The 53,984-nt window shown below is 51.9% G+C and overlaps 1 protein-coding gene across 2 annotated transcripts; it reads left to right on the top strand.

Moving 5' to 3' along the window:
• The first annotated feature begins 19,112 nt into the window (after nucleotides 1–19,112).
• PADI4 (peptidyl arginine deiminase 4) lies at nucleotides 19,113–53,666 on the top strand. Of its 2 annotated transcripts, XM_045804261.2 has the most exons (17): nucleotides 19,132–19,271; nucleotides 23,233–23,363; nucleotides 30,376–30,556; nucleotides 32,675–32,741; nucleotides 34,688–34,755; nucleotides 35,923–36,040; nucleotides 37,501–37,626; nucleotides 39,173–39,351; nucleotides 39,497–39,600; nucleotides 40,555–40,666; nucleotides 42,070–42,177; nucleotides 47,444–47,598; nucleotides 48,640–48,781; nucleotides 49,007–49,109; nucleotides 50,448–50,515; nucleotides 51,137–51,277; nucleotides 53,178–53,666. In XM_045804261.2, the coding sequence occupies exons 2-17, from the start codon at nucleotides 23,317–23,319 to the stop codon at nucleotides 53,409–53,411; spliced, it is 1,953 nt and encodes a 650-aa protein (XP_045660217.2). In that variant the 5' UTR covers nucleotides 19,132–19,271; nucleotides 23,233–23,316; the 3' UTR covers nucleotides 53,412–53,666. The 2 variants fall into 2 exon arrangements, with proteins under 2 accessions (XP_045660216.2, XP_045660217.2); XM_045804260.2 differs by lacking the exon at nucleotides 23,233–23,363 and having other exon boundaries at nucleotides 19,113–19,271.
• The last annotated feature ends 318 nt before the right edge of the window (nucleotides 53,667–53,984 follow it).

The raw sequence follows: 53,984 nt of genomic DNA, 5'->3' as shown, positions 1-53,984 counted from the left end.
CTCCAGGGAGATAGCAAGCAAAGAGACCTAGGTCGCTAGAAATTGTGACGAGTGCCATGGAGCAGAGCACGAGGAGCAGGGACTCAGGGTGGGGCCTGTGTCAGCAAGGTGCAGACTCCACCCAGCAGCGGGGATATTTGGGCTGAGACTGAAGAATCTCACGGATGGGCCAGCAAGGGAACAGGCTTCCAGGCATGGGGGCAGGAGGAAGCCCAGAGGTAGGGGAGGTAGGGGAGCGTCTGCAGCATAGCGGGCTGAAAAGACCAGGACGGGGCAGGGGTGTGGAGTGGGGTGAGTGAGGAGGACGCTCATTTCCCCAGAGCCCTACCACGGTCACCTTGGAACACACTGCCCCTCCCCTCTCCCCCTCTGCAGGGTCTGACTTGGGGGTGGGCAGGATGGAGTTAGAGTGTCCACACACCGCAGCCCCCCCTCCCCGGGCAAAGCAGCACGCTACGGTGGAAAGGCCACGTGCCTTGGAGATGGACGATCCGATGCTGATCTGGTACTTCTCAGCTCTGAACCTCTCTGGGTCTGTTTTCTCCTCTGTGAAATGGGCGTAATACTTGTGCCCACCTCACTGAGTTTACACGTGGCTTCCGTGAGACGCTCAGCAGCACAGCACCTGGCACGTCCTAAGTGCTCAATAAATGTTGCCTGTTGTCGTATAACCTCCCCAGGCTCTCCTCGAGCCACTGCTGTGTAGAGAGCCCCTCATTCTTGCATTCTACGAGGGGACAGAGACCCTTTGAGACCCAGAGGTCAGATTCAGGAGGAAGGGTAGGGAAGGCGGTCCCTGAGAGGCAGCTCTCAGATGATGTCCTGCTGATCTCAGCTGCATGAGACTGACCCAGGAGGAGGCTCCGGCCCAGGCAGGAAGCCAGGGCCTGTCTTTCCTGTGCGGACCGACAGCTCTGGGCGTCACTGGGCCCGCCTGACTCATGCTTTGTTCCGAGTAGGAATAAGTAACTGCAGGGCCTTGGCAGAAGGTTGCCCAACTCTGTGGTCTCCTGCACCTTTGCCCGCTGCCCTGGAGGGTGGAGCATCAGGCGGGGGCAGCTGGGGCTCCAGCTGGTCTACTGGACAGTCAGCGGGAACCAGTGTTCCCTACAAAATCAGCGTCCTGCCCATCTCCCATGGCCTAATGGCGGTGAGCGTGGGCCATGTGCCCGCACAGGCCAGACACCTGCCACATGTCATCTCATGTGCTCTTGACAGCAGGTGAACAGTGAATTACTACTATTCTTACCCTCACTTTATAGCCAGGGAAACTGAGGCACAGAGAAATCATGGAACTTGCCTAGGTCCCAGAGCCATTAAGTGGGGAAGACAGGTTTGAGCCTAGACAGGTGACCTCCAAAGCCTGGGTTCTCACATAGCCCCTGCTGTGGTTCTCACCCCATCGGCCCCCAAGAGTCGCCTGGGAGGCTGGAAACTAGCAGGGCGAGGTCTCCATGCTTGGAGGGTCTGTCTGGACACTGGGAAGTTGCTACAGTGTGGCCCAGCGGCTGATGTGCGATCAGGGTAGAGCATCGGTGACCCAGGCCATATCGCCTTCCTAAGCCTCTCTGCCCCTCCCCCCGCCCGACTCTCCTCTCTGCCGCCTAGAATCAGCAAGATGGGGGGGCGGGGGCTGGGATCCCACACCACTCGGGCGGTGGTGGCACGGTCAACAACCAGACGGTTGCTGGTACATTCCAGTTTTCTTGCAGGGCCAGTGGTTCCGAGGGCACATACGAGATTTCCCGGGAGAGTCATTAAAAATACAGATGTCTGGGCACCCCCACCCGTCCGGCCAGGCCTCCCGAGCCAAATCCCTGGGCCCAGCTATCTGCATGCTGTAAAGCTTCCCAGATGGTTCTGATGGTTCTCATGGTTCCGGCTTAAAATTCCAGCTACTTCCTGTTCATCATGGCAACATCTGGACACAGCGCGAACATTTATCTAGAAGGTATCTTGGAATTCTGGTGTGATCCACACCTTGGACCATTATACTGTCGTTTAACAAGAATGAACGGGAACAAACCCAACTGACTCGGAGGGATTTCCACAAGGTGCTGAGTGAGACACCAAGACACGAATCAGTGTGTAGGTATGTTGTCGGTGGAGTCATGGCGACCTCACAGTCCCCCCACTGCATGTGTGTGTGTGCACATTGCTTTATGAGTATACGGCCATGGAGAAAGATACGGACTGATACACACTAGGCTGTTAACACGGGCATGCGCGAGGGGGCGTAGGAAGGAGCCAAGCAGATAAATAAGGGATAAACAATACACTAAAGGGTGGGTGTGATTTGACCACATGTGTGATTTATTATAATTACGTATGGTGTGTATACATAGAAAACCTTTTTTTTTTCTTTTTTGTAATAAAAAATGAGCTGTGCTCTGGGCCGCAGACTGTGGCCACACTGGGGAGTCCCGTACAAGTCGAAGATTCAGGAGAGTGTAGAGGGAAAATGGCGCTCACCATACCTGAGGCCATCGTGGAGGCCCGTCCTCCGTGGAGCTCCCCGTCTGGCGTCTGATGCAGACAATGCAGTAACCCAGCACCAAATAACGCTTGGGTCATGAAGGAAACAAATGGGGCGTGTGGCTGGGAGCCCCAGGAGACCTGGCTTAGACAAGTGGTCAGCGGGGCCTTCCAAGGAGGTGACATCTCAGACCGGATCAGAAGGATGGGAAGGAGCCACAGTGGAGAGAGCAGCTGGTCCCGAGTGGGGGCTGGCTGTGTGCATTCTAGAACCTGGCCCAAAGCCTCCAGGTGGGAACGGAGGGAGCGAGCTACCACGGGAGGGTGCGGGGATAGAAGGCAAGGCCCCATCTCTGCCACAGGGATGAGCTCGGCTGTGGCTCGGAGGCGGGGGGAAGCTCTCTAAGCTGGTGTGACTTGGTCTACATTCTTTAAGAGAATGCTCTAGATGAGGAACGGGTTTGGGGGTAAGAGACACGGTGGGGAGCAAGGACACTGTCAGGCAGCGAGCAGTGGCTGCGCTCCGTTCACCGTTTGTATAGAAGCCGGAAACAAGGAGACTGGGGCGAGGCCGGGGATGGAGGGACGCGGGGCCCCAGTGACTGCAGATTTCCAGGCTTAGCTACTTAACAACGTACTATGAAGGATACCACCGAGTCTTTACAATGTTTCTGTAGGATTTAAAGCATTGGTTACGGGGGGGCGCCTGGGTGGCTCAGTCGTTAAGTGTCTGCCTTCGGCTCAGGGCGTGATCCCGGCGTTGTGGGATCGAGCCCCACGTCAGGCTCCTCCGCTAGGAACCTGCTTCTTCCTCTCCCACTCCCCCTGCTTGTGTTCCCTCTCTCGCTGGCTGTCTCTATCTCTGTTGAATAAATAAATAAAATCTTTAAAAATAAATAAATAAATTAATTAATTAATTAATAATAAAGCATTGGTTACGAAATGAAAACCTGTATTGTCAGCACTGTTTTCTAAAAAAGAGCATTCCAAACCCCTCTGCAGGCCTGTGGGGTGACCCTTCGCAGCCCTCTCCTGCCCCCAGGGCTTCTCACTAACCTGAGCCTTGGGCCTCGCATCTCTTTCCCTCTTTGTAACCGTACCGCATACGGCAGCATCTCTGGCCTGCCTCCCGGTCAGCGCCACCCGTTTTCAGAGTTTATAGCCCGCGACCATCGTCCTGGCATTATTCTGTGACTGGCTCTTTTCGTCCAACACCGTGTTGGCGAGATTCGCTCAGGCTGCGCGTCCCCAGCATTCATTCCTTTCCATGGCTGTGTAGGATTCCATTTTGTGGGTGGAATTTATGTTTTTTCCGTCAGTGGTGGGTTCTTTCCACGCTTTGCTGTCACAAATAATGGTGCTATCACCATGCCGGCAGGTGTCTCCTGGCGTGCGCATTCATGAGTCTCTCTAGGATTGTATCTAGAAGGTTTCTAGCCTCATAAAGTGGGGGAATGGTGATGCCATGGAGAAGAAAGGGAAAGGACCAGTCTGGGGGGACGTATGTTCGGGGAGGCTGGCGGTTCTAATGAATAGACTCTACTGTGTAAGGGCTCAGACATGGCACCTGTTTATTTCTTCTCGGGCCAACAGTCTGAGGTGTGCAGGTGTGTGTGTGTTGGGGTGGAGTGGGGAGCTCTGCTCCACACAGGCACTCAGGAACCCAGGCTGATGGAGGCTCTGCCGTCTTGCACCTGGGGTTTCCAAGGTCACCCTAGACATTGGCCTTGAGCGAGCAGAAAAGAGAAGAGAGAGGCAGGAGCAACGACGCCAGGGTCCCGCATCACCATGGAAACACAGCCCCTGCATGGGAATGCAAGGGACTCTGGGAACACGGTCCTTGCTGGGGCAGCTGCCTGCCAAGTCGTGACCACATGACAGATGAGGGAAAAGGAGTTTCTTGCTGCCTGCTAACCTCCCCAGAGCCAGAGGAGAAAGAGAGTAGTCCAGGAGAAAACTCTCTCACTGAAGAGCCCTCCCAGGTCCCAGCAGTGAGCTTCCAGCCCCTTCCTCCTGTTCTCCAGGGGGCCGGCTGGGCTGCGGCTCGGGATCTCACCCGCTGATAGAGAGCACAGTAAGCAGCTTCCCAGACAGAGATTGGTGAGTCAGGGTTTCCTTCGGTGCAAGCAGAAAAAAGCCCCGCACCAAGGACCTGGTGGCAGATGAAGGTGTGTGGGACCGTGCCTCATTCTGTCCTTCCTGCTTCCCCCTTCGTGGCCTGAAGCAGCCGGCGTGCCCACACGGAAGCGGGCTGAGGTTTCCCCGCCAGCCTCCACCTGCCCGTTGCTCATGGGTGAGAGCTCTGCCCGTTGCTCAAGGTCAACCCTGTCCTTGACCCTGCTGGTGTTTACTGAGCACATACTGTGTACCCCAGCGATACGTAGTCATAGTACCGATCTCAGGCCGGTGGTGTGAGCGGTGTAAGAGATTGTCTACAGTGCTTGGCAAAGGGCCGAGGCCTCAGTAAATGGCAGCTCTGTGATGGGAGCCATACCATGGAGTAACTTAGAAGACAGATGCTGTTTGGCTCTAAAGCCTTGATTTTTCTGTGCTGCCCCCTAAGGAGTCTCTTCCCTACCTTTTCCTAATAATAAGATTTTTTTGGGGTTAAAGCTGGACACTTAAGAAGTTTGGCTTCAGCAAAGCTTTGATGAACACAGCGGATCCAGGCACCCTCGGCCCACTGGGCGGTAGGGGGGCTGTGGTGTCTCCCGTTTGCCCGCCGTGATGTGCCAGTGGCTGCCTCCCCCACCCCCGGTGACTTGAAGCTGAAAAGGCAGGGGGCAATTATTCATGAGGCTGGGGTGCAGGGGGGCTGGCTCCCTGTTCCTCCAAGTCTGCCGCCCCTGCCTGGGCACCGGACCAGGGCCTTCTGCTTCTCAGCTTTTTCCTGTTATGTTGGTGGGGAGGATTTGAGATGGTTTCTGATGGCATATCAGGGGGCAGGAGTCACCCTTGGAGTTCCTAGAAAGGAATGCACACTCGAAAACCCAGGGCGAGTGGAGTTGGTATGAGTGCTCAACAGAGGGGTGCGTGCGTGCGTGTGATCAACCAGCAGATAAAAAGAAACCGCCGTTAAGCCAGCTCTCTGAAGCAATACTGTCTTTGAAAGTTTAAGACCAGCATTAAAGTTCACTCCGTAGTTTCGTTTTTGAACTCTCCTCGGGTCTTTATGCGTCTCAGCATCCTGAGAAACTGCATCTCAACATTAATTATCTTAATCTGAAACATCTCAATCACAGAAATTACAGCTGCCCCAGGGACTTCCCAGGACTCCGGCAAGCAGGGACCTGAGCAGGGCTGGGTGGGGCGTGATTCAGAAATGAGGTTTTATGTGAGTAACTCTACCCAAGAGGGTACTTGACAGCTCATTCATGATAGTTACTTCTTTTCTTTTTTTTATTCCCTTGATGGGAATTAATCCTTAAGGGATTCGAGACCATTTATCATAAGGAAACAGCAAACTGATAATTAAAAAAATAGAGAAAAATAGAGACACCGAAGCAGGAAGATTTTAAGAAATAAAGGCCACAGGAGAGGACGAATGAACATATGATGATGGGGACCAAGCTCGTGTGAGCATGGTTAAGCTCAGAATTAGGATCTGAGCTTCCCAGCAGCCCATGCAAGCAGGGAAGCAGAACCAGCCAACTCCTTCTCATTATCAGAAGGAAAGCAGCATGCCAAATGATTCCCCCCACACCGGGGCCTTTGTAAGAGGATGTGGAGCAGTCCATGCCCTCAAACCCCTGCAGCAGCAAACCTAATGAGAGATCTCCTAAGCCTGAGCCTCCATTTCTCATCTGTAAAATGCAAATGAGCTCATCTTCCCGGTTGTCTGAGGACTAGAGCCGTGCCTGGCAAACTGTGAGCACCCCGCAAATGTTCATTTCTTTCCTTTCCATTCTCCACCCCCTGCAGGATTCGTGCCTTATCCTCCCGACAGTGCTTACTTAATCCTCACCCCTGTTTTCCATGGGCACGATCATCCCTGCTGTGTGTGCAGCTCAGGGGCAGATTCTGAAGGAGCAGGTGCGGACCCCGCCTTCTCGAAGCTCTGGGATTATTAGTGAAGCAAGGCGGGCGGACGATGCCTCATGGCGTAAGTACAATGATCTGGACAGAATAGTAACAGGAAAAAGGACACCTGTAGTCACAGCCACAAATTCATAAACACAAAAAATTATAAGCAAAACCGTAGCAAATGAAATTCAAAAAGGATACACTGTTGGATCAAATGAAATGGATCCCAGGAACGCCAAGTTTCACCGTGGAAAATCAGTTCAATAGATTAATCAGAAACAATTTGCACAATGATCTCAATAAATCAGGAAGAAACAGCTGATAAAATTTCCCCGTATAACTTTAAAATAAAACTTCAGCTAAGCATCAAAAGGAGCTCTTTTAACCCAATAAAGAAATATCGACAACGGTGTTTCTCACGGCATGGTCCCCAGAGCAGCAGCAGCAGCAGCTAAGAAACTTGTCCAAAATGAAGCCCTCGGGCCTCTTCCAGACCTGCTGAATCTGAAACTCTGGGGTCAGGGTGTGGAGGGGGGCAGCAGGCTGCGTGTTAATGAGCCCTCTGGGTAACCCCAGTGCAGCTGGGCTTGGAGAACCACTGGTCTGCAGGAAACCCACATCAACAATTACACTTAATGAGGGGATGTTGAAACTACCCTCGTGGGATCAGAGAGGGTCAGGACGAGACAGGAGCATTATTGTCATCACTTCTATTCAGCCTTGAACCGAAAATTCATGCAGGACAGTAAGGCAAGGGACAGAAACGCAAGTTTTAAGGACTGGAAAGGAATGATTATATACACAGAAATTCCAAAAGACTCTACAAGCTCTAAGAACTGATAAGAGGGTTTAGCAAGTCTATTGTTATAAAACCAACACACAGAGACAAATTGTATTTCTGTATACGAACAATAAATAGAAAATTCTAAAGTTAAATATGCCCATTATAATAGCAATTTTAAAAAAGTAAAAAATAAAACAAAAACCAATAAACAAATCTAGCCAAAGATGTGCAAAAACCTCTATGGGGTATGCTACACGACCAAACTATAAACATTGGAGAACGTCTGAATGAATGCAGAGAGATGCCAAGCTCATGGATGGAAAGTTCCATATTGAAAAGATGGTATTCTGGGGGCGCCTGGGTGGCTCAGTCGGTTAAGCGTCTGCCTTCGGCTCAGGTTGTGATCCCAGGGTCCTGGGACCGAGTCCTGCATCTGCCACACCCCTGCTTGCACACTTGTGCGTGCTCTCTCTCTCTCTCTCTCACTCTCAAATAAATAAATAAAATCTAAAAAAAAAAAAAAAGGTGTTACTCCTCCCCAAGATCTATAAATTATTGCAAACCCAATCGGAACCATTGCAGGGTGTGTCTGTGTGTCTGTGTGTGTAGAACTTAAGGGCTGATTCTAGAATTTATATAGAAGTGCAAAGAGCCAAGAATAGCTAAGTGAGTCATTAAGATGACAAGATGAGAGAATGTGCTCTCCCACGTATTAAGACTCATTATAAAGCTGCAGTCATGAAGGCGATGTGAATTCATGCAGAGATAGACAAATAGTCCAATACCCAGACCAGAGGGTCAGACATTTTATCATCACATGATAGGAGTTGCTTATAAACCCCATGTACTGGTCTATCACCATTTACATGTGTTGCAGATCTATTTTCTTCCAGTTTGCGATTTAATTTTTTATTCACTTTATCTGTCTTTTAACAAGTAGAAGTTCTTCATTTTAATATAGTTAACCATTCCTTTCATCATTTTGTTCTTTGTGGACCACTATCTAGAATATATAAAGAAGTCCTACCATTCAATAAAAATAAGAAAAAGAGAAACAATCCCACGGGAAAAAAGAATAAAGCAGTGAATAAGCCCTTTGCAAAACAGAAAACACAGGTCTCTAATAAAGAGATGGAAAGATATTCAGCCTCATTCGTAGTGGGGGAAATTCAGAAGCAAACCACAACGATATACTATTACCCACTCACCAGATAGGCCAAAATAAATACATACGTAAAGGGGAACTGTTAGCAAGGTTGTGGAACAATCGGAACACTCCTAAGTTGCTGATGGGAATGCAATTGGCACAACTGCTTGGAAAAACAGTTGGTTACTACCCAGTGAATTAAAAATGCCGCACCCTTCTGCCCGAAATTCAACTCCGAAGTACATGCCTGCAGAAAGTCTTGCACTGTGCCCCGGGAGACATGAAGATTCATGGCAGCAGTAGTCAAGTTATCCCCAGACTGGAAACAACGCCCATCGCCAGTGGGAGGGATAACTAAATTGCCGGACATTCATTTGATGGAATATTGGAAAGCAATGAAGAAGAGCCATTTAGGGCTCACACGGCCACGTGGATGCTTTTCGCAAACATGACCTTGAGTTAAGGAAGCAAGTCACAAAGGAATGACGCGTGCTTCTGTTGACACCACGTCCAACCAGACCGAACTAACCAATACAGTAAAAACGATAAAGAAAAGCAAAGGAATGATGACCGAAAAATTTGTCTGTTAGTTCAGGGCTGGGAGGGGGATGTAGTGAGGGAAGGGTCCCCAAATGGCTTCAAAGATACTGAAGAGTTTCTATTTCTTAACCTGAATGGTGTTTCCACGGTGTTCACTTTATTATTCCTTAAAATGATTGCGTTTATGCACTCCTCCAGATGCATGATACGTTACACAAGCATTGAAGTAATGCACACGATAGAGAGGCAACCACAGAATGCATGCATGAGTGGGTCTAGTTCACCAACACAGCTCCCGCTGGCCGGAAGAAGAGCCGATCCCTGCCTCCAGCAGGCAGATAGCAGAGGATTTGGCGCCCCTTGAAGAGGGCCCTTGGAGGTGGCTGCCAGGGAGCCAACAGCTCTGAAGTCCTGAAGGTCAGAGAAGCGGAGGGTGCCTGCACCCTGGTGACCGGACCACAATGCCATCACAATGCCATCATCCCTCCGGAAGAGTCCCTGAGTGTACGTGGGTGGCGGGCAGCTGTGTCAGGAAAGCCTTGACTATCTTTTGGTGGGAGCAGGTGGGCAGAATGGGGGAAAGAGGAAGGACGAGTCACAGGAGGTAGAGGTCTTAAATCAGGGTTCCCAGGTGGGCTTCAGGGGTCCACAAACCCATCACACTATATGCAACATGGTCTATGTGCATTTTTCAGGGAGGATGTGTTCCCAGCTCTCTCCTGCTCTTCGAAGGGGTCGAGATGCCCCTGCCCTCCTGTGGCAGATGCTGTCAGGAGGCCCCCCGCCACAACTCCCTCCCTCTTCAATTCACAGAGACCTGGCCTCCAAGTTCCAGCACTAGCATTCTGCCTGAGGCCTTCTCTGCCCACCAGAGCCCACTGACCAGAGGCCAGAGCCTTGATGCCCCCAGCAGCAGCCCTCAACCAATAAGTGATGGGAACGGGTGTATAAATGCCCCAGCTCCCCTGCTGCTGGGGTGAGTTAGCTTTGGGGCATGGGTTCCGTACTTTCCAGTGCTCCCCAGTGGCTTAAGCTCTACCACCATGGTGGCAACCATGGTAACCAGCTCACTAACCCACCTTCAGTGGCTCCCCTTCCCTGTCTCACTTTCCCATTCCATCCTAGTGTATCCTGCACCTCCCAGATAAACGACTGGCACTCAAATCCTTGTCCCAGAATATACATATTCTGAGAAAGAGTGAGAGAGAGATCTCTTCTTGGTTCATGTTCCTTGAAGGACCCTTCTACTTTCTGTGTCCCTAATTCCTGGCACAACGCCAGGCACAATGGGGTGTTCATCAGATGTCTGTTGAATAAACATAAATCAGAAGACCAGAGAGACTGGGAGCTCTTATCCGTTGGCCAGTAAAGCCTTGTGGTTAAGACTTTGCAATCACCTCGATCTGGATTCAGATCCTAACTTCTCTTAATACCACTTCTGTGATCTTGTTCTAGTCATTCAAGTTCTTTGAGCCTCAGTTTCCTTGCCTGCAAATTCATTTCCTCATAGGGTTGCCCTGAGGATCACGTGAGGTGGTGCACGTCAGTGGCTTAGTTTGGGGTCTGCCCAGAGCTCAGTCCCTTGTCGTCTATGCTGGTGGCTGGAGACACAGACAGCAGGACCGTAACATTCTTTGCATTAAGGTGCTTAAGGAAGATCTATGTTGGGATGGCATCCTGGAAATCAGAACATCCCAGAAAAACCCACACCTGGGAAGACGGCCTGGCACACAGTGAGTACTCAGTAAATTGAACAGAGAGGTGGTGTACAAATAGTATGTTGCAGCCTCCTGAGACCCTGAGCAGCGAGAAACAGGCCGAGAGCACCAAAATACGAGGACAAGGACATGTGACAATCCCAAGCCTAAGCATCCTCCCTTATGGCTCCTGGACTTGATACGACCGAGAGGCATGTCACAGGGCCCTTGAGTGGCCCCTGAAGGCACCTGGGCAGCCCTCCTTAGTGAGGAGGGACACCTCCGAGGTCTGGAGCACCGGGAAGAAGAGCACCAGAAGGGCCGGCCACCAAAGAGTCAGGCCCTGCCAAGACCTCTGCAACAGAGCCGCCCAGCCCCGCCTTTTGGCTTCCTGGTTGGGTGTGAATCCACTGAGCAAACAAATTCTGGAGAAGATCATCACCCAAGCCTGGCTGAGAAGAATGTGAGGTGTCAGTGTTATTTTATACCGGTGCTAGGTTCAAGTTTATATGGCAAGGTTATTTTAATGCAGCTCCAGGTTTAACCTGCAAGTTCCCGCTGGAGAGATGCGATCACGGTCTAACCAGAAAAAAGCAAAGCAACAAATCTGAGAAGATGCAAAGCAGGACTCCGGCTCCGGGCTCTGGCTCATTCCTTCCCTATGTCTCTGCTGATCAGAATTGCTCAACAACATCAGCAACTGGATGGCAAACATCTGGAATGTTTATCAGCCTCCTTAGGAACTAAATAAACACAAAATAGCACCATCAGAATAGCAGAAACCAGGGGCGCCTGGGTGGCACAGTCGTTGGGCGTCTGCCTTCGGCTCAGGGCGTGATCCCAGAGTCCTGGGATCGAGCCCCGCATCAGGCTTCTCCGCTGGGAGCCTGCTTCTTCCTCTCCCACTCCCCCTGCTTGTGTTTCCTTTCTCACTGGCTGTCTCTCTCTGTCAAATAAATAAAATCTTAAAAAAAAAAAAAAGAATAGCAGAAACCAAATCCCCCAAAAAGATTGTCGGGAAGGTGAATGAGGTGAGCAATAAATTGCTTATACAGATATAATTGCTTTCAGAGATTGTATAATTCTTATACAGATCTGATTTGATCACACAGTGCTTTGGAAAGCAGTTTCAAGTATTAGGAATTCTACCTCTAGGAAAATAAACAAGGAAGCAATCCTACTCAAAGACAAATGCTTATTCAGGATTCATAATACAAAAAATGAGAATCGTGCTTGGTCAAAACGTGAAAGCATTTGGGAATGGGTAGGAAAATGGCAGGACCTCCATTTGATGCCATGTAGGAAACCTCCAAGGATTTTATGGTCATGAGACAAATACCTCTTGTATTGCGTGAAAAAAAAATTGGCTACGAAAGGAAGTGATCTGTGAAATGGCAAAATCAATAAATGGGGGTGGTCATAGTAATCATTGCCCATGGAAAGGGATTAACTTAGGTATGATTTGCTCTGCATACGTCTTTTACAATTTAAATGTATGAATGAAAGAAGAAAAAATCAGATATATACATACAAGACAGAAAGTTGTCTGAGACCTATAAAGTGAAAAGAGGTGTTTGACTATGTCATGTTTTCCTTGGTAATTCCGATCCCAAGATGCATGGGCAGAAGTGTTCGGACTTCTATTCTCAGAGGCTGGCATTGTGACGATCTTACTCTCCTCCACATAGTGGGCGTCCTCCCCCGCATTGATTATTGGTGAAGCAATTCTAAATATGTTTTTTCTGACACTACCAATAATTAGGGTGCCTCACACTATTGCATACAATGTTGGAGCACTACAGTAATCCCATGAAATAGACATGATTTTGCAAAATTCTCACAATCTCTGGAGGTAGGTCCTACTGTCACCCCCACTTGGCAGATAAGATAGTCGAGATGCCCAGTCTTCTACTTGACAAAAATCAATATAATCCATCAAATAGGCTAAAGAAGAAAAATCGTATCCTTGTATCAATGGACGTCAAAAGAGCATTTGAAAAAATCCAATAGTCATTCATGATTAAAACTCTGCAAATTAGAGATAGAGAGGCACTACTTCCTCAACCTGATAAAGAGCATCTACAAAAAAAAAAAAAATCTACAGTTAACAACATACTTAATAGTGAAAGACTGAATGCTTTCCTCACAAGATTGAGCACAAGACAAGGATGACCATTCCCACCATTGTTAACCAATCTAGCACTGGAAGTTCTAGCCAGTGTGATAGAGCAAGAAAACAAGGAAGGAGGGAATAGCATCCTGGAAATCAGAACATCCCACAAGGAGGGAATAAAACTGCCTCTAATTGCAAATGCCATTATTATCTACATAGAAAATTCCAAGGAATCTACCCAAAAAAACCTCCTAGAACTAATAAATGAATTCGGCAAGGTCACAGAATATAAGACCAATACATAAAAATCACTCGTATTTTAATATATTAGTGATGAACATGTGGATACTGAAATTAAAAATATAAGTTCAGGGGCGCCTGGGTGGCACAGCGGTTAAGCATCTGCCTTCGGCTCAGGGAGTGATCCCGGCGTTCTGGGATCGAGCCCCACATCAGGCTCCTCCGCTATGAGCCTGCTTCTTCCTCTCCCACTCCCCCTGCTTGTGTTCCCTCTCTCGCTGGCTGTCTCTGTCGAATAAATAAATAAAATCTTTAAAAATATATATATATATATAAGTCCAGGGGCACCTGTATGGCTCAGTCAGTTAAGCATCTGACTCTGGGCTTTGGCTCAGCTCATGATCTCAGGGTTGTGAGATTGAGCCCCATGTTGGGCTCCATTCTCAGCCGGGAGTCTGCTTAAGATTCTCTCTCCCTCTGCCCCTCCCTGCCACATGTGTGCACTCTCTCTCTCTAAAGTAATTAAATAAAACTTAGAAATAAATAAAAATACAAGACCCACCTACAGTCCCTCCACTAAAATGAAACACTTAGGTAGAAGTCTAAAAAAATATGTACAAAACTTGGAACGTATGCTGGAAGTTCTAAATATATGTGGGGGGCGCTGTGTTCATGGATTGGAAAACACCGTGTAGTGAGGTGTCAATCCTCTGAAAATTGCTATCCAGGTTTTAATGCAGTGACTGTTAGAATCCCAGTGAGATTTTCTGCAGATACAGACAAGATTATTCTAAAATTATGTGAAAAGAAAAAGAAACTGTAACAGCTAAAATGCTTTTGAAAAAGAATAAAGTGGGAGCAATTAGTCCACCCAATTTCAAGATACAACTACAGTAATCAAGTCTGGGCTTGGTTGGAGGATAGACTCATAGATCAATAAAGCAGAAGAGAGAACCCTGAAACAACTCACACAAGTATGGCCAACTGGTTTTTGGACGAAGTTGCAAAGGCAATTCAATGGAGGAAGGAAAGTCTTTTCAACAAATGGTGGATGGAGCAAAGGATGTATCTTAAAATAAACAGTTTTCGATTCAATAAAATACAGTATTTCATGTACACTTCTGCACCAGACATTACTTCAAGTGCTAGGGCATAGCAATGAACACAAAGGAAAGTCCCTGCTTTTAGGGTGCTGATATTCTCACAATCATGGTCCCCAAGAGAAATTCTGGGTGCAAGAGAAGGAATGTGGGCACCTGGGATCAAAGACAGGGTAGAAACCAGCTCTCGAAAAGGCATGCAGATGCCCTGACCCTCATCTGGCTGGGTCCCCTTCCTTTCCTCCAAGATGGCGTCATGGAAGTTTGTAGGCTATCCATGCGGACAGACCTGTACCCACCTCCCTTGTCTGCCCCCTGGCAAAATGCTTGCCCATCAATGACTAGTAGGTGTCCTCCCTTCATCAGGCTGCTGTGGGGTCTGCCTGAATGGGCACAGTAAAAATGGTGTAGGGTGGGGCCTGGCAGTCAGTCCTCATGTTGCCCTGTGTGCCCATGAATCTTTCGGAGCCCACAAGCGTTCTGTGAAGGAGAGCAGAGAGGTGCTGGGCCAGAGAGAGCTGGGGGAGCAGAGAGAGGGAGCAAAGACCCTCTCCCCACTCCCCACCACTACCTGCATGGTGTACTTCAACAAATACCTTAGTAGGAAGGGAAGATTTGCCAGTTTCTACCAATCTGGATGATCTAGACATACTCCCAATTGTCTGCTTGAAGTTTTGGAGAAGTTGGGGGTTCTTTGTGTTGGAAGGGGTTTCAGAGTTCCTCGGCCAAGCGACCTGACCAGGAGGCAGCTGCGTGGCAGGCAGAGTGGGACAAGGGACAAAGTTGGACCTAAGTGTCACCACTTCCGGTCTGCGTAACCTTGGGCAAGTTACGTAAGCCTTCCAAGACCCGATTTCCTCAATTCAGACATTAAAGTCGATGCGAGGATCAGTGTCCATGGCCTGGCATGGGCGAGGGCTGCTCTGGAAATCAGAGCGTGTTAGGGAAAGCTGGGTTTGAAACCTGCTCAGGAGCCGGGTGACCTTGAACACCCAGGTGGCCTTGAACGCAGGACTCCACTCCTCTTTAGAAACGAGATCATAAGTCCTGCCCACTGAGTTATCTTGATAACTGGAAATAATATAGCCAAGGACCTGGTGACAAGTTTGGTACACGGCAGATGCATAATAGACTGTGGTCTCTGTTATCACCCTGGGTCCTTGTAAATCTATTTTAAGTAAAGCCTAACCTAGCCTCTACAAGAACGCCAGGCACTTAGGAGGTATTTGGTAAATATTTATTGAGTGAAGAGCTACATAAATGGATCTGATGAACTCTACCTAAATGACCAGCGCTGAAGGAATGGCTCAGCCATCCACTCCAAACACGATGCAGCCCTACACCCAGTCTGGGGGGCTCAGGGAGAGTCCCTGATGCCAGCGCCTCTTCCCAAAATGATGTCATCACAATCTCCTGGAGGAAGGGCATATATCCAGGCTAGTCACGGGGCATCAGCTCAGGGGCCACAGGGCTCTGGGCAACCCCAGCACAGCCTTGCTCCTTCCACTGCGCAGCTCCACCAGTGATTCTGCCTTTCTGCGGGGAGAGCGACCCCTTCCGGCAGCATTTCTGGCCTGGGCTTTGGGCCAGCTGTCTTCATGTACCAGTTTGCTTCCCAAACTTCCGGAGGTCATTGCCTTCCATGAAGTAACAACCAGGCTGGGTTCTGAGGGATCCTTGCAGGAAGCTGTCTCAGGGGCTCTGCCCTGGGGCTCAGTGCTAGGCTGGGTACGAGAGAACACTCTGGTCTTCAGCCAGTGTTTAGTGAGCACCTACTAGGAGTCGGGAGCTGTTCTAGGCACCGGAGGTGCAGCTGAGACCTATGGAAGCCCTGCCCTCATGGCTGATTGGTGGACAGGCATTTAAACACACACACATAATGATAAGCTATAGCAAATTTCAGGAAAAAACCAAAATGCCCTGTAAGGGAATAAAGAGGAGCAAAGATCAACCCAGGAAGTTCCTGCAAAATAACCGCAGACTTCTATGCGATTTGGTTTTTTGTTTTTTTTTTGTTTTTTTTTTTTTGAGAGAGAGAGAGAGAGAGCAGAGGGAGTGACAGAGGGAGAGGGGAAAAGAATCCTAAGCAGACTGAGCATGGAGCCCAATGTACTGAGCCCATGTACTGAGCATGGAGCCAAATGGAGGGCTCGATCCCACGACCCTGAGATCATGACCTGAGCTGAAACCAAGAGTCGGACACCTAACCGACTGAGCCACCCAGGGGCCCAGACATGGAGGCAATTTGTGCCTCACAACATGGTTTATATACCAGAAATCTGCAAACAGCCTTTGCATCCAACAGTGCTGCGGACTGAATCGTGGCTTCCCCCAAATTCCTAAGTTGAAGCCCTAACCCCCCAACATGGTTTTTGGAGAGGGGGCCAGGGTAGGTAAATCATCGTGAGGGTGGGCTCCCCTAAAAAGACACCGTGTCTCTCTCTCCTCTCTCCCCCTGCTATGCGAGGGCACAGCAAGCCAGGAGGAGGGTCCCTGCCGGAACTCCACCGCACTGACACCATGATCTATGACTCCCCGCCTGCAGAACTGTGAGAAAACACATTTCTGATGTTTAAGGCCCCAGCCTAGGCTGTTCTGTGATGCAGCCGAGCTCTGACAGGGAGCAGTGGGGCCTCGACGCCACTGGTGATGCCGGTGCGGGCAGTGCCCTCACCCCCCTGCCCACTGCAGAGCCTGTGGTCCCTGCTCTGCCATGCCAGAGCACATGAGTCTGCAAAAAGGCTTTGCTTCCGAAGGACGGCTGCTTTCCGTGTGTGCGGGCGTGCAGGCATGGGTGTTTGACAAGGCGCGACCCTGTGAAATAGTGAATAGCAATAAGGCACCTGTCTTGCTTCCCTTCCTGCTGGTGGTTCCTCTCAGTCTCTGGGGGAGAGTTCCAGGGCTTCTGCTTTGCCCATCCACACTCATCCCCCAGGGAAGCTCTAGATGTCTAGATGTTGACATCCCATGGATTTATCATTTCCAGCTTGATTCTCTCAAACTCCAGAATCATGTGTCCAACCAACAGCCTACAGGGCGTCCCCACACAGACTCGACTAGACAGCTCACCCTCAGCATGGCCAGGACCAAACTCCTGAGAGCCACACTGCCTGCAGTAAGCCCCTCCCCAACCCTCCACCTCCGTTGGTACCAGCTCCATCCCTCCTGGGGCTCAGGCCTCCCTGGACCTTGGAGAACTCCTTGATTCCTCGCTTTTGCTGATGCCCCCCCCCCATCCAGTCCATCTGCAAATCCTATCGGCTGCACTGTCAGGGTATGTCCAGAATCTGACCGCTTCTCTCCTCTTCCACTGTCAGCACTGTGCCCTGACCCCCATCACCTACCCCTGCCGGAGGGCACCAGCCTCCTCACTGGTCTGCCCTTGGTTGATTCTCCCGCCACAGCCAGAGAGATCAGACCGTGGGTCTCCTCTGCTTAAATGTCCCCATGTCTCCCCATGTCATTTGGGGTAGACGCCAAAGTCCTCACAATGCCTGCAAGGCCCTTTGTGATCTGCCCCCAACCTCCTCGAGTGCCCTCCCTCTCCCCTCCTCCTCCACTGCATTCCAGCCACCCTCCAGGCATGTCCTTGCCCCAGGGCCTTTGCACTAGTTGTGCTGGCCATTCCCTCAACCTGGAATGTTCTCTCCCCAAATATCTACGTTGTTACCTCTCTCAAATGTGCTCAGATGTCCCCTCCTCCGACCACCCTATTTGAAACGGCAATCCCCCCCTTGCCATGCCCTATTGTTTCTCTTTTCCATGATACTAACATACTATGTAATTCACTTATTATGTTTATTGTCAATTAGCTGTCTCTTTCTATTAAAAAAAAAGTTCCACGAAGGCAGGATATCTGTCTACTGTGTTCTCTCTGCATCCTCAGTGCCCCGAACGGGGCCTGGCCAACAGTAGGCGATCAAGAAATACTTGTTGAATTAATAAAACTGCTTTGGGCTTGTTCTCTCTGCGGCTTATTCATAGCAAACGCAAACCCCACAATGCTGAAGAAACATGGGGGAGAAAGGAAAAATAGAAAATCACTCCAGGAGACCTAAGGCTTGGGGTAGAGCCCGGCCCTGCTGCTGACTCGCTGTGATAGTGGGCGCGCCACAGCCCTCTCGTCTGTGCCTTGGTCTCCCGTCCCCTGGATGACCGGATCTGAGGGCCTTCTCCAGTCTGGCAGGGGACAGCCCCCTCCCCCAGCTTCCACCTGAAGCTCAAACTAGTCCTAACCCTGTGAGCACCTGGAGAAAGTGGGTTTATTAAGACCTGCTGTTTGGACGTGCCCGAGCGTCAGGGGGCCACATCTCGAGGCCTCTTTGAGCCTCGAGAAGGTGGTCTGGGGCCCAGATACCCACTCTATGGGTTGTGGAGCCTTGGGAGTATTACTTGGCTTCTCCGTGCCTCAGTTTCTCCTGTAGCATGGGAATCATAGTGATTCTGACCTCAGAGAGCTGCTGTGGGGACCAGGTGGGGGAATAATGGTAGAGTTCACCCCACGGGCCTGCCTCAGTGCTTTAGTCCACGTGAGGGGCAGAGAGAGCTGCCTGGTGCACAGAAGAGACCCAAGAGGGTGACCTGTCACGTGGGTGGCCCAGCCTGGGGAGACCCGTCCCAAACCAGGTTGGTCCTCGGGTGTGTAGCCCAGGGGTGACCTCCTAGCTACAATCTCCCAAGCGCCCTGCATTTCTCGCCTCTTCCTCTCCGATACCCACGTGGGATGGACCCAGGTGTTCAGGGCCCCAGGCACGCAGGGGGCTGTGACATGAGGACCCAGACCTGCACCCCCACCCCCACCCCCACCCCCAGGCTTCCTGAGCCCCTGGCCCTTCCCAGGAGGCTGTCAGAGCCCGCCTGCCGTGATTCTGACATTGTCACTCACGCGGGTTGGAGGGGCAGCTCTTGGGCAGGAAGAGTGAAGAGTACACGCCCGGGATCTGAGTGGGGAGGGGCTATGCAGCCTGTAAACCACAGGTGCTGACTCATAGCTCTGCTGGGCCGTATAAAGGAACAAGCTGAGGGGCTTCCTGCAGCTGGAGGGACGGGCTGGCGGGACCATGGCCCAGGGCACAGTGATCCATGTGGCCCCAGAGCAGTCCACCTATGCTGTGTGTGTGCTGGGCACCGAAACTAAGCTGGATGTCTACGGGTGAGCAGGGACATTCTGGGGGCGGGGGACAGGCCCACTGACGCTGGATAAGCAGGTTCTGCAGACACACGACGTGTGGTTGGCTCCGGCTTCGGGCTGCAGCCTCTGTAGCCGCGGCCTGGGGAGAACCTGGAGGGGTGAGACCTGCGTGGTCCTGGGATGTGCCTGGACTCAAGGTGAGGGTTCCCCAGGGCCTCACCACAGATGAATTATCACCGGGCAAACAGGACCCTCTCCTTTCACCATTGAGGCAATGGAGCTCAGAGAGGGTCTGTGACTTGCCTAAGGTCACACAGCAGGTGTGCCCTGGAAGGAAGGCTAGGCCCTGGACTTCATGACCCACACCTGGTTCATGGTGCGGTTTGTTACCCCCCACCTCTCAGCCACGACTCCCTCCATGGGTGTGTAATAACCTACGTGCGATGGGACAGGCTCTAGTGCGGGAGAGGCTGAGGCAGGAAACCTGTCTGCTGTTGGCCAGTGGGGTGGCCTTGGCCAACTGAGCCTCAGGTCCCTCATCTGTGAAATGGGGATAATACCCACTTCATAGGGTGATTCGAGGGATCAAAGTGACAGACCGTGGGAGTGTGTAAGCACTGAGCACGGAGCTGGACATCTTGCTGGTGGTTTCAGCCATCCACCCATCCGTTCACCCAACAACAACCAAGTGAACGCCCACTCTGTGCCAAACCCACACCAGGCTCTGGTCACACAGGATGGTCTAGGGCTGCTTGGCAAATGCGTGGTTAGTGTCGTTGTTGTCAGTAATAGTAGCGGCCGCCCCTGGCTTCCTCCCTCCCAGGCTGGACATCTGTGGTCCTACTATGGTGCCTGCAGGAGTGTCTGGGACATTTCCTTCAAAGTGTCACTGACGGCCTGAACCTGGGCCATGGTAGAGCAGCGGGAAAGGTCTGGGGGGGTGCCGTCTGGAGCTGTGGAGGGGAGGCAGGAGACAGAGAGGTTGAGGGATGAAGGAAAAAGAGAGGCCAATGTCATCTGAGGCCACCTGACTCTTCTGAGACTGAGCTCCTCCTTCCATGAGACATTCCACGCCCTGCCCATCTCCCACGACAATGGCTGGCATTTCCACCCCACTGCCTACACATAACTCATTCATCAGCCTCGTGAGGCAGGCAGTGCTGTTACTCCCATTTTACGGAAGGAGAAGCTGAGGCTCTGAGAGGTCCAGGAACCACGCGAAGCCGCAAGGCTCGGCTCATAGGTGAGGGAGCCAGGATTCAAACGCAGACAGCCTGGCTCTGGGACCCTGTCCCCTCACTCCTACCTGCTCTTAACAGCAGCCCCCGGCTGGCACCTTCACCCCCTCTCTGTGCAGCCGCCACCCCGACCGTGGCCTGAATTCGCTTCCGGAGCCACGGATGGGGTTGCACCGCCTCCTCCCAGCACAGGCAGGCCTCCACACCCCTGCCGGAGCCGCGCACTCTGCTGCTGGGCTCCGAGCCCCCAGGGTTAGAAAGACAGGGCCATAGAGGCAGGAGCAGACCCAGGGGCGTGGCCACCTGTTCCAGAGCTGCCCTTACAAACGCTGCTTGTGATTTTCATTCTGCGCTTGGAAAGTTCTTTTCCTGTAATGGGAAATACATTGATTATATTCATACAAAATCCCTCTGACCTGAGATGAATATTGAAACGCATCGAGGGCTTTCTGTGATGCTTGTGGCTGGAGTCAGGGAGGTATCATGACCCTGGCTACTAGGTGCCAGGTCCTTCTGTCTGTGATTTCTAATGAGCATCATGCCCATTTTAGAGATGAGTAAACTGAGGTTTCAAGGTCCTACAAATTCAAGGTGACAAAGCCAGGAAATTCAAACCCAGGACTGTCTGACTCCAAACTCACTTGCTTCCCTGCACACATGGCCCCTGAGTGCCCTGGCGCTGGCCTCGCTGGGCACTGCTGCCTGGTTGGTGGAGCTCATGCAGCTCCCAGAGGGCTTGGAAGGCCCGGAATGTTGTGGGTGGGGAGGGTCTGGAGGTCGCCAACCATGGAAGACAGCAGGCAATCAGGGGGTTTGTCCTCTTCCTCCCAGTGTCTCCTTCTCAGCAGAAGGCCACTCAGTGTGGCAGTGGGGAGCATGGACAAGTGTCTGAGCCTCAGTTTACCCATCTGTAAAATGGGAACATTACTATCCACGCTGCTGGGTTGTGGTGAGGATTAAACCACACAAGGGATGCCAAGTGTTTGCAGAGCAGTCCCCCTTCCCGTAAGGACTGTGTGAGCCACTGAACGTGAGAGTTGCAGACGCTAAGTGCTATCCAGCCTGGGGTCACTGAGAAGGAAATGCTGGATTCAGGAGTGGGAGGGATATCGTCACTTGTCTGGGGCTCAAGCTCTCAGTGCTGCCTCTGCAGAGGCTGGTAGAAATTACGGGAAGAGCAGCTCCAGATTGTCTTAGCACACAGGGCTGCTCCCCCCACTCACAGTGAAAACCTCCTTATGCTTATGAAAGTCCCTTGCTTAGGGACTTGAGAAGGTCTGAAAAACAGCCAAAGGAAAGAACATACATTCCAGGTCCAATCCCAGTGGCGCCACTTCCCAGCTGGGCCTCGCTGCTCTGAGCCTCAGTTTCCCCATCTGGCAGAGAGGGTGGTTATGAAGCCCTGGCAGGTGACTGGCCCACCGGTCTGTGCTCTTGTCCCCACCCCTGCTGAGTGAGCCACTTGGGGCCGAGCCAGTGGAGGTGAACAGGCCACAGGCCAGACGTTGCGTCTGTCCCCACCTTGGCCCCCCGTCTCGGGCTTCCCATTGTTGTTTGAGTGCCTTATTCATTTTCCTGCTGTAGCAAACCCACAGCGTGTCTCTCTCCTGTCCCCCTCCTGCCGTGGCACCTGGGCAGCTGGGGAGGCCTGGCTTCTCACCTCGGCTTTGCAGGCATGACTCAACCAGCTGTGCACAGGCTTTGGCAGAGAAACAATGGCGCTTCCTACGTCTCGGTCTGTCCAGGTCGGTGTGTAACCCACAGAAAGGCACCTGCTTCCAGTGTGGCGCTCCTCAGCCAGGAACTCTTGTCGGGCACAGGCTGAGTGGCCCGTCGCTGTGGCTGCGATCACCACTCCTGGAGACCGAGCAGCCCCCAAACCTCACAACACCCTAGGAAGCGAGGAAACCTCATTCCCATGAGACCAGGGAGGGTCAGCGGCCAGACCTCAGTCAGGTAGCCTGTCCGGAGTGGCCTGAGCTGGTCACCACTCTCCAGCCCTTGGAGATGGCCTGGGGCCCCCCCACCCCTGGGCTGGCCTGGGAGCGCTTCCCATGGGGCGCCCCTGCTGGCCTGCAGGCGAGTGTCTGAGCACAAGCTGCTCCAGGCCTGCTGGAGACACCACAGCCTCGAGCCCAAGGCTGGCTGGTATACACAGACCGGCCCCTGCGCTGGGCTATGCAGTGCGATGGGAGGGGTAGCTCGAGGACTCTGTCCACGCTGACCCTGGCTTTCTCCTCAATTGGGAGAGCCAACACGCCAAGGCCCTGGTCGGGGTCCCCCAGGGAATGAGAACCCAGTCATCTTGCTCCCTGGCCCCCACTGTGGGGGGACCAGGCTGGGAGGAGGTGGCAAAGCCAGGGCCTCCACTGAGGAGTGGGGACAGGCAGGGACACCCACTAGCGGAGTTTAGTAAGTGCGGATTGGTGTCCTGGTCAAGGAAGACTTGGGGGAGCCCACAAGGGGACCCCAGATCCTCCAGCTGAGGAAATCACCCTCCTCCTAGCCAGGACCCCCTGGGACCATGGAGCTTGCCCCCCGACCCTGTTCCCCCAGCTCAAGGTCTGGCACACAGTGTGGCCATGCACACGGGGGGCAGGGTAGGGTGCTGTGAGGGGCTCAGTCTGACTGCAGTGTGGGGAGAATGTGGGGGGGCGGGTGTATGAAGGGCTCTGGCACCACCCTGACCTGGTGATGGAGCAGAGAAGCGCAAAGCCTGAAGCCGAGCTTGGGGGTGTCTTCAGCCCTCTGCTCCAGTTCCCCCAGCTGCGAGTGGAGAGGGGCACAGCACCTACCTGGCAGGCTGCCGGTGAACACTGAGTGAGCTGATGTGTGGAGAGAACATGTGCGGGGCCTGGAGCGGAGCGAAGCCTCTGTAAGTGCTCGTGGTCCCTGAAGGCTAAGAACTTGAGCTTGACTTTGTGTGGATGGTGTGAGGGCATGAGTGGGGTGGGGGTTGGGGGGCAACACATGAAAGGAATTCGGGGAACAGAGACTAGGAGAGTGTTGGGGGAAATGGGTTTCTTTTTTCATCTACTTCTTGGTTCTTCAAAACTGACTTCAAAAATTTGTCTCCTGAAAGAAAATAATCAAAATGTCCATCAACGATTGTCCCTAAGTGGTTAAGATTCCATTCTCTTCTGGGCAAGTCTTCCCTCCCCCCTCCCCCACTCCCTCTCTCCTTCCCTCCCTCCCTCCCTCCCTCCCTCCCTCCCTTCCTTCCTTCCTCCCTCCCTCCCTTCCTTCCTTCCTCCCTTCCTTCCTTCCTCCCTTCCTTCCTTCCTCCCTGTCTGCCTCTTTCCTCTTGTCTTCCTTGTTAGTCCTATATTAGCTATTGATCACTGTGGGACAAATTGTCCCCAAACCCTGTGGCTTGAAACAGCAGTGGTTATTATCTTACCGTTTCTGTGGGCCAGGAGTGCTGTGCGGCTTAGCTGGGTCCTCTGCCTCGGGTCTCCATGGCCGCGGTCAGGGTGCCGGTGTGGCTATAGTCCTGCTGCAGCTTGGCCGAGGCAGGCTCTGCTTCCAAGCTCACCCACGTTGTTGTTGGCAGCTTACTCCATCAAGGTGAGGAAGCCAAGGAGAGGAGAGGGAGGGAGGGAGACAGAGAGAGAAGGGGCCTTTTGTAACCTTATCACAAAAGTGACAACCCATCCCTTTGGCCATTTCCCATCGGCTAGAAGGCCATCAGGAGGCCCTTCCCACCCTCGTGAGGAGGGATTTACAGGAGGGCATGAGCACCAGAGGTGGGGATTCTTGGGGGCCATCTTTGAAGTCTGCCTCTCACAGACATTTCCTGTGTCTTCCTAATTCTCTGTAAGGAACACATGTAGCTTTTGATACAGAGACTAAGAACTTTATGACGAAAATAAAAATAGAAAACACAATCATACATAACACTCATGTCTTTGTGACCTTGGGGGGCAAGCTCTGCCTCCCCAGGGAGCCTCCATTATGGTTTGGATCCGCTAGGATACACTAGTCCTTCCACCGTCTGTGGGTCACTCACTGTTACAGAAAGGGCTGCTCTGAACGTTCCCGGACGTGTCTCCTGGCAGACACATGCCAGGGATGCTCTGGGGTGTCTGCCTTGCGGGGGCTCGCTGGGTTGGGGCGAGTATGTCTGACTTCATAAGAGAACGCCAAGTTGTTTTACAGAGTGATAAACTTCATACTCCCGTGAGCAGTGTGTTGGGGTTGCCTTAGAACTGTAAAGTACACAGTGTTATTGTTCACCAGTCCAGCAGGTGTATTCCCCTGTCCCACTATGGCCTGGATATTTTCATTTCCTTCCTTATGAGTGAGATGGAGCGCCTCTTCACATGTTTATCATCCTCTTCTGTGGCAACCTCTGTGAATGCCTGTTCATTTCTATGGCTCTTTTTTTTCTATTGAGTTATCTTTTTCATATTGACCAACCCAAGTTGTTTACATATTCAAGCTGCTAAGTCTTTTTGGTTTTATGTCGTGAATAACTTCTCTGTAGGTTATGCTAAGTCTTTTCACGTTATAATGTCTTTTGACAAACAGAAGTTATTTATTCTCAGCTAGTTGAACTTACAATCTTTTCTTTAATGTTCATTCGTTTGATGTCTTGTTTAAGAAAGGGCGTAAAGATACCGGTGTCATCTTCCTTTAAAAGATGCAAACACCTGTTTATGATAAAACTCTCAGTAAACTTAGAGGGGAATTTCTTCAACCTGATAAAGACTATCAACAAAAAACCTACAGCTAACATCAACGTAATGGTGAGAAACGTGCAGCTTTCCCACTAAAATCAGGAGAAAGCCAAAGATGTCCCCACTCACCACTGCTTTTCAACGTCATACTAAAATTCCTAGCGAATGCAATGAGACTAGGAAGGGAAATAAGAGCGATACCAGTTAGAAAGAAAGAAAGAAACCTGTCTTCATTCACAGGTGACGTGATCATCTATGTAGAAAATCCAAATAAATTAACAACAACAACAACAACACATCTAAACTAAAAAGCAGTTATGACAAGGCTGTAGGATACAGTGCTAATATAGAAAAGTCCGTCATTTTCCTACATACCAGCAACAAACAAGTGGAGTCTGAAATTTAAAAACAGTGCCATTTATATTCGCCCTCCCCCAAATTAAATACCTAGGTATAAATCTAATAAAATATATATAATATCTATATGAGGAAACTACAAGACTCAGATGGAAGAAATCAAAGAAGTAAATAAATGGAGAGATATTCCATCTTCATGGATAGGAAGATTCAGCATTGTCAAATGTCAGTTCTTCCCAGCTTGACCTATAGATTCAATGCAATCCCATTTTGTGGTGTTGACAAACGGATTCTAAAGTTTATACAGAGAGGTAAAAAACTCAGAATAGCTAGCACAGTATTGAAGGAGAAGAATAAAGTTGGAGGACTGACACTATATTATAAAGACTTATTATAAAGCTATTATCAAGACAGTGTGGTTTTGGCAAAAGAATAGAGAAATAAAAGGAACAGAATAGAGAGCCCAGAAATGGATCCACATAGTCAACTGACCTTTGACAAAAAGCAAAGGCAATACACTGGAAAAAAGTAGTTTTTTTTTCAACAAATGGTGCTGGAACAACTGGACATCCACATCCAGAAAAGGAATCTAGACACAGACCCTACATCCTTCACAAAAATTAACTCAGAATAAGCCATAGACCTATATGTAAAACAGAAAACTATAAAATTCTCAGAACGTAACAAAAGAGAAACCCTAGATAACCTTGGCAATGACTTTTTAGATACAACACAAAAGGCATAATCCAGAAAGGAAAAGAAAGAATTGATAAGTTGGACTTTATTAAAATTTAAAAGTTCTGCTCCAAAAAAACTGTCACGTGAATAAAAAAGACAAACCACAGACTGGGAGAAAATATTTACAAAAGATATATCTGATAAAGGATTGTTACCCAAAACATACAAAGAACTTTAAAACAACAACAACAAACAACCCGGTTGAAAAATGGGCCAAAGATCGTAACAGACACCTCACCAAAGAAGATACACAGATGGCAGGTAGGCATGTGAAAGATACTCCACATGCTATGTCATACAGGAAATGCAAATTAAAACAACCAGAGATGCCACTTCACACCTATTAGAATAGCCAAAATCCAGAACACTGAGAGCACCAAATGCTGGAGAGGATGTGGGAGAACAGGAACTCTCATTTCATCGCTGGTGATAATGCAAAGTGGTACAGCCACTTTGAAAGACAGTTTGGTGGTTTCCTACAAAACTAAACATACTCTTACCATACAGTCCAGTGATTACACTCCTTGGTATATACCCAAAGAGCTTGAAAACTTATGTCCACACAAAATTTGCACACCGGTGTTATAGCAGCTTTGTTCATAATTGCCAAAACTTGGAAGCAACCAAGAAGTCTTTCAGTAGGTGAATGGATAAAGAAACTGTGGTCCATCCAGACAATGGGATCTTATTCAGTGCTAAAAAGAAATGAGCTATCAAGCCATGAAAAGGCATGGAGGAAACTTAAAATGCATGTTACTAAGAAAGAAGCCAATTTGAAAAGGTTACATACTATATGATCCTGAATGTATGACATTCTGGAGAAGACAAAACTACCGTAACAGGACAAGATCAGTGGTTGCCAGGGGTTGAGGGAAGGAGGGATAAATAGGCAGAGCACAGAGGATTTTTAGGGCAATGACACTACTCTGTCATCCACCATAATGGTAGATACATGTTGTTATGCATATATTTGTTTAAATTCATAGAATGTACACCATCAAGAGCAAAACACAATGTAAACTGTGGACTTTGGGTAGATTATGATGTATTGGTGTAGGCCTATCAATTTGAATGAATGTACCACTTCAGTGGATGATGCTGATAATGGGGGAGGCTGTGCATGGGGGTGGAGGGCAGGAGATATATGGGAAATCTTGGTACCTTCTTCTCAATTTTGCTGTGAACCTAAAACTTCTCTAAAAAATAAAATCTATTTTAAAAAATATTTGAATTTTTGCCTTTAATTTTTAACTCTTAAATCCACCAGGTGCTTGTTTTTGTATATGGTGTGAGGATGGGATCAATTTAATTATTTATCCAATTTAACTGTTTTCCATATGAGCAAGCAACTGTCCCAGCACCATCTGTTACATAACTTCCCTTTCCTCAGTTATCCGCAAGATCACTTCTGTCACAGGTCAAGGAGAATCTCTCTTAAGTTACATCTGTCATTTGTCCCTGCCTGAGTCATTACAGCACCATCCATGGCTTTCTGGTAACTCATACCTGGTAGAGTAAGTCCCTTACCTTTTGTTTCTTTTCCTTAAGGAGTACTTTGACTGTCTTAGCCCCTTGGTTTTCCATGTCAATCTTGGAATCAACTTGTCAAGTTCCATGAAATGCCCTGGAATTCCATTGAATATATCAATTCATTTGGAGGGAGTTCATATGTTAATGATAGTAAGCCTTCCTCACCATGTTTGTGGTATTTCTTTTTATTAATTTGGGTCTTCTCTAATGTTTTCAATAGGTTTGGTTCTCTCCATAAAATCCTTACATATCTTTTGTTAGATTGATCCTACATACTTTAGAGTGTTTTTTCCTAAGTAAATTATATCTGCTTGTAAAAATTATTTTTCTAACTATTTATTGCTGGCGTACAGAAATGCAACTGATTTTTGCCTCTCCACCTTACTACCTACCTATCTTATTGAATTATTAGTATTTCTTTTAAATTTAAAGTTTAAAATTTGGGGGGAGGGATGTTGCAGATAATCATGCTGTGGGTTTTTTGTTATCTTTTATTAATTATCTACAAAATAATCTGCTTTTCCTGTAGTGATTTTTTTTCATTTTTCTATTTTTTTTTCTCCTTGATCAATCTTGCCAGAGGTTTGCCTGTTGTACTGGTCTGTTTCAGCTTTGTTGATTTACTTGTTTTATATTTCACAGATTTCTGCCATCTTTATTTTCTTTATTTTGGGAGATTACATTCTATTTTTTCTGTTTTTTTTTTCCTATATACTTTTTTTTTTAGCTTTTCTCTTCTTTTTAAAGATCTAGGCATTTAAGGCACAAAGCAACACCTTTAGCTCCCCCAAAAGTTTTGAAATGTATTATTTTAACTATTGCTCAGTCCAAGTATTATTATTTAATTTCCGTTAATTGTCCTTTGACTTGTAAGTTATCTAGAAATCTGGTTTTAAAATTTCCAAATGTATGGGGGTTAAAAATGGACTTTATTTTAGTGACTCCTAACTTAGTTACATTCTGATCTAGACTGTGCTACCTACACTGTATGTGACCTATCCTTTAACATTTGTTGCAACTTGCTTTGACGGCTAACTATGTGATCAATGTTTTTTATTGATCCATGTGCACTTTGCTTGGGAAAATGTATACTTACTAGTTGTGGAGCAAGGAATTCTATATATGTGTACCAAATCAAGCTTGTTAATTGCATTATTAATTTTTTGTCTGCTTAATCTATTGTTGATTGAGAAAGAAGATTTGAGGTCTTCAACTATGATGATGGGTTTGTCAGCTTCTCCCTGTATTTCTATCACTTTTGCCTTATATGTATATTGGGGCTATGTTATTAGGTGCATACAAGTTTAGAATATCTTCTGGGTGAGTTCAACTTTAAATTATTAGGTTGTGATCCTTTCTATTGCTAATAGTGTGTTTTTCATCTAAAAATTAATTTTGTCCAATATTAATATACCCACCCCAGTCCTCTTTTGGTCAGTATTGACTTAAGGTATGTTTCTCCTTTCCTTTAAATTTCATCTTTTCTGGATCCTTATATTTTAGGTGTGCCTCTTATAAATATCATAGCTGAGTTTTTTTATCTTAGTCAAAACTCTCTTTTAACTAGTAACATTGATACATTGACATTTATTTTGATTATACATATATTTGGACTTATTTTTACTTTTGTGGTACTTTTACTTTTACAATTTTTTCTTGGGACACCTGGGTGGCTCAATCGGTTAAGCATCTGCCTTCAGCTCAGGTCGTAGTCTTGGGGTCCTGGGATCAAGCCCTGCATTGGGCTCCCTGCTCAGCAGGGAGTCTGCTTCTCCTTCTCTTTCTACCCCTCCCCATCACTCATGCTCTCTCTCTCTCTCTCTCACTCTCCCAAATCTTTCTTAAAATATATAATTTTGTGGGGTATACAATTCTAAGTTAACAGTTATTTTTTTCAAAATACTTTGAAGATGTTATTCAACTGTCTTCAGGATTTCATTGTTGCTATTGGGAAACCTGCTTTCAATCTACTAGTAATTCCTTCATAGGTGATCTGACTTTCCTTTCTGGATACCTTTAATATCTCCTCTTTGTTTTTGGTGTTCCTCAATTTAACCCCCATGGTGTGTGTGTGTGTGTGTGTGTGTGTGTGTGTGTGTGTGTGTGTCCTTGGTGTCTCTCTTATGTCTCATGATCTCAGCAGTGCTCTAAAAAGTATATTTTAATCACGATCTAGTTACTTTGTAAGAGGAAGGTCCTTCAGAGTACTGGTACGCCATATTCCGGAAGCAGAAGTCTGTGTGACTGTTTATATATGCACAATCCTCTGTGTGCACATTTGTGTGGTGTAAATCTCTGGGCATGACATCTTCTGTACACTTACATCCATGTGTGCACCTTTGCTGTGCACATCCCTCTGCAATTCTTCTAGTTCAAGTGTAAGTGCTTCAGGTCAGGGATTTTCTTTTTTGTTGCTCACTACCTCCCGACAACCTTGCAGCACTTACTCCCGGGGTCAGGGTCGACTGGCTGCCATGTGGGGTTTATGCATGTTGGGGGAAAAGGAAGAATGCTGGGAGAGCAGTGGTGGGCCAGGCCTCCCTCACTGGGCCCCTCTGTCCTCCCCACCTGTCTCTTCCACAGCTCTGCCCCCACGGGCTACACGTCCTTCAGCATCAATGCCTCCCCAGGAGTGGTCGTGGATGTTGCCCACAGCCCTCCAGCCAAGAAGAATTCCACAGGTTCCTCCAAGTGGTCCCTGGACCCTAGCCTGGAGGTGAGCCTGAGGATGAAAGCTGCTAGCAGTAGCACAGGTGACCAAAAGGTGAGTGTGGCAGCCGTGGGGTGGGATGTGTGGGAGGAGGTCAGCAGGTGGCAGCAGGTCAGCGGCACACGGTCTGTCCTGCACAGATCCACAGCCCCAGCCCTGGCACAGCTTCCTCCTCTCTGGATACTAGGGAGACTGTCCCAGCCATAGCATCCTCACAGATGATACAGGGATGCCAGGGGTTATGGAAGCCGGGTGTTCACTAAATTCATCCATTCAGCAAATGTTTAGTATTCACCTCCTACATGCCAGGCACCACCAGGCACTGGAGACACAGAAAGGAACAAGACAGGTGAGGTTGCAGCCTGCATGGGACTTACAACCTATGGGTAAAATACAGATAAGCCATTATAAGTGGGGTGAGTGCTAAGAGGCCACAGCCAGGCAGCCCTGGGAAGCTCTGCTCCATGCCCTTTTCCTGTGGTTGATGGACAAATGACCAGAAACTCCTGGATTAAATCAACAGAAGTGTATTCTCTCTGGAAGACAGAAGTCCAAAATCAAGGCATCTTCAGAGCAGCACTCCGTCTGAAGGCTCTGGGGAGAACCAGCTCTCTGCCTCCTTCAGCTTCCTAGACTCCACTCTCTGCTTCCGTGGTCTCGTTCCCCCTCCCCAGGCTGTCAAATCTCCCTCTGCTTCACTCTTATAAGGACACTGGTCACTGGATTTAAGGTCTCCCCGGATAATCAATGGTGATCTCATCTCAAGACCCTTAACTACAACTGCAAAGACCTTTTTTCCAAATAAGGTCACATTCACAGGTTTCAGGGATTTGGAAGTGGACATATCTTTTGCGGGACCACCACTCAACCCACTGCAGCCCCTCCGACTGTAGATAAACTCAACAGGAGCCTCTGGGCTTCCCACAGAGTTCTGGGCCAATGAGCCCTTGTTTCCAGAAGGGCAGGCCAAGCAGTCTTGCCCTTGGGACAGAGAGTTGTTGCCTACTCTAGGAGCATAGAGCTTGGGCATCAAAGTAGGTTGATGAGGGCGCAATCAGGGAAGACATCCTGAAAGAAGTGGCAAGCTGAAGGATGGTAGGAGGGAGGGAAAGTGGAGTGAGAACTTTACATGGATATGTGGCCTGTGTGCACACTCTAGACGAGGAGATGGTCAGGCATGTGTTGGGGAAACTGAGGAAGATATGTATGGCAAGAAAAGAGGGTGAAGAGGGAAGTGGGGGAGAGAGGGAGCCAGTATTCGAGAGTTTGGCATCAGGGACCTCATTTTCTGAGGGCAACAGGAAGCCAGTGAAAACCTGTCATCCAGGGAGTAACGAGTCTGCATTTGTCTTAGAAAGACCCCACTGGCTGCAGTGTCCTGAGTAGATTGGATCCAGGCAGTCGACTGGAGACTGATGCCGTGGTCTAGACATGAGGTGGTGGTGGCTGTGACATTTCTGTGGATCCCCAGTACCTATAGGACAGACCCAAACACCTCAGTCCATCCCCTCAGGAGTGCCTCTTCTTCCGGTGGCAGCTCTTTGGTTTTGTGTTGGGGAACTCCCCTCTGCCATTTTGCTTCAAATTCTCCATCCAGATGCTCTGCCCTCCTCTGGCCAGGGCAGGCCAGTCAGATCCACTCTTCCTGGATTTTGAAGTCTGGTCAGTGGGGGTTGGTGCTTCTGGATCTCCACAGCACCTGCCCTGAAGGAACCAGCTCCCATCCAAACCCTCCCACTCCCCAGATCCTCAGACGGCTCGGGCTCCAGCCTTTCCAAGGTCTGGTTCTTTGGGTCCTCTCCGCCCCTCTGGCTTGCCAGAGCCAGTTTCCGTGGCTTACAGCCAGTGCTCTCCTTCTGATGCCCCTTCCACCGCATCTCCAGCTGCTGAGCTCCTACTCCTCTTCCAGGCTCTACCTCAAAGTGTATCTCCCTGATACCACCCAGACTGGCTCAGTCCTTCCATTTCTGGGCTCCCACAGGACCCTCTCCTAAGTATCATAGGCATCTGAGTACTTTGCTACCCCTCCAAGCCCACCAGTGGGGGTGGTCCTTGTAGGCTGGCACCACTTCACGCCTCCTTGTCCCACCCTGAACTGGCACAGAGCAGGAGTCCAGTTAGTGTTTGCTGAATGACTAAGAGAAGACCTTTGTGGTTTGCTCTGTCCTTTAGGTTCAGATTTCATATTATGGACCCAAGACCAACCCAGTCCAAGCCCTGCTCTATGTCACCGGTGTCGGTAAGTGATGACCAGGATCTTGGGACGCCTCTGCCCCGCTCCACACACACACACACCCTTGCAAAGTGTCTCTCTCCAGGAGAAACTACACTCTGGAGATTACTTTAGACTGAGCAGGGAAAAGGGACAATTTCTAGCTAGTTGTACATCCGATGGTTCATAATTATTCCTCCTCAGTCAGTGAACCATAAAGTAATTCAGCTGGGGAGAGAGGGAGGGCATTTACAGGGAGTTCAATTACATCTTAATATTTTCTCAACATAGGAAGTGCTACATGGATTTTCCGCAGGAGTCTCTATACCTTTTTGACACCTCAAATATTTATATTTCTTTTTTTTTAAAGATTTTATTTATTTATTTGACAGAGATAGAGACAGCCAGTGAGAGAGGGAACACAAGCAGGGGGAGTGGGAGAGGAAGAAGCAGGCTCATAGTGGAGGAGCCTGATGTGGGCTCGATCCCAGAACTCTGGGATCACGCCCTGAGCCGAAGGCAGACGCTCACCCGCTGTGCACCCAGGTGCCCCTCAAATATTTATATTTCTAAGAAAAGTGGGTGATGACACTGTCTTATACAATAATATGTAGACTGATAGTCCCCAAATGCCATGACTTACAACCCATCGTCACCGTTTTGCCATATCAATGATCTGCCTGGACTCATATTTATTTAACAGTCATCTTTAAATAAAGTAATTTTCTGACTTCACCTCATCTTGAACAATAATATTATAAGATGATCATTGCCATTTAAATGTGTATTAAATACCAAAACAGCATGTGAAAAGTTCAGGGTTCATTTATTAATGAATTTCATTCATTAATACACATTTATTTCATCAGGACACATTTAAATAATATGAATAATAGAGCACTAATTCTATACCAGGTACTGTGCTAAGACTTTACCTTTTTTAAAAAAATTTTTTAAAAAGATTTTATTTATTTATTTGACAGAGAGAGAGAGACAGCCAGCGGGAGAGGGAACATAAGCAGGGGGAGTGGGAGAGGAAGAAGCAGGCTCCCAGTGGAGGAGCCTGATGTGGGGCTCGATCCCAGGGATCTGGGATCATGCCCTGAGCTGAAGGCAGACGCTTAATGACTGAGCCACCCAGGTGCCCCTAAGACTTTACCTTTAAACCTTATAGTAATCCTGTGAAATTGGTACAGTTATATCTCATTTTACAGATGAGGAAACTGAGGCACAAGAGGTAGACAGATTTGCCTAAGTTCATGCAGCTGGTGAATGAAGGAGCTGGTGAATCCAGAGCACTAAACTCTATGCTGTTCTGGCCCGACGCTAATATATGGCTGTGGGTGTGTCTAAAAGGTCATCCAGGTCTGTCTCACACTGAGCTCACAAGGTCACTACCTATGATGTGGGCACATAGATCTATGTCACTGGAAAGACTGTGATCACCTGTTCTGATGCAGGTTGGAAGGATTTAGAAACAGACGTATACTTTCTCAGCCTTGACATCTGGATAGAATGGGGTATGTTTGGGGCCATGATTTGTCCCTACTGAAGCCATAATGCATGTTAGGAAGAGCCAGGTGGGTTGGAGTAACCGCTGTCCCCCACCCCAACGTCACTGGGGGGCCAGAGGCCTTTGAGAGCCTGGCTAGTTGTCTTTGCAGGAGTTCTGCACCAAGCCTCCCATTGGGGTGGCCGGGAAACCATTCTGAACCCCTGAAGGTAGCCAGACATGTAGGGTCTGGTTGACATCACAGCTGCGGCAAACCCCCCCCCAAAGGAAAATGGGTGTGGTCAGGTCCAGCTCTGTTATCTGAGTTGCAGTCAAACATCTTCTTTGGGGACATGGGGGTGTCTTTGAATTTGCATCTTGGAAGGGAAGGGAGAAAAGCGTGGGGCAGACAATCTCCCAGGGACCATGCTGAGTGTCTTGACCTTTACCAACCCTCTCCTTTTACTCGGTGGGATTGCAGAAATCTTCTTGAGCGCGGACATCACCCGCACTGGCAAAGTGAATCCCGCTGGAGCCAAGAAGGGCCAGGTACGCTCAAGCCACCTGACACTCACAGGTGCTGTACCTCTGCTGGGTTCTCCTCTGGCGCCCCCTGGTGGTGATGGCGCAAATGGCCGCCTGTCCCTTGACAAGGGAAAAGTCAAAGGAGAAAGCTAAAATCACCCTTAGCGTTTTATGTATTTCCCAACTCTTTTGCAAAACTAGATTCACGCCGGTTGTGAGTTCAGAGAATGTGCTGTGCAAATTAGAAACCACAGCATCATCCGGTTAATGCACGGCAGAGAAAAAACGTACAGGCAGTTCTTAACTTGGGGGTAAAAAAAATTCCCCTGCCCCAGAGTTTCTGGGCTGGTGTGAGAGATTCCCACGGTACTGCCCACACAGAGCGAAGAATGGAGAAAGGGAGAACTGGCAGGGGGCAGAAGAGGGAAGGAGCCAGGCGGGGCAGGGAAAGTCTGTTGCTGAAAGATAGTGGTGTGCGAGAGACGGGGCACACAGGTAGCCCTCTCTGGGTCTGCGGATCAACCCCAGGGTGTTCCTGAAATCCCAAAGCTGCCCACACTGTTCAGTGCTGGTGTGCACGTTAGGAGGCTATGACCTGTCAAAAGAGGAAGATTCCTCCGTGGGGTCAGCTGAGAGTGGAGGGAGGGATTATAACTCTGGGAGTGGGATCCGTCTTTCTGTCCCACCCAGAACACAGTCCTCCCTGGGGGCCAACGCTGTCCTGCAAACAGAAGATGTCATCACTATTAGATCCCTACCGGGAGGGGCTGCTTAATTTGCTTTAATCTTTGGACAGACAGCAGCTGACTGCGAAGAACAGTGCCCACACTTTGGTGAATGAGTAATTACGAGTGCACGTAAGAGTCACGATTAAGATTAGAATCTCGACATAAATATTTAGCTCAGTGCGTTTTGCCAATCTGACAGTTTTTTAAAGGTGTTGAAATCCATTTTACTACCTTGGGGGTCCTCTTTTCAAGTGGATGAATTGCATTTTTGGTGAATGCGTTTAGGACTTTTGGAGCAGGCAAACAGTCCCCTCTCGGGACTAAAGAATTCGCTGACGTGGGAGCGAGGTGTAGAACCCACGCAAGGCTATCGGGTGCTGGGGAGAGCGGCTGTGCTTTCCCAAGAGCTGGAGGGACACGCACAGGTTTCTAAACACGCCCTGTCTCCTCTGCGCGTCCACAGAGGACCTGGACCTGGGGCCCCCGCGGGCAAGGTGCCATCCTGCTGGTGAACTGTGACAAGGACAATCCCAAATCTTCCACCATAGACTGCAGGGATGATGAGGTGCTTGACAGCAAAGGTAAGGACCTCCACTCCCCAGCCTCCCCCCTGCCCAAAGAGCTCATGGAAGTAGAGCTTTGTCTTTTTGTAAAGCCCTTTTGTCTATGCAGCCTGAGCTTAGTAAGAGCCCTCAGAGACGGGGGTTATTGGAAGCATGTTCTCGCTAGCTTGTCCATTGCATAAGAAGAGTGGACAAGGTTCTGAGAGGGAAAGTGACTCAGTCAAGGTCACACAGCAGCCAGAGAAGAGCTGGGACCAACGCTGAGTCTCCCAACGCCTCCTCCGGGCCCCATGCTCTGGTCCACGGCCCAACCTAAGTTTCTGCTCTCGGGTCAAACCTGGGACCCAAATAATTTAAAATGAAAGCCGGACTATTGTCCCAAAGTCCTGTCAGAGCAGCCCCGAGCCCCTGCCACATGCTGGACACTGACCACTTCAGAATTACTAACTCATTTGCTCCTTCAAGTATAAGGCTTGGAAGTATGTACTGTCCTCAGTCCCATTTTACAGATGGGGAAACTGAGGCATGGGGAAGTTAAGCCAGTAAGTCATGGAATCAGGGTTTGGAACCAGGCATCCTGACACCGCGGCAGGTTTGGGGGCACAAGGATGGTGATGGGCACAGGGTCTCTGCCGGCACCCCTCTGAGGTGCGGCCAGGATGGAAGACACACGGCCCACCTGCCCTGGAGGAGGGCGCCGGGGGAGTGAGGCTGGCCAGCAAGGGCGGCAGCTCTGGCCTTCCCAGGGGGTTGCTAGGACAGTGAGAAACGGATGCATTTTGAAGTAGCCAGCAGTGGTCTCCGCCTGAGGCCAGGGGGCAGCCTCTACGCGGTGCCCTGCACAGAGGAATAATCCGAGTAGCCAGGACCCTCCGTGGGCGCTTGCAGGATGGCAGCCGCTGCAACAAGCGCTTCATGCCTGTGACCCCACTCTTCCCGCTGCCTGGACACCACTCTTAGCTCTGTTTACTGACAAGGAGGCAGAGGCACGGAGAGCTAACTCCCAGGCTCCCGCAGACCCAGGGCTCAAACCCACTGCCGCCAGTTCCCTTCACCCAGGGACTAATGCCCAGGGGGGACCACCATCCCGACGCCTTTTTTGGCCATTATTTGGGTTGGTTCACTTCCCATGCAGGCCCAGGGGAGAAACCTATCCACTCATCATTCCACGAATAGTTATCAAGCAACCTGCCATGCACTAGTCCCTGTTCTAGGTGCTTCTAGATGCTTCGAGGCTCCAGGGGCTGGGGACAGAGCCATAACAAGATAGTCATGGCCTCTGCTTCCCTGAGCTTGCCTCCTAAGCACGTTTTCATGGGAGAAAACCAAAAACATAATTAACTTTAATTCCAAAATGAAAATCATCATTTAAATACTGGCAAGAATATGATGAAAATAAAACCAGGAGACAGGGTCAAGGTGGTGGGGAGGGGGATCTGAGGGGAGCAGTGAGAGAAGAGAGGGTCTTCTCCTTCCAGACCTGCAGGACATGTCCCCGGTGACCCTGACCACCAACACCCCCAGGGACTTCTTCACCAAGCACCAGCTGCTTCTCCACGTAGCCAAATCGGTGATGGACAAAGTCAGAGTGTTCCAAGCCAGCCGTGAGTCGCCCTCGGCCCTCACCTCGGGGTCCCTTTCTCGCCCCAGCACAGCCCCTTTGCACCCCCTTCGGCAAATAATTCCTGAGCCCCTGTTCTGTAGCACGTTCTAAGGACCAAGGAAATGGCAGTGAGCAAGACGGACATCCCTACCACTCCCTTCTAGAAAGGGCACACAGACGAAATGCCAACAGACAAGAAACTGATGTCTGGTGCTGGTGAGCACCAAGGAGGAAATAGCCTCCCTCCCAGGGACTGCTGGAACTGTGACTGTGTCCACCTCTCTGCCACCGCACACACACGCACACACACGCGCACACACACGCACACACGCGCGCGCACACACACGGGACTCTTGTTTACGGAGACTGTTGAATCCGGGCTGACTGCATGTGTTACGTAACAGTGTGTCCTCCAGCATCGGGCTCGTCGAAGACAGCATCACCTCCTCAGCCCCTCACGAGGACCTGCTACCGAGGGCCAGGCTCGTACAAGGCACAGGGCATAGAGCAAAGAACAGAACAAAGCTCCTGTCCTCGTGGCACTTCCCTCTTGGCGGGTTGAGAGAGACCATGTATAAAATAATTAGTCAATCATCTAGTGTGTCTGGTGGCGTTAAACACTACGCAGAAGGATGCAACAGGGATGGGGCGTAGATGAGGGGTAGAGTCTGGGGTACGAGGAGAGGGGGCTGGGGAAAGCTTCCCCCGTTAGGTGTCATTTGAGCAGAAGGTGGTGTGGGAACCGCCACGCAGACACCCAGGGGAAGGGCATTCCAGGCAGAGGGAACCCCGAGTGCAAAGGCCCTGAGGTGCGATCGTGCCTGTGGGCTTGAGGAAGGCAGGCAGGGAAGCCAGTGCGGCCGGAGTGTATTACAGGAGCGTTAAGGTGGCAGATGAGGGTGGAGAAGAAAGGGAAGGGGCCAGCTCAGGCAGGCACGGGATGACCTTGGCTTCTAGTCTGAGCGACGTGGGGGAGGCCTCCTGAGGGCTTTTGCAGACACACAACTCGATCTGACTTACTTCCATTCTCAATCTAAGCGATCAGACTCGCACTGATTGAGGGGCAAACCAACTCCTCGCCTCCACTGGGGCATCACCTCCTCCAGGAAGCCCTCCCTGGCCCTCCGGGGTTCTCTCCATCACAGCACTCATTACCGTCTGTGATTTTGACTGTCTCTGCTCCACCTCCCTCACCCAGGAGACTTGTACTCCTTGGGGACCAGGACAGTGACTACCTCCCTGGTGTCCCCAGGTGTCAGCTGAGAGCAGGTGCTCAGGAACGAATGAATGAATGAATGAATGAACCATAATGTGTATTGGACTTGTATGTATATGGTTGGGAATGGCTCAGGCACCCCCACCCCCTCCCCCATTACTCCATCCCTGGACCCCCAGCCAGTGGGGGATGTCCCAGCTGACACTTTAGTTTCTTTCTCCTACCCATGGTGGCCCATTTAGCTGTGACATGTCATCCTGAGAGTGGTGGCCCTGGGAAGGCCTCACAGCACCGGGGAGACTAAGACCTGAGCCTCCCTTCTCTCCACTAGGGGGCAAACAGATCTCCAGGTACAGGGCAGTCCTGGGGCCACAGCAGCCCAGTCACCACCTGGATCTCCCGGGTGGCCAGCACAGCGTGGACTTCTACGTGGAGGGCCTGGCTTTCCCAGACGTCAATTTCCCGGGCCTCATTTCCCTCACTGTCTCCCTGCTGGACACGTCCAACCCGGTAGGCCAAGATGGCAGCCCAAGGGGAGACCCGAGCTACCAGGCCTTGGTCCAGCTCGAGGGTGGGGGTGCAGAGCCCAGCTGGGAAGCGGTAGGGGTGAGGCTCTGGTTGCAGTGACAGCTCTGCCCTTACCCACGCCTTACAGGACCTCCCTGCCGCCCTGCTTTTCCAAGACAGTGTGGTCTTCCGTGTGGCCCCTTGGATCATGACCCCCAACACCCAGCCCCCAGAGGAGGTATACGTGTGCAGGTGAGGGCCCGGGGGTCCCCGGGGGGCAGGGCACAGACACACCGGGAGGGGCCCTGGGTTCTGGCCACAGCTCCCCCCCCCAATATCTGCTGTGTAAATGGGGAAAAAGGACCCCTCCTGCAAGATCCCGAGGGCTTCTGGCCATTTTGGAATAAAAAGGCAGGGAAATTCCTGTTGCTGCTGTTTTGTCCTCGCTCGCCTGCCCTAACGCAGGAGGAGGGCGGCTTTCTGTCCCGAAGGCCCATAGCGCTCCCTAGACGTGGCAGATGAAAACCCGCAGTCCGTGAGCCAGCCTGCCAGGGCTCAGTGGGCAGCTGTGGACCTTCCGCACCAGAAACCATTTCAAATGCCTGTTCCCTGCCAACCTCAGAACTGTGGGGTCTGGGGTCTGGAGAGGGGGCCCATCTGCCTTTTAACAAGCTGCCCTGGGGAGCCTTGCCTCCGCCTGGCCATCTGAGAGCACCTGTTGCGTATGCTGGGGTCTCAGGGGACCCTCCGCTCTTCTCTTGCGGTGTCTTCCAGGCAGAAGGGGTGAGGGCTAACCTGGTGGCTGCCTGGAGGTCAGGATGGAGGCCGAAAGCCAGCAAGGCCTGGGTTCAAATCCCAGTGCTGTCTCCCCCCCACACACACACCAGATGGCAGGACCTTGTGCATTGACCTCCTCATGGTGGCTTCTCCTGGATGGAAGGGGAGCCCGCTAGTCCCCTCATGGGTGGTGGCAAGGGTTCACTGAATGTTCGCTGAGAGCAGGGAGACAGGATGAGCCGGGCCTCTCTGTCCAGGCCACAGGCATCTCCTGAGCAGCGACTGTGCCCCTCCCCCTCTCCGTCCAGGCCTGAGCTCCTGCCCCACCCCCTAGGCACTCTACAGGGGTCCGGCTTGCCCCTCAGAGCCTGGCCAAGCGCTGTCCCCTGAATCCAGAGCAGTAAGGAGCTTTTTTTCTGCTCTTTCTAGGGTACTTGAAAATGCGGACTTCCTGAAGTCAGTGATCGCTCTGGCCAAGGAAGCCAAGTGCAAGTTGACCATCCCCTCCCAGGAGCAGAGCAAGGATGACCGGTGGATGCAGGCACGTGGCCCTGTGGGGCGGGGGGGTGAGACACACAGCGTGGATCTTCCTGAGGGCCAAGGGACACTGGGGGCCCCAGGATCCTGGGGCCGGGCCTAGAAGCTTGCTGGTCACCCTTCTTCAGATGGACAGGAAGTGAGGAGCCCCAGAGGGTCCGGGCATGCGGGGGCTCAGGCAAGGGATTAAAGCGACATTTACGGCCAGCCACTGTCCGCCTGCCATGGTCACCAAGATAAATCCAGCCTCCTGCCTAAAAACTCTCAGATGACCTCCGGAAATGACGCAAAGATCAAGGGGCCGGAGCTCAACCGGTCCCTCCAGTGACCCTCCCTCCAAGCCAGCCTTCCTGGGCTCAGCCACGGCACCAGGCCTTACCCCTGCTCCAGCACTTTCCATGGTTCCCATCTCCTCCCTCTCAGCCTGCCTCCAGCCCCGCCCTCCCCAACCTGGCTGCCCCTTACCTTTTGCCAGCCTGCTGGCCACACCGTATCACTATTCTGTCTCGGTACCAGGCTCCCCCATCATGCCACGAGCTCCCTGAGGGCAGAGACTGAGTCTTACTCAGCTCAGCACCCAGCACCCGGCATGGGGCAGTGGCTGCAGGCGCCTGGAGGACTGAACCAAACCTCCTCGCCACTCCCTTGCTTTCTCGGGGTTTTTGCCCTTCCGTGCCGTTCCCCTTGCTCCCACCTCCTCCGGGCCTCTGCTCACGCTGTTCCCTCTCTCCACTGTCCTTCCCGTTCCCATCCCCCACATCCAGGTCCTGCTTGTACAATCCCTGCTTGCAAAGCTTCCCGTCCAAAAACCTCTCATCCCTCTCCTAAACCTACAGAGAACACCCTCTCTTCTTTCTCGAAGTCCTGTCTGTGTTAAGTTGGACTGAACGGTATAAAGTTGCTGGTGGCCCCATCTTTGACCTATAAGAGTGGCCATTTCGGGGGTTCAGCCCAAGAGGGGTCACATCCGACATCATATCTATCAGAGCACAGATAGGATTCGCCCCAGGTGCACTTCTGAGCCCTCCCACTTTTGCCCTATGGGCAAGCGTGGGTCTGACCTGCCCCCCTTCTTTGCCCGTCCCAACCCCATCAGGAGCCCCTCCTTCCTGGCCCATCACCTCCTCACACTGGGTGCTAGGTGACCAGCTCCCTGAGGACAGGGCCTGCGGCTCACTCACCGGGTCCCCGGCACCAAAGCTCACTAGGAGCAGGGGTGGGCCCATTTGTGTACACGGGGTAATAAGCTCTGCTTTCTCAGAGCCCCTTCTCTGGGGTCGAACACTGCACAGGAATCTGCCCTTGACCACAGGGGGAGAGTGAATGGGTCCACGCCCTCCTCCTTGCACTGGGTGTCACGACTCGCACAGCACGCCCGTCAGCCCTCCTTCCCCTCGCTCTGCACAGGACGAGATAGAGATCGGCTACATCCAAGCCCCGCACAAGACCTTGCCTGTGGTCTTTGACTCTCCGAGGAACAGGGGCCTGAAGGAGTTCCCCATCAAATGCATGCTGGTACGTGCTGGTGGGGCCTGCGGCTGCTGAGATACGCCCCCCCCAGGCCTCTTTCCTCACCACCCGTGGCTGAGCACCCCGGGCTCCGTAGTAGGCGCACTTCCTGCTGGGTCCGCGATCGCGCAGGTGGGCCGTGGTATTTTTGTCACTCCTGAGATGAGATCCGGCTCTCTCTTTCCCAAAGCTCTTTCCAGCCATGAGCTCAGCTTGTCCTCAAAATAGCCCTGCCAAGGACGTCAGGTCAGGCTGTGGCATCCTTGTCCCACTGAAGATGCTCTTGCTGCACGGTGCGGGTGGGACCAGGACTGGAACCTTCCCAAACGTCTGGCTGGAGGCTCTGTCTTTTGGGTGGGGTCTGGACTTCGTGGCAGGTCCATCTGGGATATGGGGTGGGTTTGGGGCTCAGAGTGGTCATCCTAGATGTGACTCTGCATGTGTTTGGGGGCGGGGGTGGGGGTGACTTGTTGGTGAATCAGGCTGCAGCAGCCCGGCAGGTCCGCGAAACTCGGCACAGAATGATGATGTTAGGAATAGTAACATTTGTCGAGCGCGCATTCTGTGTCAGACACGATGCCAAATTCTTTACATGCACTGACTCATTTAATCTGTCCAGCAACCTTTAATCTAGATGCTATCACTAGGCCCATTTTATAGAGTAAGAAACCGAGGCTCAGAGAGGGGCAGCCACTTTTCCAAAGTCGCACAAAAAGAGAGGAGAAGCTGGCACTGAAACCAGGCGGATCTGGCCCCGCGAGCTCCGTACCCAGCATGCCGCCAGGTGCACACCCCTGGCCCCGAGAGCCCCTGACTCCAGGCGCTGAGGAAGCACGGAGGAAAGAGTGTGGGGTGTGGGGAGCAAGGTTTGCTCCAATGAATGGCTTTCCGGGGAGCACCGTGCGCCCCAGGGAAGGTGAGGCGTCCCTGCCCACGCAGGAGGCTTTAAAAGGAAATCTGGGTTCAACTTAGCAACTTGTCCGAGTCTCGCTCACTCTCCTGCGCTGAGTGGTGCCGAGGAAGAGCTTTGGTTGGGTCCAGCCCGGAATCGGGTTAATCCTGTTTCAGGACCACCGCCGGGATAAATGAGCCAGCTGCCCGCTGGGACCGTGGTCCCTCCCACTGTCCTCAGCCCTGCTCTGCTCAGTGGCCTGTCTCCCGCTTCCATATTTCAAGTGTGGCACAGGCCAGATACTCCGACGTCACCAGTCAAATCTCTGGAGTCCTGCCAGGCAGACAGACCCCCCAGCACAGGTGTCCTCACCTCTCCCACACCCAGCCTCGGATGAGGGGCTGCGATGTGTTCTTAGGCAAGCATGGCTACGGTTTCCTGACCCTCATCACTCAGGAAGAGATTGGGCTAAAAGTCAAACTTGTCACCAGACGACGTCCCCATTGGCTTTTCCAAACTCATCATGGGCCACTTCCCCTGTCCCTCACCCAGCTCCAAACCCCATGGGCCTTCTTCCTGTTGTCCAAATGTGCCCAACAGCTCCTCACCTCATAGCCTTTGCATATGCTGTTCCTTCTGCCTACAATGCTCTTCCCACTTCACACGGCTGACTGTGTCCCAGCCTTCAGGTCTCAGCTGCAGGGCTCTCTTCAGTGAGACCATCCCTGACGCTGAAGGACGCCTCGCCTCGGCCCCTGGCATTCTCGGCTACAGCACCTTGTTGGTTTCTTCCGGAGTCTTTTGTTATAAATCAGTGACTTGTTATTTCCCTTTTGTTGTCTGTTTCCCCGCAACACCAGGAGGGCAGGGTCCGAGGCCGCGGTGCCCATCACTGCTCACGGGCCGCTTAGCACACAGCTTGACCCGCAGTGGGTATTCTCCCCATCAGACAATATGTCAGTAAATTTTATACCACCTGTAAGTGGAAAACCAGCGGCATTTACCATAAATAGAAGGCAACCGTGAAGGTAAACAGAATTAAAACAAAATAATGCTATTAAAGCCAGCTCGATACGAGTGAGTGCAAGACTGAGCCAAGGGTTGCTCTCCGGTGGTTAAAATGGGAGATGAGCAGGTTTCGGGAATGGATTTGCACACTCGGGGTCTTTGATGAACAGAAAGACAAGGAGAGCGAACAGGGTGACACGTGTCTAAGTCTGTGCCGAAAGCTGTATCAGGCAGCACATGGGAGCGGGACTGTGCCTCCCACTCCTGGGGGCCACTTCGGCCAAGGACACACCTTCCATTTGCCTTCAGAAATCCAAGCCTGCAGCCTGCAGAACTGAGCCTGTCTCATGGCAACGGCCAAGGCAGTGACTTATATGAATTTATCATTCATTCATCAAATATTCTTTGAGCCCATTCTCTGTGCCCAGCCTTGCTCTCGGCACTTGGAATACACCAGTGAGCAATGCCAAGGATCCTGCCCTCACGGAGGTGACATTCTAGCCCAGAACGATAGACAATAAACAATAAGTACGGCAAATAAACGAATGATATTGTATGTTGGAAAGTGGAATCTAGTGCCGTAGGACAAAAAAACCCAGAATCAAGTGGCTCCCAGGTGCCGGAGTAGTGGGGGGATTATTTTGCAGTTTTAAATACAATGGTCAGGGTAGGGCCTCTTTGAGAAGCTGACACTGGAGCAAAAACTCCAAAGAGGTGAAAGAGCTGGCTGTATGGATGTCTGGGTAAAGAGTATTCTAGGCAGAAGAAACAGCCAGTGCAAAGGCCCTGAGGCAGCAGCAAGCCTCGCATGTTCAGTGAAGAGCGAGGAGGCCAGAAGGGGTGAAGCGGAGTGAGCGAGAGGAAGGGTGGGATCTCCGAGCCTCATCTGCTGAGAATGAAGGCCATTCTCAGCGATCAGACCATCGTCAGTTCCAGAAAATGTTGACGTCACTCTGAAGGGACGCGCTGTTATTGTGAAGGGCCCAGGGGAACCTGCGGGGGGACTTCAATCTCATCAGTATAGAAGTCAGTCTCCTTGGAAAGAAGAAGAAGAGGCCCTACGTGGACAAATGGTGGGCACTAGAACATAACTGGTTCGCCTTCTCTGTTCTCTCTGTAGTTGTGTACAGAACAGGGTCAAGGGCGTTGCCCCGAGCTTCTGTTGCAAGATGAGGTCTGGGTACATTCACTTCCCCATCAACGTTGTTATTCAGGAGAATGGTTCTGTGGTTTAAAATTTCTTGGGTGAAAAATACATCCGCAGGGTTCAGATGAGGCCGGGTGCTGCTCGTTCAGTATCTCAAGCCCAGAAAGATGAGTTAATTCTTGAAGGAAATAACATTGAACTTGTATCGAACTCAGCTGTTTTGATTCACAAGCCACAAGAGTTAAAAATAAGGATATTGGAAAATTGGGGGACGGTATCTATGTTTCTGGAGAGGGAAGGGTTCGGGGGGCTGACGGATAAGATCTAAGCTGTCCAGCTACAGACACAGCAAGACGCCGGGTGATTTTTCAGACGTGTTTGTGAGATCTGAAAGATTCAATAGAAGCTGTATTGATGGGGGGGAGGGGATGAAGGAAGGGTGGAAGGGGAGACTGTCAGAGAGGTGATGGGGACTGGGGGGGGGCAGTCCTATGGGCCACTGAAGGCTGTTTGTTTGAACTCTGGGAAACTGGGGGATTGTGGCAGGGTCTTAAACAGAGGAGGGTTATGACCTGACGGGTGTTATGAAAGGGAAGCTCTGGCTCCTTGTTGAGAATGGGTGACAGGGGGCAGGGGCAGGGGGTGGGGGCAGGTGGTATGGGGAGGAGGCAGTGGAGGGGGCAGGCAGGTGTGGAGGTGGGGGCAAGCACAGTAACCCGGTGCGAGGCGAGGGGAGTGCAGATCCGGGGAGCAGGGCTGGGCGCGGGACATGGCCACTTCCGGTCATGCTTTGAGGGCCGAGCCAACGGGATTCCCTGGCCCCCATGAGAGAGGGAAGCTGACAGTGACAGCAGGCTTTGACATCGGTGAGCAGCAGTTGTCATTCCCTGAGCTGGGGAGGACTGTGGGAGGGACAGAGGATGAGGGAAGAGGGGTTGGCCATTCCATTTGGGGCAAGTGTTAGATGTATTTGCTGGACATCCGGGTGGGAAGTCAGGCAAGCACTGGATGCCCGTCTGGGGTTGGTGGGAACTGCAGACAGGAGATAAATATGTGGGTTGTCAGCACCTGGTCCGTGTTCCGTGAGGCTGGGTGACAGCACCAGGAGGAAGAGAATTGTAGAGAATAAGAGACTAGGGACTAGGCTGGGGGCAGCCCGTCCCATGCACGGGAGACTGAGAATCAGGACCCAAGAGCGTGCAGTGTCGGGAAGGCCAAGCAGAGAGAGTGTGCGGAGGACATGGGTGTGACTAGCCGATTCCCCCTGACGCTGGAGGGCACTGCCGTTTGGGCTCAGCTGTGTGGTCGTGAAGTTTCCAGGGCACGGTGGGCATGGGAATCAGGCTGGCATGGGTGTTAGGGAGAAAGGGAGAAGAGGGATTAGGAAGGATCCCCCTTTGGTAGAAAGCTAGGCCTAGTGCAGTAGACAGAGTGGTGGCCCTCACACGGCCTCGTGCTAATCCCCAGGACCTGATGCTTTCTTGTGGCAGAAAGACTTGGCAGATGTGATTAAGTTAGGGACCCTGAGATGGGGAGGTGCACCCTGGGTTGTCTGGTGGGCTCTGTACCATCATGGTGCTCCTTGGAAGAGGGACAACGGACTGGGAGAAGGCACGTGATGATGGAAACACAGGACATAGCGATGCACCTTGAAGATGACGGAAGAGGCCACCAGCCACCGCAGCCACTGGAAGCTGAAGGAGCCAGGAAACAGACTCAGAGCTTTCAGAGGGAACCAGGGCCACCTCAACCTGGTGTCAGCCCCGTGAGACTGATTTCAGACTTCGGACCTCCAGAGCCAAGATAGAATACATGTGTGTTGTTTTAAGCCACTCCTGTGTTCCAGCAGCCACAGGAAACGCATAGAGGGGGTGAGATGTGTCGCCCACCCATTCTTCCCATGAAGATCCACGCGGGGACATCACAGCCACTTGGTGAAGCCGGTTCCAGCCCAGTCAGGATGCACGGTGTGGTCCTAGAGGGCTTGCTGGAGAGACAGCTCAGATCCCTCCACCAGGGGGCTCTGCCCACAGAATGATACTTGGTACAGTCGTTATTACCGCTGAGCCCCCTTCTTACCGCCTGAGTCGGCGCTCCTTCGGCATGTTGTGCCCGCTCTGTACCAGCTCTGACCACGACCGAATCCTGCCTGCGACTTGGCCCCACCCTGTCCCCAAGCAGGGGCCACGTTCTCTAACGCTTGGCCCGTGCCTCTCCCGTCTCAGGGTCCAGATTTCGGCTACGTGACTCGAGGACCCGAAACAGGAGAGGTGACTACCTTTGACTCCTTTGGAAACCTGGAAGTGAGCCCCCCGGTCACGGTGGGGAAGAAGAAATACCCCCTGGGCAGAATCCTCATTGGCAGCAGCAGCTACCCCAGGTGAGGAGGGGAGGGGCGCGGAGGGGGAGACCCAGGGAAGCCATGGAAAAGCAGAGGCTGCAAATGGAAGCCTTCCCTACTTGCTCCCAACCCAAGAGCCTTGACAAACTGTAGGGACTTGGAGAGAAATCAAAGTACAGAGCGAGGAATACAGCTGAGGAGCCCGGTAGACCCAGGCTCAAATTCCAGCTCTGTCACTTACACTCTCTCCGTCCGTGAATATTTACTGAGCACTTACTGTGTGCCAGGCACTAGGCAGGTGCTGGGAAGGACAGCAGCCGTGAGTATGACAAACAAGGCCTTGCTGCTATTCTAGCGGGGGAGACACAAAGGTAAACAAAAAAGATAATTTCAAATAGTGAAGAAAACAAAAAGGAGAAGGGCAGAGAGGAGTGGGAACTGTTAGGATGACTAGGGAGGGCCTCACTGAGAAGGCAGTTCTTGGGCGAAGGCCCGATGACAATAAGGATATGGCTGCGGGGAGGTCTGGGGTAGAGGGTTCCTGGCAGATGAAAGAGCATGTGCAAAGGCCCCGTGGCAGGACTGAACTGTGTGTGTTCAAGGCCAGAGTGGCTGGAACAGACTGAATGAGAGAGAGCAAAGGACTAGATCAGGAAGGCCCTTGGAGCCAGGGCAAGGAGAAAACTGAAGACCATAGAGGTGGAGGAATGTCCTCAGGGCTACACTGCTAACAAGGGATTACCCACTCATGTTGGACCAGCTCGCCATGTCACTGTGGATAATATGGGTAAGCCCCATGTTTACCCACAGCACCAGCATCCAGGCTGAGTCAATGGGCAGTGCTTTCTGAGGCTAAGCTCTGGTCTTATTCACTGTGCTGACTTGGTGCCTCAGTTTCTCCCAAAAAAAGCTGAAATGGCAAATCATAAATTCCTCCAATGTTTGAGGACAGTATCCAGGCTTCTGAATCCCTTCCCCAGCTGAAGGAGCACCTCGAACCCTTTGCCAAGCCTCCATTCCCTCGGGGGTCTCCCTGCTTCCCCGGCTTCCCATAATGCTGCGTTAATCCTGTGTTGGCAGCGCTGAGAGCCAGGAGATGCACCAGGCCGTGCAGGACTTCCTCAGTGCCCAGCAGGTGCAGGCCCCGGTGAGGCTCTACTCCGACTGGCTGTTCGTGGGCCATGTGGACGAGTTCCTGAGCTTCGTCCCTGCGCACAAGAAGGTGCAGTCTGGGGGGGCTGCCTGAAGGAAGCCACATGCCTGCTCCCTGGGCTCCCACGCATTGCTCTGCACTTACATGCCTGTCCTTATATGCCGGCCTTATATGCCTGACCACCGTTCCCCCAACCCCAGGAGGGGACACGAGGAGGTGGCCTGGGTCCACGCCTGCACTTCTGCGAGCCCTGGGGACAAAGCTGACCTCTGACCCCACTGCTTCTGTCTCCAGGGCTTCAGGCTGCTGCTGGCCAGCCCCAGGTCCTGCTACAGACTGTTCGAGGAGCAGCTGAAGGAGGGCCACGGCGAGGCTGTGCTATTTGAAGGCATCAAGAGTAAGTCGGCTCTGCCTTGGTCCTCCTTTTTTTTTTAAAGATTTTATTTATTTATTTGACAGAGAGAGAGACAGCCAGCGAGAGAGGGAACACAAGCGGGAGAGTGGGAGAGGAAGAAGCAGGATCCCAGCGGAGAAGCCTGATGTGGGGCTCGATCCCAGGACCCCGGGATCACACCCTGAGCCAAAGGCAGATGCTTAACGACTGAGCCACCCAGGCGCTCCTCTGCCTTGGTCTTCCATCCAGGGTCCTTTCTCTGCCTTTGCGAAGTCTCCTATGGCCAGACGGAGGCATTCTGAGCACGTGCTGTGCACCAGGCCTTGTGCGGAGGGCTGGGGGTGCTGTATGAACAGGGCAGAGTAGCTCCCCGCTGTCACTGTCGGGGCTCACGGGCCTGGGGAAGTGAGTCAAGTAAACAACGACGGCACAGGCGCTTTGGGAGTATCTGGGCGGAGTCCAAGGGAGGCTTCCTGGAGGAGGCAAAGACCAAGCAGCAGCATGAGGAATGAGCAGGAGTTTGCCCAATGGGGCAGTGGGATGAGAGGAAGAGAGATAACTCAGACACGGAACAGCGAATGCAAAGGCGCAAAGGCGCAGAGGCAGGAGAAAGCGAAATGTGTTTGAGGACCCGAAGAAAGTTCGGTCTGGCTCAAATGCAGGAAGGAAGGAAGGAAGGGAGGGAGGGAGGAAGGGAGGGAGGGAGGGAGGGAGGGAAGGAGGAAGGAGGAAGGGAGGGAGGGAGGGAAGGAGGAAGGAAGGAAGGGAGGGAGGGAGGAAGGGAGGGAGGGAGGGAGGGAAGGAGGAAGGAGGAAGGGAGGGAGGGAGGGAGGGAGGGAGGGAGGGAGGGAGGGAGGGAGGGAAGGAGGGAGGGAGGGAGGGAGGGAGGGAGGGAAGGAGGAAGGAGGAAGGGAGGGAGGGAGGGAGGAAGGGAGGGAGGGAAGGTCTGTCTGCCCGAAGCACGGAAGGAAATCTTCGAGTCCACAGACATGGGCCGGGCAGAGGTTGGTAGGTCTCCAAGGCTGAGAGTTTTTACCTAATACCCACAGTAAGTTGTGTGGCATCAGGCGACGATCAGGCCTCTGTTTGCCTCTTGGTAGATGGGATCCCTTTGGAGGTAATTTAAGGGAGTGAGAGAAACACTCTTAAGGAGAACTTCCGCTGCTGAAATATTGGGTCAAAGGCGTTTGCCTCCTACATGTTCACAACGAACCCATGTGTTAGAAATTATAACTGCACCCATTTTCTAGATGGGAAAACTGAGTCCCCGCTGTGTCTACCGGGAAGAGGGAAATCGACCTCTGAATTCATCTGCATTTTTTTTCTTTTTCTCCATGACAGAAAAAAACCGGAAAATAAAGGACATTCTGTCAGACAAGAACCTGAGAGAACATAATTCTTACGTGGAGGTACTAGCCTGGGTGCCCGGCAGACACCACAGCCCGGGCAGACTGAACCACCCACCCCACCGCCGTCCCTTCCGTTGAAGGCACAAGGCAGAGCCTCCCACCGGCTGTGTGTTGGCTTGGTGGCGAATGGCTTTGGGATTTGGGTAAATGTGTGTGGGACAGACAGACATCAGTCACCACTGTGGGAACACACACGAGTGATGCGTGGAAAAGAGAGGAAGTGAAGTCGGGAAAGCTGGGGCCACAGCAAGACAGGTGAAGCTCTCAGAGACAGAGGGACCAGCAGGAGAGAGGCCAAGTGCTGGAGAGACAGAGTGACCGCAAAGACAGGGACACACAGGCAGAAGCCAGAGGCAGAGGGACGGAGCAGAGCAGAGCGAGGGAAAGAGGGAGGAAAAGGAGGAGCCCATCCCTGACTTCCTGTCCCTGTCCTTGGGCCTTCCCCTGGCCAGGCCTCAGCCCCAGACCGCTCTCCCCCACAGCGGTCCGCACCCCCTCCTCGTGGCAGGCCTGCCATGCCCCGTCACCCCAACTCCGGCCCTCCACCCCCTCATCATCCCCCCCAGCCCCAACCGATTGGCCCTGCCATGCTCACAGCCCCCCACCCCCCACCCCCTGCAGAGCTGCATCGACTGGAACCGGGAGGTGCTGAAGCGGGAGCTGGGCCTGACCGAGCGGGACATCATCGACATCCCCCAGCTCTTCAAGCTCCACGAGGAGGTCAGCGGGATCCTCAAGGCCGAAGCCTATTTTCCAAACATGGTAAGGATGGTGGTCTGCGGGGTCGGCCCGCCTTTGCCAGTGGCCTTAAGTCAGGGACCCTGGGCGGGGATCCGGGGGGCTTGGCTGTCTGCTCGGGGTCCGCGTGGCCGCGGGCAGCTCACAGGGCAGCTCCGGGCATCTCACAACCGCCCTGGGAGCCCGAGCCTCTCACCGCTCCTACTCCACAGATGGGGCACAGAGAGGTCAGGTCTCTGGCGCAAGCACGCACAGCTGGTAACGTGGGATTTGGAGCTGGGGGTCGAAGCCTGGGGTCTGGCTGCAGAGCCCATGCCCTCACCACGTGGCACTGCCCCCTGCAGGCTGCCCGGTGCAGGGGCGCCGTGGGTGTGCGGTGGGCAGAACAAGCAGCTAACACCGGCTCCCAGGGTGTTTGGAAGGTAGAGGTGGGGGCACCATTGCAGACTGGGTGGTCCAGGAAGGCCTCTCTGAGCGCGAGACTAGCACTGCCTGGGCTGGGTGGGTTCTCTCCTCGGAAGTTTGGACTTGAGGGGGATCCTGCCTATGTCAAGAATTTTTAACTGTGACCTCCCCCTGCCCCCCAAGCACTCTCTCAAAGTCATCTATTGTATTTTTACCATCCCTGTGCCCTGACTTTTTTTCTCCAAAGGATGCCCGAGGGCCAGGCAGAAACCTCACCCAGTTCTACTGGAGTCCCCTCAGCACCCCCCTCCTGCTGGGGCTGGAGGTGAAGGTTCAGGGAGGAGCCGGGAGCCCCTGGCACGGAGGATGTCAAACTGGTTTCCCCAGGTCCCTGGGGTTCCAAGACGGTGCCTCAAATCCAGTGGTTTGGATTTGTTCTGTTTGGGGCATCAAGGTACCACAGAAGATTTTGTTTAGAAGAAGAGGTTCTGTGGTTAAAACGAGGCAGGAGGGAACACGTTGACTCAAAATTCCTTGGCCCCAGGCGGTTTGTTTCTCCACGGTAGCCCAGCCAGGCTTCCCGGGCAGGAAAGAAGGCTGAGGCCGGCGGCCAGGCAATGAGGCATCGCGAACAAAGTCATCGGCCCCACTCTGTGCCTTGGCTGCTGGAGGCTCTGGAAGGAGCCAGAGCATGAGCCGTGACTCACCCCAGGAGCCCGCAGTGGGAGGTGGGGGTGGGGGTGTGGAACAGGCAGAGAAATTCAGGGTGCAAGACACTCAGGAGGGGCTGTCTGAGCCGTGACAGAGAACAGAACGAGAGGCCCTTCCCCGACCCCTGAGCCCTGGAGACGGACCCCGCACCTGTCCCATGAGCATGACGTCTAATCGTCACAGCAACGGAAACCCATTTGGGCTCGTTTTGCTGATGAGGCTCAGAGAGGTGAAGTGACTTGCCTAAGGTCACACAGCTATTGAGGAGCAGGCCTGGGATTCAAACCCACGTTAGCCTAGCACCAGAACCTTCTTCCTTTCGCAGTGTAAGGGAGGAAACGGTCATTTACATAAATGGTAATACACAGGGAGTGCTCCCAAAAACGTATTCATTCATTCATCCATTCAATGGATATTTACAAGCCTGCTAGGGGCCAGGCCCCGGGCTGGCAGCTGTAGGAGGAGCACAGAGGAAGACCACTAACTGCCAGAGTTCGGGGTCTCACAGGCAGCTTCGTAGATGGGGTGCCATTTGAGCTGGGCCTTGAGTAATAGAGAGTTTGCCGGAAGGTGGCAGATGGGGGAGGAGAGTGTAGTGCTGGGAATGTGGGCCCTGGAGTCTGGCAGACTTGGGTATAAGGCCCAGACCAGCAGGGTAGCTAGAGGTAGCCCACTTCACCCGTCTGGGCCTCTGTTTTCCCATCTGTGAAGTGGGGCTCTTTCGAAAGGTCAGAAGGAAAAGGGGACCCACGGGTGGTGATGCGGGCTACGCGCCGTTGGCCCTGAGCTGGGCCCTGCTGCTTTGCAGGTGAACATGCTGGTGCTGGGCAAGCACCTGGGCATCCCCAAGCCGTTCGGGCCCGTCATCAACGGCCAGTGCTGCCTGGAGGAGAAGGTGCGGTCCCTGCTCGAGCCGCTGGGCCTCCACTGCACCTTCATCGATGACTTCTACGCCTACCACGTGCGGCACGGGGAGGTGCACTGCGGCACCAACGTGCGCCGGCAGCCCTTCTCCTTCAAGTGGTGGCACATGGTGCCCTGAGCCCATCCCCTGCCTTCGGAAGCTCCTGGCCAGAGGCTCTGGTCCCCTGCAGTGTGGCATAGCAAGAGGTCTGGGGGACAGGTGGGCTCCCTGGGTGTGGCCACCCTCCCAGCAGCGGCTTGCTCCCTTCCGCTGTGCCCCGGAGCCCCTGGGCACCCCCCCCCCCCGCCAAAGATGCCAAGATAGTCCTGGCCTTGCAAACTTGTTTCTGCTGTGAGACACTGCAATAAAGTTTTGTAATCTCTTTGTAAGGGAGGTCAAGCTGTCACTGCTCTCATTTGTGCGTTCACTCATTGTCACGGTCAGACTGAATGTTGCAAACTCAAAGGTGCTACGGGACGAGTTGAAGGCCCGTGTTTTTCTCCCAGGTCTATACTTGGTCTATGAAGTCTTCTGTGATCTGAGCCCAGCTGATTCTAAGGTCCCACGGAGTCACGGAGGGAGGGGGTGGGAAGGAGGGCTGAGCACCGAGGACGCGGCACGTCCCTCCTCTAAGCTGCATTGAAGTTAGCTCCCAACGTCCCGAGGCATACGGATGCCCGTCTGATGACGCACTGTGCTGTGTGTGTGTGA

The sequence above is a fragment of the Ursus americanus genome, chromosome 33 (assembly GCF_024610735.1).
Source record: "Ursus americanus isolate L20-20 chromosome 33, mUrsAme1.1.p, whole genome shotgun sequence".
Taxonomy (NCBI): Eukaryota; Metazoa; Chordata; class Mammalia; order Carnivora; family Ursidae; genus Ursus; species Ursus americanus.
Note: the sequence above shows the minus strand (reverse complement) of the source record. Positions and strands in the feature narration are given on the sequence as shown.

Coding starts and splice junctions, on each gene's coding strand:
- PADI4 (XM_045804260.2), top strand. CDS start 19,180: ATGGCCCAGGGCACAGTGATCCATGTGGCCCCAGAGCAGTCCACCTAT. Junction 37,627..39,172: donor CAGAGTGTTCCAAGCCAGCC/GTGAGTCGCCCT, acceptor TCTCTCCACTAG/GGGGCAAACAGATCTCCAGG. Junction 40,667..42,069: donor AGGATGACCGGTGGATGCAG/GCACGTGGCCCT, acceptor CGCTCTGCACAG/GACGAGATAGAGATCGGCTA.